The sequence below is a fragment of the Sceloporus occidentalis genome, unplaced genomic scaffold (assembly GCF_023333645.1).
Source record: "Sceloporus occidentalis isolate IW3139 unplaced genomic scaffold, rSceOcc1.0.p SCAF_46, whole genome shotgun sequence".
Classification (NCBI taxonomy): domain Eukaryota; kingdom Metazoa; phylum Chordata; class Lepidosauria; order Squamata; family Phrynosomatidae; genus Sceloporus; species Sceloporus occidentalis.
Window position 1 is genome coordinate 3,235,763 of NW_028317026.1, and position 61,137 is coordinate 3,296,899.

At 40.2% G+C, this 61,137-nt stretch overlaps 1 protein-coding gene across 1 annotated transcript; it reads left to right on the forward strand.

Moving 5' to 3' along the window:
- Nucleotides 1-19,407: 19,407 nt before the first annotated feature.
- Nucleotides 19,408-60,225, forward strand: LOC149289334 (very long chain fatty acid elongase 6-like). The gene is made up of 4 exons (XM_089490787.1): nucleotides 19,408-19,496; nucleotides 53,272-53,403; nucleotides 57,548-57,699; nucleotides 59,801-60,225. Exons 1-4 carry the CDS (start codon nucleotides 19,408-19,410, stop codon nucleotides 60,223-60,225), a joined length of 798 nt encoding a protein of 265 aa, XP_089346913.1.
- Nucleotides 60,226-61,137: the final 912 nt, after the last annotated feature.

Genomic DNA, 61,137 nt, shown 5'->3' on the forward strand with positions numbered 1-61,137 from the left:
AAGGAAGCTGCTGCAGCAGGCTACCAATCATTCCTTCTCCATGCAGAAGTGATGACTGAAAAGCACACTTCCCAAAATATTCTGCATGCGATGAGGAAAATGTTTAGCCTATGGGTGGGAGCAGAGGCGGGCACCAATGTTGAAGTTGGTTTTATGGTAACTGACGGAGGTGCCAATATGGTGAAAGCACAGCGAGATGGTCATATTGTTGGTGTGCGCTGTGCAGCCCACATCATCCATCTTGTAGTGAAGGCAGCAATGTCAGAAGGAACTAATGTGGCAGCAGTAGTTCTGTCCCGCTGCAGAAAGATCGCTGGGCACTTTCACCATAGTGTTAAGGCTAGCCAACTTTTGAGGGAAGAGCAAGAGAGGTCAGGTCTTCCCGTACACTGCCTATGTCAGGATGTCAGTACACGGTGGAACTCCACGTTAGACATGCTGGAGAGGATTTTGGAGCAGCAGAGGGCAATCCATTATCTTGCCTCAGAGCACAATATTGGGATTACATCTCCATTGAATAGGGAGGATTGGACAGTGATCGCCCAGCTAGTGGCAGTCCTTAAACCATTCAGGGATGCCACAGAAAATTTAAGCTCAAGCACTGCCAGACTGGCCCAGGTAATCCCAGTGTTCTCCCATCTAGGCAGCAAGATGGATGTGTTCCTTGAAAACCGTGAGGCTGTTCAAGGTGGCACTCTACATCCTGACGTAGCAGCCATAGTCAGGAAGCTGAAGGATCTGCTAAAAGTACACCTTCGCAAACGCATGGAAGAGAGTCCCGAAATGATGCTAGCGTGCCTTTGCGATCCAAGAATTAAGGGAAAGCTAGCTTTGAAATTCAATGTTCTCAGTAGGTACCGGGAGCAATTGGTCAACAAGGTGCGTGACTGGCAGCGTAAAATGGGAATGCTGTCCGAGGAGGGAGAGGTGCAGGAGGAGGAAGAGATGATGTGGTCTGCTACTCCTAGCAGCAGCATCAGCAGCAGTGCCACAAGCAGCACAACAACACAGCTGAGTGGAGCAGCTGCGTTTTGGGAAGAGGCACTTGGGAGTATAGTTGGACCATCTGACAGAGCTAGCAGCAGAAAGGAGAGTAGTGCTGCTGAAATGGTCAAACTTTACCTCTGTGAAGTTCCTTCTACACCTAATGTTGATCCTCTTAGCTACTGGGATGAAAAGAAGAGTGTGAGGCCTGCACTCTCATGGGTTTGCGCAGCAGCTTCTATCATGTCTGCCAACCACTGTTCAAAGTGAGCGCGTGTTTTCTATGACTGGAAACATACTGAGTCCACAGCGCTCATGCATGGCACCTCATCTGATGGAGCAGATTGCCTTTCTTAAATTCAATCTGCCCAAGTTGGGTTACCCAGCTCTTAGCTTGGAAAGTTAAATTTTTTTTTCTCTAATGTTTAAGGTAGTTTCTCCCCCTGGTTGCACATGTTTGTGGTGTGGCAACGTCTGCTACCTCTGCCGGTGTAGCCAATTTACGTTAGGGCCTAGTGTCTGAGTTCTGGAAGTCTGCTCCCAAACGCCATGGACTGACAGACTTTGATGCTTTTCCCTGGGGTGAAACAGGTGAGCAGGTCGTCAATTACCCACTCATTCAACTTTCCTAATGCTGCTGCTGCTGCTGGTGGTGGTGCCAGCGTCTCTTCTCTGCCAGTTCGCTTCCTGGCTAGTGTCATGCCTCAAATGTCCAAAATGTTTAAGGTAGTTTCTCCCCCTGGCTGCGTCTGTTTTCGGTGTGGCAACGTCTGCTACCTCCGCCGGTGTAGCCAGCTTACGCTAGGGCCTTGTGCCTGAGTTCTGTAAGTCTGCTGCCAAGCGTCTGGGACTGACAGTTGTTTGGATGCTTTGCCCTGGGGTGAAACAGGTGAGTGGGTCGCCAATTGCCCACTCATTCACCTTTTCCATTTTTCAATGCTGCTGGTGGTGGTGCCAGCGTCTCTTCAATGCCAGTTCGCTTCCTGGCTAGAGTCATGCCCAAAATTTCCCTAATGGTAAGGGTAGTTTCTCCCCCCTGGCTGCGTCTGTTTGCGGTGTTGCAACGCCTGCTACCTCCGCCGGAGTAGCCAGTTTACGCTAGGGCCTTGTGTCTGAGCTCTGGAAGTCCACTGCCAAACCTCTAGGACTGACAGTTGTTTGGATGCTTTGCCCTGGGGTGAAACAGGTGAGCGGGTCGCCAATTGCCCACTCATTCGCCTTTTCCATTTCCTTTTCCATTTCATTTTTTTCCGTCTGATACACAACCTACCAAACATAACACACACAATAACACATATAACACAGTGACATAACACATAACACACATAACACACACATGTACAATTCACAAATCACAAGGACCTTTCCTCCTGTTATTTGCCCTGGCCTTCACTTCTACACTCACTAGCATTAACTCTATAACTCACACTTCACCCTATAACATTTTTCCATCCACATAGCTGCCAACAGACCCACCTTTGTCAGGGACAGTCCTGCTTTTTTCCTGTCCCATCAAATTTAGCTAAACTAGGTATGCTAGTGCACATAGGTATAGCTGGGTAGGGTAGCACTACAACATTAAATAAATATAATAAAGTAAATAATAATAAATATAACTTTAAAATAAAATTCAATAAACCCATTAAAATTAAAATTAAATTATTATTTAGACATAATACATCTTTCACCAAAACAGTGCACTGCTAATAACCTTAAAAATAACCGTACATTAACCCTAAGCTATTTTTTAGTTCTTGTCCAACATTTTTCCATTCGCATACCTGCCAACACACCCAACATTTTTGTGGACAGTCCTGCTTTTTTCCAGTCCTGTCCAGTAAAAGTTGGGTTGTTGCAAAGTATGCCATTATAAATAGGTAGCAAATGTTAGGCATGTATTACAAGTGGTCCAAAATCAATTTAAAAATGTAAAATAATCCCTATTATTTTATTAAACATCTATGGATGTGTGACTGTGTATGATAAAAAGGAGGCCAAGTTCCTTGGAGCATTTGTCTCTAGGTCATTTTGTGTACAGTACACCTCGGTACGTGTGTGCAACTCTATTGGTCGTTTCGGCAGGGGGGCTCGCCTGCCATCAACGAATGAGGTGCATTCTGCAGTTCTGCAATTCATTTGTTGATGCCAGACCAGCCCCCTTCCGGCGATCAATAGAGTCGCACACACGTACCTTCACGGCGCAAACGCATCTGCTGCTGCTGCTGCTCCGATCTGTTGTTAACCCCGTATTAACCCCTGCTACGCAGCCGGGAGGAAACGAAGATGAAACGAGCACGAAGAATGGCCACGAATATTCGCCCGAATAGAAGACAGGAACCGGCAAATATTTGCGGAATACGAAGGGGTTTTTTTCTCCGAAGACGAGTACGAAGATGAACACGAAGAGCCCCCTGGTGCCCAACTCTAATTTCTACCTCTTATGCCCATGTACAAGACTTCTCAAGAGCTGCCCATATTATCTGGAATGCCCTAACCTGATTTGTCAGATTCATCCCTTATGTCCATTCCTTCAGAACTCTTTTGAAACTGACTGAAAAAGCCACAGTGAAGCCGGATTCCCAAATAGTTTGATGCGGTTGTGGGCATACCTGAGGAAAGATGGCTTGTTTAGGATTCAGATTAAAGGTGTTAAAAGGGTAGGTTATATCATCTTCCTATAGTAGTTGTTGATTTATTAACAGATTGATAGAAGAATGTATTCCTTGTGTAAAAAAAAAATCATCGGTGTCAGTCTGGGAGCTCCCTCTGCTGAAACTAACCTAATAGGAAGTCAGTTAGATTACTACGAAATTTTTATTTGAATTTTGCATTCCTGCATTTCAACTGTATTTTGCTACGTTTGTGTTTTTCACAGTGCTCTGTTCTGCTATCAAAGATAATGAATGATTGTGTTACATAGTTACATAGTACATAAGGTTGAAAAAAAGGTTGTACCTAAGTACATCAAGTTCAACCCTTCTACCTAACCTTCCTTCTCTTGATCCAAGAGAAGTAAAAAAAAACACTAATTAATCAACTTTGAATTCTGCCATCAGGGGAAAAATTCCTTCTTGACTCCAAGAGGCAATCGGATTTCTCCTTGGATCAAGAAGCTCTAAAATATTAATTCTATTTATAGCCCTGTATAGCCTTATAGCCTTTCTAAAAAAGAAATTCCAGACCCCTTTTGAAGGCATCTAATGTATTTGGGAGTAAATTTCATATCTTTATTTTCCTTACTGTAAAGAATCCCTTCCTTTGTTGTCTATGCTCTTCCAGTCTCAGAAGGTGACCTCTTGTTCTTTGTACATTTCTTTTAATGAACAAATCATTGAAGAGCTCTTTATATTGGCCCTGCATATATTTATATAATGTTATCATATCCCCTCTAAGATGCCGTTTTTCCAGTGTATATAATTTTAACTTTTTTAGTCTCTCTTCATAACTAGTATCTCCCAATCTCCTTATTAATTTTGCCCTCCTTTGCACTTTTTCTAGTTCCATAATGTCCTTTTTAAGGACCGGTGCCCAGAATTGTACCGCATATTCAAGGTGAGGTCTTACCATTGACCTGTAAAGAGGCAAGATGATATCCTCCTCCCGTGAATCAATACCTCTTTTTATGCATGCCAAAACCTTATTGACCCTTGCAGCTGCTTGCTGGCATTGCGCACAGTTGTCAAGTCTATGTCCTTCTCATTGGTAGTTTTCCCTAAGGATATTTCATTTATAGGATAGGTTGCATTTGTATTATTTTTACCATAATGCATAACTTTGCATTTGTCTATGTTGAACCTCATCTGCCACTTGCACGCCGAGTCCCCAACTCTGTCTAAATCCTCCTGCAAAGAAGAAACATCCAGCGGCCGGTTCTATATCACAATCTACAAAAGTAGTAACCATTGAAAACATAAGCATATAGCTAGAACAGTACATAGGGTGCTAGAAATCCCCTATAGTAACCTGATGATACATAGTAGGGAAAGGGCCCCCGGTACAGTTAGGAAAGGGTGGATATGACTGCAGGCCTAGGCCTGTAGTATGGGCATGCAACCAGTCATAACACTGGTGGGTGCAACAATGTTGCAGATCTGCAAGGTTTAAAGCAGGGGCATCCAACATGTGGCCTGCGGGCCAATGCGTCCCGGGGGACCTCGAGGTGCGGCTCGTGTGAGATCTGCAGCCAGGCACACTGTGCGAGCAGTGTCTTTTGTACCTCCCAGGGGAAGCAGGAACCCAGCCGAGTCACGTGAATTTACGTCACGTCACATGACTCTGCTCCATTCCTGCTTCCCCTGTGCGGTACAAGAGAGGTTGCTCGCACAGTGCAGGTGGGAATATCGGTGAATGTGTGACTGAATGAGTATTTGTAAATGAGTGAATACATGTTTGTGAATGAATGAATATATGTGGATGTGTAAGTGGTTGGTAGCATGGCACAGGGAAGCTGCTTGAGGCTAGGATGCCAAAGGCAGGCTGTTTGGGGGCAAATAGGGCATGTCCTTTGCTTGGGTAGGTCCTGTGGATGCAATCTGGGTGCCAGGGCTGACATGATGCTAAAGGGGGGTATGCAAGGGCATGAGGGGTGCTGGCTGGGGGCATCACATAAATCAATACTAAAGGGGGGTGGTTGGATAAATATACAATGTGGGGCTATCTGGGGGCAATACACAAGTGTGTGGAGGCATTAGAGTGACCACATAGGTCATATTTTTCAGGACGCATATAAAGAGTTCTACCTTTTCTGCCAGACTACTTCTGGACAGGAATCCTCACTCACTAACCCTGTTATTGCTTGTGTATTTATTTAGTCACAGCAGTGTAGGCGATCCCCCCATGGCCAGCATGTGATGGAGGATACCTGTAAGCGGCGCTTGCAAGAGCTTGGGGAGGCAAGCCCAGCAGAGGGCTTAAGGCACAACCTGGGCCAGGACTCTTGGAAGTCAGTGGTTGAACCGCCTGCTGGTCATGGCTTTATTACTGAATTTAAAATTAACAATAAACAATAAAACAAAATCTTCAATAGAGATCAAAGGATCTCCCTTCACTGGCTACACTGGCGTATGTTGTGTGTGTAAGCATATTAGTGTGTGTGTATGTAAGTGCGTAAAAGTGTATATGCGTGTGGAAGTATGTTAGTGTAAAGAAAGTCATAAGCAAGGGTAAAAAAATCGAAATCACATATGTATATAAGTAGATATAAATTTCCATGTGAACTGGACTATGACTATGAACTGTGTTTGTACATATAAGTGTGAGTATGTACATGTCAGATTGCGTACATTTAAATGAGCATGTATGTATATGGTAGCGTATAAAATAATACCAGATTACAATTATAAGTATAAAAAAAAAGATTACAACACAGCGACTGTGGGAGACAAGGACTGTTGGTTTAAAAAAGAAGGGGCCGGAGGCACGTTATAGCTTAGGAGACACGACAGGGACTGGTGGACAAATGACTAGGGGCTTGAGTTTATCAAACATGTCTGCAAAATGCCATGCTATCTAACAGAGGGCTATGGGTAAAGCATATGACAGGGGCTGGGGATCTGAGATATGTATATTACATGAAGACTAGGTGTATTATGGGGGCAAGGGATTTCTCAGGAGGCTGGGACAAAAGAACAAAGGAAATTATATTGGTAAGATGTAATGAGGAGGTGTAAAATATGGCTGAGATGTAATGGTGGGGGTTAAACCAAAAAAAGATAGAGAAGTAGAATGAGTTTAAAAAATTAACTGCAGTAGTAAAGAAATAGTTTAATAATAATTAAAAAAAAGAAATAAGGGAAAACTAAATTGAGAGGGTTAAAAAAAGGAGATGGTTGACAAAAAAGATATTGGGAGGCATCAAAGAGGGGATTCCTAAATACATATGGGGAGAAGAGTAATGGATGGAGAACAGAACTGTAGGAGGATTTCAAAACTGAGGTCAAAATAACGGAATTTGAAAAATCTCCACTTCAGCTGTAATTCCAACTCTGTTTTTTTGGCACTTTTTTGCAATTATCTTGCACATCCCTTGAAATTCTCACAAATAATTTTCTTAGACCCTACAAACCAGTATACCATTTAGATGGAGTAATGGCACAAGGGGGCAAGGCTAGTCACATTCAAGGGTGGAGTTATCCATGAAGTGGTCGTGGGGAAGGTAAGGAGACATTCGGAGAGACCGTGTGAGAGAGGCAATGAAAGTGTCAGAGAACATGAATGAGAGTGTGAAAGCGCATGAATGACAGTGGGAACATGAGTGAATGAGGCCTATATAAGGTTGGCACCAGAAAGGGTACTTTATTTCCTGAAAAGTGAAAGATCCAGCAAGTGGCTAGCTTGCTTTGTGTCATGGACGCACTACTGGATGGGGCACGATTTTAGCCCATAACTGGGAAGAAAAGGGGAACGGAGGCCAGTCTTCTACGTAACTGGTTGGGGCGAGTCCACCCAAGGGTTCTCTACTACCAGATCTGGCCTTCCTGTACTGTGTCAAGCCTGCATGTCCATTGGTGCTTCTCCAGGCAGAAGCACATTGGTGGATATCAGCCTGATGCTGCCTCCACCCCCATACTCCCAGTCACCCATCCATTTCTCAATTGCACTGTTTGCAGGAGGTTGATCCTGAGCATTGAGATATGATGTCATGTCCCAGTGCTCAACAACAATGCCATGCACACACGAGAAAGCAATGAAGCAGAAGCAGTGTATATGTTTGTATTGACAGTCTATCCAATACTACTGTTATTTTGTGCCTAAAGGCAATAGACTGATGCACTGTAACAAATGTTTAACCCAGAGGCACTATTTAGAATTGTTTTCAATTAAAAAAAAATTGATAATGCCCTTCACTGAGTCTAGCAACTGTGAAAATATCCGCTGTAAAAGAATGAGAGAGGAGGGGCGCAAGAGAAAATTGTTGCCTGAGGTGCCACTTAGTCTAGACCCTGCCATGGGCACACCAGTTATTTACCATAAATGCATATAACTACTAGCTAATGCCAGGAGAGTGATGACATTGGTTAATTCAGGGGAAAGTCAAACCAATGCTGTATTCCTAACATTTGGTAGTATACTGAATGGGGACTATCAAGCCCTGTCCTATATTATACACATTTATTGAAAGGGACCATATATAAAACACATAAATGACCCAGTAGATGGTTCTTAGAATTTTGACACCTTCCAGAAACCCTTTTGGTATCAAATATAATTTCAGTAACCAGACATAAAAGCTTTAAGTAGCAGCCCCAAATCTTAATTTAAGGTCAGTCAAAGGGGTAATTTGCCCTTGCCCCATAGTTATGTCAAAAAATAGTTGGCCCTCTTGAAAATCTCACACAGCTTGCGATTTGGGCATAATGCATGTTGTGTACAATTTGTACGGTATTATTTATAGTATTAGAAAATGCTTCGATATGCATAACGCTTCAGGAACCAAATGTCCCTTTAAAGAGAGATTAATGGTCTAGACAATATCACACTATGTTTTGTTGCAATAGTAGAACCTATTGGCGTCATTCAGTGGCGTCGCTACAGGGGGGCAAGGGGGGGCAATTGCCCCCCCTAGGTCATTCCTTACCCCCCCTGTTGCCCCCCCGCCGAATTTGTAACCACCCAGGACAGTCCCGCAATGGGACTTTAACCCCTTGACTGCTAACGACGGCATGGTGCCCTCGCTAGCAGTCCCAGTCAGGTGCTAACGACGGCACCATGTCGTCACTAGCACTATCTTACCTTGATAGAGGTCTGTGGACCTCCATCACCACCTACCCCGGCGATCTGCCCCTCACACTGAAGGGCATCACCGGGGCCACCCGATCTGCCCGGTGACGTAAAAATATTAAGTTAAAAAAAATAAAAATGTAAAAAAAATGATTCAGGGGTCTCTAAAGGAAGATAAAAAAAGATCAAAATTGCCTAGAGACCCCCAAATTAAATTATTTAAACATAAAGTAGTTTAACTTTAAAAAAAAAAAAAAAGTTTAAGTATTCTAGCTAAATGATCACTGTGGTAGCCAATGTTACCACAGCGATCATAAAGCTATAAAAAGTCACATTCCCTTTTTAAAAATGGCCGATACTAATTTTTAATCCTATGATCCCTTTGATCATGGGGTTAAATTTAGCCAACGGTAGAGGGAGGCAATTTTTGAAATCCTGATAAACTGCAAATATTATTAAAATCAGCCATTTAGCCTGTGCGGTACGTGAGTAACCATATCATCCCTGGAGCGACTTGCATTTTTACTGCAAAACTTATTTTTGCTGTAAAAGTGATTTTTTTTTCTCCCTTTATCATCATTTCTTTGAGGTTGTAAGGGGAAAGAATGGTGTGTGCTTCTGTGAGTGAATGTATTTAAAGTGTGTGCTTCTGCGAGTGAATGGAGATATGAAAGGCGTGTGAATGATCAGTAATTAGGGTTGAAGCCTTGACGTGGTATTACTGCTCACGTAGGAAGTTAAATTATGGCACAAAAAGTACACATTTGCGACATCCCTTGGCGCATCAAATGAGGGGCTGCATGTGTTTCTAGTACAAACCTGGAGTGCGCAAGACACAAATGAACATGTCATTATGGTTAGAAAAAACATATTTTCAAGCCAAAGCGACATATTCCATAATTATTTGTACACTCAAATTTTGTCCTAGAAATACATGTAACCCCTCATTTGAAGCTCCAAGGGGTGTAGTTTCTTAAAATGGATGAATTGTCTGAATGAGGGAGAGCATGAGTTAATGTGATTGTGTGTATCATAGATGTATAATTGTGGAAGTGCAAAGATGGCACTAGCAGGATGTTTGAGCCTTGGGGACCAAGATGGCACAGGCAGGGTGTACATGGGAAAAAGATGGCAAATCTTATGTGTGTTATCTGGGTGCTGGCCCGGTTCTATGTGGGCAGTGTGGTTGGGGTGTGCAACCTGTGATCTATCCCTGTAATTTAGGGGGTTTTAAATATACCTTTAATGCCGTGTTTTTATGTGAATTCCAATTGATCTGTACCTGCAAAGCTTGGTTTGTGTGTTCTTCCGTAGATCCATATCTGCTATGCTGTGTTTCCATACATTATTTATGTATACCTGCAAATACAGGGTTTGTATGTCTTGTTCAGTTGATTAATACCTGCAATGCTGTTTCCATGTATTGATTTGATCTATACCTGCAATGCTACATTTCATATATTATTATTGTATACCTGTAAATACAGGATTTGTATGTCTGATTCTGTTTATTTGATATATACCTTCAGTGCTGAGATCACAAGTGAATTTCAATTGATCTATACATGCAAAGCTGGGTTTGTGTGTTAATGTGTTGATCTATACCTGCTATCGGCAGCAGGGTCTAATATTTATAAATATATTTATATATATATCGGCAGCAGGGACTAATATTAGGCCCTGAAATCATTTAGTGGAAAAGTTAAGGTATTGTGTTGTTTAAAGGATTTCAAGGATTAGTCGTACTAAATTCTGGCTTCAGGCTTCCCATGTTGAATGATCAAGTATTGTATTGTCCAATAACAAAAGTATCATTCCATAGCACATTACTTTTGGCAATATATATATATATATATATGTGTGTGTGTGTGTTTTTTCAGTGGTATGATTTAATGGTGGAAATTATTAATGCCCCCCCCAGTTTGACTGTGGTATCTTGTGTGCCCCCCCTATATATTGTTTCTAGAGTCGCCACTGGCGTCATTACAGGTGATTATCAATTGTTCCTCTCCACCTTAAGAGGATTATTCAACCTATAACTTATAGAAAACTAAAAACCATAATACCGATTTGTTTACTGTGCCAAGTAAAATAGAAAAATTCATACCACCATAACAGTTTCAAGACATTGTACATAAAAGATTAAGAAAATGTATATATCTCAAATAACTTTTTGAAAAGAAATGATAATTTGTGACCACTTTGAATTTTCCTTTTAATGTCTGAATATATGATCTCTTACTATTGAAATGAAGATACATTCATTTTCAAAATACGAAAGCAAATACGAAAGCCTAGTTAAATGACATTAAGTGTGTGCACACAGATTTTATTCAGCACCTCTACCAGCAATGCTAAAAAGTTCTAAGGTACAGTTATCAGTGTAAGGCTAGGTTTCCACTTGGGTATTTTTTGCAAAAACGCCCATAATAACGCCAATTCAGCCACACGGCGTTTTATTAGTGAAAAAACGCTGCGGCCAGATGTTAGCTGTTCTTCAATAGGAAATCGCACAATGCCATATCCACTTGGCGTTTTTCTGTTTGGCGTTTTTTCAGTCCTCTGGCGTTTTACTGCTTTTTTGGGCTCTGTGGCAGTTTTTCAAAATCGCAGCATGTTGACACTGGCGTTTTTTGCAAGGAAATCTTGGTGTTTTTCTCCAATAGCAGTCTATGGGAGAGAAAAAACGCCATGAAAACGCCATGTGGGTTTTGCCTTGGCGTTTTTTATGGCGTTTTTTTCCACAGTTACAAAAAAGGGGCAGGACCCAGGAAGAGGAAGAGCTGCCATTTTCCCAGTACTGTGGTAAAACTTTTATCTGCTTGCACAGACTGTGTGCTGTCTCTGTGTAATTTATTAGCAGCATGGCACCCAGAATTGTCTTTTGTGTCCAAGCCTATACTAGTGAGTATCCCTTGCAATTTGCACCATCATTTGGGGCCAATCTTCCTAAAGGAGCAGACATTCAGAATAAAGCATGCCTTACAAACCACAGAAAAGAGACAAAAGGGTCCGCCGGGGCGTGTTTAAGTAGAACTCTACCAAGGAAATGACATCAGGAGGGGGCAGATACTTGCCATTTATCCTAATCCCTTTTAGCTGGGTGAAAATTCTAACTTGTAAAGGCTGGCAAAACTGCCTAAGGTCAAAAAAGCAATTTCCACAGAAAGGCTAAAACGCCAGAAAAAACGCCAAAACGCCAAAACGCAGGAAAATGCAGTGGCAGTTTTCCTGGCGTTTTTCATGGCATTTTTCATCAAGAAAATAACGAAGGAAAAATACCCAAGTGGAAAGCTAGCCTAAGTCCAACTAGGTCTAGGGCAGCAGTTCCAGGGTGGGGGAGGTCGGCAGCCCCTCTGGCACTAAAATGGGGAGAATTAAGCTCTGCCACAGCACCAATACCCAATAGGCTTGTTATAAGGAATATCTATGACCTCTCTTACCAGACCATCTACACCAGCCCGCCGGGTGTTTTTGCCTCAGGACATCCATGTGTTCCGAAAGATGCTTTCGAAACACAAGGATGCCTCTGTGAAGTCCCTGCGGCACGGACGTCCCATGCGTGTACCCATGGCAACCGAGCGCCGCAATATGCCGGCATATTGCGGCGCTCAGCAGTGAAACAGCCGGCACCAGCAAGCGGCTTTTAAACACTGATGCGGAGGAGAGAGAGGGGCGCCTAGCAACCGCTCGGCGCCCCTCGTTCTCCCCCGCACCCAAAAAAAGAAGACAGCCTTTAAAAGCCGTTCGCTGGTGCCCGCTGCTTCACTGCTGGGCGCCGAAATATGACATCATATTACGGAGCTCAGCAGTGAAGCAGCGGGCACCAGCGAGCGGTGCAGGAAGAAAGAAGCATCGTGCTCCCGTCGCTGGACTTCAAGGTGAGGGGGAGTGATATATAGTGGGTAAGGGGGGAGAGGATATATAATGGGTAAGGGGGGAGAGGATATATAATGGGTAAGGGGGGAGAGTATATATAGTGGGTAAGGGGGGAGAGGACATATAGTGGGTAAGGGGGGAGAGGATATATAGTGGGTAGGGGGGAGAGGATATATAGTGGCTAGGGGGGAGAGGGTATATAGTGGGTGGGGGGATATATAGGGGGGGAGGGTATATTTGTTGATTTAACTTTACTTGTTCTTCATTTTAAATATTGTATTTATTCCCGTTTTGATTCTTCACTTCAAAATAAGATATATGCAGTGTGCATAGGTATTTGTTCATAGTTTTTTTTTTAACTATAGTCCGGCCCTCCAACGGTCTGAGGGACCGTGAACTGGCCCCCTGTTTAAAAAGTTTGAGGACCCCTGATCTACACAATGTAGGGCTGTACCTCTAAAATGATAACTACATGCGTCCTACGTAGCTATGATGTAAAGCTCAATGGCCAGTTACATAGGTCGCTTTCCTCCTCAACAGCCAGATCAGTTAAAGGTATAGAACATATTATAATGGGATTACAGCAGTGCCCAAGGTAAAAATGTAATTGATTGCCACTGGTGTTAAAACTTATAGCAACACTGGACTGAGACTGTATTTGTGGCCTGCATGTAGACAGTGGGGTTTCTAGAGTAACACAATCCTTAGGTAGTCCGAATTCGTGTTGGACAGGAGAGGGTTTGAAATGCCCACCATACAGTATGTGTTTGCTTAGTTATACCCCTGGTCCACTTAGAAGACCATTATGTAGATGTTATGGTAACATGACCTCATTTCAAACTTTGCATCACAATCACTTTTTTCTATACAGCCCTCCATGACTGGGCAGTGGATAACAAGGATGCCCTCCAAATGACATTAGTGCGGCCAGGCAAGCATATCTAGCTGGTGTCCACACACTGCATCACCTGGTATGTCATATGGCCAGTCCGTGCCTGTAGCCTTCCAGATGCCAATACATGGAGCTTTTAAATATGGAATGGGGAACAAAAGGTTTGGGGTCTAGATATCTCCCATTTAGAATTTTTACACATCCCCTTTGAGACTTTCATTCATTCAGATGTTCATGTGTTCCAACTCGTATTTGCTTACAGGGAAATTAACTCATTGTTCTTCAAACATTTGTTCTTGTGATTCAGTTCATTAATATCACATGAACTTATTACCCTGTTCATGATCTTACAGGAGAAGGCAGGTCACTTTTGGCCAAACGGACAAGACCAGCCAAGTAATATAGTGGCACTTAAAATACACTTGGAAGATGATCATAATAATTTGATTCTTATTTGTATTTGGTTATCGTTGAATTGTTTTTGTAACATCGATTACAGTGTTAAATTATGTTGTGTAGCGCAGTGCTGAGTTCAGTGAGGGCAGAGGGAGAAGCTTGATGTGATTCACTGGCATCACGCAATGCATTGAGGAACACTTATATTAAGTCATACACAAATAATTTATCTGTAATTTTTAAAATGGTTTTGCAATGTAGATCTTCATATCTTGCTTCAATGACACCTGTTGCAATCTATGTCAGACCATTTATACAGTGTCTCTATGATTGGACACAATGACACAACGCATAAGATAAAGTACAACAGTAGTGTAGATGACCCTTAGATTAATTATATATTTGCATTACGTATAACTCCAAGTACATTATCCACAAGGTGCTATAAAGCATTTCATAAAGGTTTAAAGGTCATTGCGAAGAACAGTTTTGTTCTGATATCTTTTTGTAACTGTTTCATCAGAACAGTATTGTGGAAAGGAGTTTACATAATTATAGTATAAACACACAGATATGTGGGTTTCCAACTTTGACCAGACAGATTTCACCATGCTAATATATTTCAGTTAGGTAAATGCAATAATCCAGTATTTTCCAATGATGCTAGGTACAGTGATTATCTTTGTGTAGAAGAGTTTATAACCCTAAAATGTTGCAAATATGTTCTTCATTTTAAATATTTACTTATTATATTAACTTGTTACCTGAGTTATCTGTACTAACAAATAAAAGTCATAATATAAGATTAAGGAGCCGTGATTATTTTAAGTGTAATTGGTTTTTATAAATATGATTAAAACAGCTTTACCTATAGGGTTCAGGTTCAGAGACAAAAAAGATTTTAGGAAGTACAATATAGAGAATATAAATTATATTTCCTCTTGTACCGCCTAGGGGAGGCAGGAACACAGCAGAGTCATGTGACGTGAAGTAAATTGACGTGACGCTGGGTTCCTGCTTTCCCTGGGTGGTACAAGAGACGTTGCTCGCACAGTGTGTGCAAGCAAAGCACAGGTAAGCAGCAGGGCCCCGGCAATCACATTAAAGGCGACCCTGGTACCACTACAAGAACTCTGTGGAAAAAGCAAGTCTGGTTCTGGTTTGTCTGGTGGATATAGATGAATGTTTAATAATGCTTGCTATTATCTATTTCTTAGTGGAAGGGTTGTCTATCACTTTTTCCCCCACCATACCCATTACGATTTATATATATATATATATATAAAAATATTTAATTTATCTATCTACCTATCTCCTGTATCTGACTACCACCACCTAAATAACTGGACCATTCTGTGAATTGCAGTTTATCAAAGCTAGTATAAGAGATGCTCTGTCCATAGGATGATATGATTATACTATGGTGCCCTTGAAAACTACTGTGCAAATCCAAATCCTTATGAAGCAAAGGCAAATAGCATGGTGACAGAGTAACTGCGTGTATATGGACAAGCCTGACAGCACCCTTATTGGTTTAGCACAAGTGACATCCAGTAGCAGCTGCAGAACATCATGTGTAACGTCTGCTGCTAGTCTCACGTCACTCCGCATGCTGCAGTTGCAGAACCATAAGATTCTGTCTTTCCTTCAGCAGCAATATTGTTCTACCTAATTTACCGTAGTTCTTGCTAAGGGAATATTTAAAAAAGGAAAATTGGTGCATCAATAAATGTGAACTATTTTGTGAAGAAATAAGGCATCTTCGGTCACTTATTTTACTTAAAACAGGAAATAGTAAATTTATGAAATCAGTTGGATCCATGCAGTGCCCTTTTGTTGTCAGCTAGTAAGCCATTCATGTGTTGAAATGGCAGGGGTGATCATGCACATATTTAATTTATTCAGGTATTTTATAGTCAAAACCCTTGGAAAAGTGTAAAGTAATCAAGAGAAGCAGGAATTATGTTCTTTAATAATATATTAGTATTCAAAGCTTCTATTGTATAAGAACCCAATATTCATACCAGGGAACTCTCCGGGTTTGCCTGGAGATTGCCGGGTGAAGCACTGCTTCTCCGGTTCTCCGGGTCAAGACCCGAATCCTCCGGGTGACAGGGTCTTGACACGCCCCACTACCCGCCCTTTTTTTATTTACATAGCGGTGTTTCCCACTGACATCATCGGGACCGCCCACCGACGTCAGCAGGACCTCAAACTGACATCATCGAGACCGCCCTCTGACGTCAGTGGGCAGTCCTGGCCGCGTCCTGCAATGGAAGGCTCAAGGTAGCAGGAGCCCAGAAGTTCCCAGGTATGCCTAAATGAGATTATCTGCATTTCGAATATGCCTACATTAGATTATCTGCATTTTGAGTGAGGATTTGCAAACATTCCTCAGATGTATGTAATTAATCCTCCTGGAGTATGAATTAGACTTCTGCAGATGATCTAAAAACGGTTGGGACACATTTTTTGTTTCGTTTTTGGTCTATTAATTTTTGCTTTATAAATTTTGTTACCTGATCTTTCGATTCAGACTAAATTCTGAGGCCTTTTTATATTAGGAAACTAAATTGTCATTCACCCTCATTTAATCTCTCATGACACTCTCACTCACGCTGTCTCACGCACTTTCTCTCACATTCTCTTTCACATTTTCTCACACTCTTATTCATACCTCCCAACATTTCGAAATGTGAAAGATGGACACTTTTTTTTTTAAATTTGGTCTTGCGGAACTCACAATACAAGCAATTGCACTTTACAATGTCGCGCTTGCATCGCCACTTGGAACACGCTTCATTTTTGTCAGCACAGTCATGCATATTAAAAATAACCAACAGATTAAATTGAACTCCCATGAGGCTCAGCCATACATACTACTCCCATGATGATGCCTGAGCATCATGGGCAGTGCAGTTAACAGTAGATTTACAACACCTGTCACATCATCTGCTCTTAACTACAGTTCACATAAGACTCAGCCAGACATACTGCTTCCATGATGCTGGCTGAGCATCATAGGAAGAGCAATCAAGAGTAAAGCTGTAGATGCTAGCTGTGAACTACAATTCCCATGATTCTCAGCAAGACAGATGTCCACCATAATGCTGGCTGAGTATCATTGGAAGAGTAGTCAACAGCAGCAGAGATTTTTTTTTAATAAAAAAAAGCTAATGTTAGCCTCCCTCCCAGTACCCTTATACACTGCCTTTGCATACACTGCCCATAAACACACAGATACACATACACACTGCCCTTACACACGTATATACACATACACTGCCCTTACACACACATATACACGTACACTGCCCTTACACACACACATATACACATACACTGCCCTTACACACACCTGCCTTTACACACACATATACACATACACTGCCCTTACATACACCTACCTTTACACACACATATACACATAGACTGCCCTTACATACACCTGACTTTACACACATATACATATACACTACCCTTACATACCAGCTTACAAATACCTTTACTGCTTCCTCATCACTATGCGCCAGCTATTGATGCAGAGTGCAGGGGTACGACTTTATTCCCTGCTCTCTGCATTATTTGCCGACGCATAGTGATGAGGGAGTAGTAAAGTGACAGACCTCGCGCTCCCTAATGATGAGCCAACTAGAGAGAGATAGTTGTCTCCCAACTAGTCCTGCAGCTGCTGATCGGGTGGCTCTCGCCTCACCTCTCCTCCGCCCCTGCAAAGCAGAACACAGGTAGGGATAGGCAGGACAGTGGGACAGAGTCCCAAAATCGTGACTGTCTCACCCAAATCGAGATAGTTGGGGGTCTCTCCTCATTTTATGACATTTGTACGAATGACCAAAATTGGCAAATTAAAATTTGTGCGAAACTGAATGCACAAGTCTAGTATGAATAATAGATTCCATTGTGATATTCATACCTGGGAACTTGTGGGCTCCAACTACCCAGGGCCTACCCTTCCAGGCGGAAGGAGTCCCTCTCACTTTGTGGCAGCTGCCCCTGTTGTGCCCAGAAATATACTATACAAGTCTATAAGCTTGTGTCCACCTTAACTTTACGTGCATGTCCACACGTTGTTGAAGCCTTTTGTGGGCTATCCCCATAACTGACTTTCTTACACAGACCACAAAGCCATCTTTGTTTCTTACAAATGACGCTATTTAGTACATTTATATCTCTGTTGTATGTACCTACTTAGAAGCCACTCTATTATTGCTGACACTGGACCCTAGAGAATCCCACCCAAAATAATGTGCCATGGACAAAATTCCTTAAAATTGGAAGTGGAAGTTTTTACATATTGCAATTACAAAAATAATGAGGTTGACTAGTCAACGCTTATGGGTATTCATATAATGAAGTCACTTAGAACAAGGCCAAACTATTATGTTTAGGAACATTTCATGGAATTTAACAACAGAATATTGAGTGTTATATTGACTTCATATTGCTGTTTGGATATGGGGTATTGTAGTGCCTTAATATACAGAAAATACATACCCTAAACCTATACCTGGTAAACAAAGGTACAAACTGTTTAAAGTTTTTTTGAATTCTTGGAGTACCAAACACATGTTGGATACATGGTTGGCCAAGTGCAGATTTCTGGCGTTCAGTGGGGCTGCCTTCTCCCTTATTCCTGGTCGAAATAAATCTGGTTTGAAATGTAAACGTAAGACTTTTGTTAAACTGGGAAGCTTTGTGTTTACATTTAAATGCAGAGGCTCCAGCTGAGGAAGGGAGAATGCTGCTGACCATTCAGCAACCTGCAGCTTCTCATACTGCCACAAGAAGGATGGAAGTAAGGCTGGGAGGTAAGTAAGTGGCTTTATTCACTTGATCTCTAAAGAGAAATTTTACTTTAAGAGAGAATAAATAAGAGAATAAGCTTTAGATTGTAAGCTTGCGAGCAGGGCTCTCTCCACCTAATGTATCGGTTTGTCTTAGTCTGTCAATTCTAGTCTTGTCATATCCCTTGAATACATGTATTGTAAGAAGCGCTGTATAAATTGTTGCCACTTTATAAGATAATGAAAATAATAATACTGTAATAAACAGTAAACTGTGTGTGAGCGAAAGTGTTATTTAGGTGTTTGAGTTCATGCCTGGTTTTCTTTGTGAGCATTTCTAGCCCAACAAATTATTTTCTTTTCCTCAGGTCATGCTTCCTCTGCTTCCAGGTAAAAGGCTATATAATGATTGCTTAGTGGTAGTGTGTATGTATGTATGTATGTATGTATGGTGGGTATCAGGTGCTCCTAGTGCACGGAGTGAGGGCTTTAGGACCGCAGCGTTACACTGAGCAGTTAGGGTGGATGCAGAAGAAAGGAGGAGGCGAGTGTGTGACCCGGGAGGAGGATAGGGCGAGGAGAGAGAGCGCAATGCTAAATCAAGGGTACAGTTAGGAGACACAGAGACACCCAGGCAAGGGGATTGGAAGGAGGTGTGTGACAGCTAAGGGACAGGCGAGAGGGATATCAGGCTCATTCTCCTCCCCAGGTATCTCACAGCAGGTCGCCCCGATGAACATGTCAGTGTTGACTTTGCAAGAATACGAATTCGAGAAACAATTCAATGAGAATGAAGCGATCAAGTGGATGCAGGAGAACTGGTGAGTGCATATGAATGATTCTGTCGGTGTAATGGAAGCGATCTCCTGTAGGAGAGGCATGCACTGATGTACATGCCCCTCCATGCATTGCACGTATGGCTGTATTAAACCCTTTATCGCACACACAATCTGATCCCGGATTAGACAAGATCGGCCTATAACAATCATTAACATTTTGCTAATCAGCGTGTTGTGCTTTACTCTCGTATTCATGCCTTTAACGTTACGGCATGGAAAGGGTAAACACTGTACAGTTGCCAGCCTTTTAATGGGGGCCCCGGTGTATACAATGAATGGGAGCACTATGTACTTCAGCTCAGGGCCGGCTACGAATCTTATTCATTCCTATCTAGAAATGCTCACTTTGTGTAGTGAGGAGCACAAGGTCTTGGGGGGGGGGGGGAGATATATGTATATATATATACATGTATATACATATATATATATGTGTGTGTGTGTGTATGTATGTGTGCATGTGTGTGTATGGTTCATCCATTGGCTCTGGTTTATCAGATATTAGCCTTTTCATAGAGCTAGCAAATCCCCATGCTTGAGCATCTTTGCTTGCATTTAAAGAGAGAGTAGGCCCATTTGTATAAGTTGTGTGTTCACAATACATGTAAGTAAGCGGTTTCCTTCTCATAACCTCGTGGACAGACCGACGGTGTCTCTGGTAAACCTCAGTATTGTGATTGCCATAATTAATGCCTGTTACATTTATTTAGGGATAGCTTGGGCCAGGCTGTGGCCTGCATGTAACTCATGTGCCGGGTATCAAAACAGTATGACTAGTGCTTTTAATTAAACACAACACAGAAATTAACATTATTTACTGAAATAACCCCTCCGCGGTGTGATTCCATTGTTGTAGTTTCCTTGATAAATGATTATTTCATCTTTTTTTTGCATAGATGAGTACAAAATATATAACGACACCTGACTTTGGATACTTCCTACGTGTTAAAATCTATAACTGATCTATGGACTGGTGGTAGTTTGGCTGGGTGATGCCCTGATGCCATTGAGGGCTATTTAACAGCCCCCTAGTCTACCATACTGTCTCGTATGCTGTGTTGTGTTACTTTGCCAATGGCGCTCAAAGAGTGGCCTTTAGGTTTGGGTACATTGCTCACCTTTCAGTAAAAAAATATTTATTTATTATTCTGTAATTTAATTACCTCTTACATAGAAGGCAAGTCAAAGTGTGATGGTCAAAGTTTTTAATGCGGGTGGTTATTTTGTAATTCTTTCTGGCACGTTGATAGAAAATGTGTAAAATCCATACAATGTTTAAACTATGCTCCCTACAGGTTTCCCTGAAGCCAAGCAGTTTGCATCTACAGGAGCTCACGCACCACATGCTAATGTTAATCTAATGGATCTTTTAGGTCTCTGACAGCAGATTTAGATGTCCAGATTTCAAGCGTAGTAGTTGAGCCCTTGTTCTGTTCTTGCTTGGCTGAGTACTGTAATCTGACTAATAGAAACGATTCTGAGATCCGATTCCTCTTTGACTGAGTTTTGCATACCCACTCACATTTTTTACATATATTTGATTTGTTTCTTTAGCAACAAATAACAATAGTAGGCAGATCCTTCTTATCACAACAGAGTATTGAGACACTTTAAATATTCTACATTCTCTTTAGGAATCAGGTAGATTTTTTTAAATAGCTGCAGGTAGAAGGTTTGGGTCAAATGTTTCTTAGAGTAGAGTGTGCCAGAAGTAATCAAGTAGTTTGGAAGCCTGTAACACCATAGTGTCATATGCTAATAATGGGTGTTTAGGGGCAATTTGTTTAGTAGGGTCTCACTTTAGGTAAACTTTATTGTTAGAGTATAGTTAATTAAAAAGAGATTTTGAAAAAACACAATATGTTTTCTTTTCCAACCATAGTTTGAACATGTTACAAAATAGATGATGCCACAGAAAGGTAATATATGTCATGTTGCAGATGTGCCATTGCCAAGTGCAACTGGGTGGATACTTCTTTTTGGAATTGGAACATGGGTAGTTCCTTCTAATTACTACTTTTGACAATATTATAGGACATAGAAACAGAAGTACCTCCTAGCTACCCAGAGGATTAAAATTTGTCTTCTCATTGTCTCAGGTAAGAAGCCGATTGCATACTGTAAAGGAGCATCATTCAATGGTGAATCTGGTTTACCTCCAAGCTCATGTGGCCTCAGTCAACATATTTCAAAATATGCTGTGGGTTCATCCTCATGATAAATCAGTAATCTCCCCAATACAGCAAGATATTTAATTGCTGCAATGTATATTTGCATGATTTCGGTAAGTTCTACTGGCTACTCTATAAACCCACATTCGGTCAGAAGCTTCGTTGTGGTCACATAATGTCACCTCAGTAGTGAGTCATAAGACCAAATGTTGAGTTGCCGTACAGAGAAATGTAAAATCAAACAAATCATTATTGAGACACCATGCCAGGCGGGATGGTTCTTAGTCTATGCGCTATAACTCACTTTTATAAATTACTTATTAATTTACTTTAGGACTGACAAATCCCAGAAGTAATGGCCCCAACATTTTATATTTTTTCTATAATGTTTTCTTTTCTTATTCATCTCTTTGAATGTACTAATTTTCTGACTCCTGACTTCTGGATAAATTTGCTGAGTCTTTAACTTTACTTATTAATAGCAATTAGATCACTGTTATCAGCTCTGCATTATGCAGGACCAGTTCAGCCCTTCTTGCAGAAAAAGCTTAGGGGGTTACACAACTCACCTGTAACTCAAAGTTTGGGAAATAATGCCATTTTGTGCCATATACATAATGATCAATAATAACCGGGTCTTTAAAGGTTTCAGAGCTTGGTATGCATGCCTTTGATATGTAGGTGCCACCTTTTCCCTACCGTTTTGTGCCTGTGCCATCATGGTACACGCCAGTTTAAATACAGTGTTCAAATGTATCCTTAATCTCAAGTAAAGTCTCAAGTATGTGGTGTTCCTTTGTATAATATATGTACATAAACAGACCAAAGTCATACTATGCATTCACTCTTCGAGTCTTAGAAAAAACAGCAAGTATACAGCTATCTGTATTTCAGGCATGGTGTACAATAGGGCTGGACTGGGGATGACTAAGGAGCCCTGGCGCTTTAAGGCCAGTGGCCGTCAAATGATAAACATGCAGATAAAGCCTGGATATATTTTTATACTTAAGCAACGTGGGGCCATCAGCCACACACCGTGGGACCCAATCTGTCACTGGCCTTGTGTTCCAAATGGCCAGTTGGGGTCTGTTGCTGAACATCCTGTTGAAACACAAGTTTCAAGACAGTAGGAAAGATCTGAACTTGTGATTAGCATGGAATATTGCATGGACCCCAATGCATTTTACTGCATGCAAATTGACGCCAACATGGTTTTAGTTATTGTAGTTAGGAAATTAGACATAATGGATCGCAGCTCATTGTCCACTTTTAACACATGTTGCAGTAGAAAAAGCCCCACCACCGACGCTGCAGGTGCAATTCCAATTACATATTAAGTAGCCTTTCAACTAAAAGAGAGAAACATACATCGCAATATAAAAGCTGTATGTTTTAAATTTGGTTCAACAATTTTAAAGTTGATCTCTCATTTTCCAAGCTTTCTACAAATTCTGATATACAGTACGTACAGTCGCTTATTTCAGACTTCAAGAGACACTCAAGATGTCACCAATCCTAACCTACAAAAGCTACTAAATTGAAACTTTGAAAGAGGCAGTGTAGTGTCCCTGGCAGCCCAGGAGTGCTTAAATATGCAGTCTTTAAAAAAAAAAAAAGGGGAAAAAAGCAAAATAGAACATGTGTGTAATAGCTGCAGCTGGGGTGCATATGATAGCTGAAGTGTCCCTTTTAAGAGGCTTATTGTGGGACATTTTGTCTGCTATCTGTTAGTTTCAGAGCTATATTGCCGTTTTAATTAAAATAAGCCAATTGACTCCCTTAAATCCACCTGAGCAATTAGCGTGCTTTGGGAGTCTTAATTGGAGAGTGTTGTCCCCGCTGATTATATTTACCAGCCTTTAGAGCATTAATAAGTGGTAAATATCTAGAGATTTCATTGTGAAAGAGTGATGCAGTATTTCTTCCATTACTTATCATCATGATCACATTTTATCTTTCTTACAGAACCTAAGCGTTTGGTTTGTTTCCTTTTTATGTTGTATTGGCATGGTGGTCCAGACATTGCTGGTGGTCCAAGCATTATGAGCCATGTTTCTAAATAGGGAGCAGAGAAAATTATCATTGTAAGATTAAATGTCTCTCTGAAAGGATATTGGTTTATTAATACTATCTCATAGTATTAAAGAAGCAAATGCTTCTATGCTTAGTGTAACCAAGTATGTGGCTGCTGGATTATTTTATTTGTATTCACGAAACAGGAGTCTTTAGTCAAAGTTAAATTGGGCCATCAAGGGAAAAGATGCAGGGTCAAGTAAGCAAAAGTAGGCAGCTGGACCAGGGCACCTGGTAGCAAGGTTCTCCACTTGTTGCTTACTTGGGGTTGTGTTATTTAGATATTTGCCTGCATTGGACAGCAGGAACACAGCGATTCTTGTCAGGGACGGCCTTAGGTGTTCAGGCACCCTGTGCGGACTACTTCTCTCGCCCCCCCCCCCTCGACAAAAAAGAAAGAGAAAAATCTTGTAACTAACAACTAGTTTTAGTTAGAGATTATTTAGGTGCAAGTGCAAACAAGTACAATAATATATAACTGGAAACACTGGTAACAATAATGTACTTTAAATACATTAAATATAGGGTAAAAAAAGGTAACAGCAATAATTTTTCCTTTAAATATTGAAAAAATTGGACCCTAGGCAATTATTTCCTTTGCACCCCCTCCACGCACCCAAGCATGCAATCACTCCCTCCGCTCCCACACCAAAAAAAAAAAAATTGCCACACTGACTGCAGTCTTCCCTCCTTCTAACCCTACTGTGACTTTGAAAGGTTCTCTCCCACGTAATCATCCCCAGAGTCCCTTTGTCCCCTCATTCACTAAACCACACCTCTCTTTTCCTTCCTCCCTGTAGTTCAGGTATAGATCAAATAAACAACACATGTAAACAACACTTGCATATATAGGATTGCAGGTATAGTCCAACAGAATAACACACAAACCCAGCTTTGCAGGTATAGATCAACTGGGGATCACATGTAAACTCAGCACTGAAGGTATAGATCAAATGAACAACACATGGAAACAGCACTGCAGGTAGCGATCAACTTAATAAGATATACAAATCCAGGTATACATAACTAATGTATCGAAACATAGCAGATATAGATCAACAGCATAGCGTGAGCAGATATAGATCAACAGCCCAGCATGAGCCCTTTTTGTCACCAAACAGTCCAGCGTGAACCATTTTTGTCCCCAAACAGCCCAGCATAAGACATCTTTGTCCCAAACAGCCCGCCCTGTGCCAACTTTGTCCCATAAATACCCTGCCCATGCCATCTTGGTCCCCAAAGCTCAAACACTCTGCCTGTGCCATCTTTGCCTTTCCCCACATTACTTATACATCTATGATACACACAAAACACTTATATAGTCATTCATTTACACATATTCATTAATGCATTCTCACAATTCATTCTCACCATTCATCCACACATTATTTCATTCATTAATTCGCTAATTCATTCACACAATTCATCCACACATTAATTCATTAATTCTCTCTCATTCACACAATTTATCCACACATTAATTTTTTCATTCTCATGCATTCACACTCTTTCTTTCAAGATTCTTACTACCCTCCTTTCTCACGATCTCTTCCCTTCTTACTATCTTCCCCCTCCCCCTTCTTACTATCTACCCCCTCTCTCCCTCTTTGCAGTTCACTTGCCCTGGTGAAGTCCTGTGGTGGGAGTGCGAGGCCTCAGTCAAAGGGGGCTGAGTGGTTGTTGAAAACTTTTTCATGTGCAACCACTCAGCACCCCTCTCTCTCTCCTCCTCTCCCTGCCGCCTCGACGCGGCCCTGGCCTTGGTGATGCCATGGCGCCCTGTGCGGCCGCACAGCTCTCACACCCCTAAGGCCGGCCCTGATTCTTGTCCAGGGGCCAAAATGGGGTTGAACGTCTGCAGCAGGGGTATTTAGAGAGACATATAAAGACTTAATTTCTGGAATGTGATTAGTTGTGGCAAAGGCAGCTTCCCAATTACTGTGTCAGAATCAGCCAGAAAGAAGCACCTTGTCTACTCACACGTTACAGTCAGTGATAGTGGAAGTCATGTGGGTCTATTTGAAAAATAGACAAAAAAAAAAGACAAAGTTCAGAGTTAGTGTGCCAGGATACTCCAGCCAGCAGCCTCCACTCACAGTAACAGAAATGCAGGTAGAAAGCAATGTGTCTGCGTGTGTGAATTTATGTTCAGTTGTCTCTGTATGAATCTATATGACTATCCTGAATCTAAGACAAGACCAAAGACCAATTAAGGTTGGAGTTCGCTAAGCCGAAGTTCCTGTTCTTTCAGCTTTGTTGAAACCAAAACATTTTTCACATTGCCGAGTGTAATTCAGAGGTTCCCTTCAGATTTCTCTGAATGAGTACCTGCAGTGTTATAGGGTCTTTGTACCCTATCTGTAAAACATACTATGGGAATTTAAACCACCTATAGTACCATTGAATGAGAAAGTAAGTTTCAGGGTTTATAACATATGTGCTCAAATACTTTCTATAAAAGGTAATATGGTTGCATTTGTTGATGATGGTTCCCCGTCCTGTTTACAGGTGCCTGTTGGGTTTCTTTCCTGAACCCACCAGCAATGACATGCATAAAGAGCATGTGCACTTACCTGATAGACCAGGTTTATTCGATGGTTATCTAAGTAGTGGGGTGGGGGTAAATTCCTTGCGACACTGAAAAGAATGTAACTATATTGGAAAATTAAACTTTTTACTTTTCTGTAACCTTTTTCTATTAACCCTTAAAGTGCTGCCTATGTAGGAGATACCCCCAAAAATGGGGCGCACCAGAGGTGCAAAAAGGATTGTGGATGTGTGCATTTGCTTCCTGTATAGTGTTTTTTCATAATTATCAAATGTAACCCCTTATGTGTGCCTAAACAGCATTATATTGCATACTGTTACCTACGTGGGTTGCAAGTGTAATGCGTACAGCCACATCTGTCAGATAAATGAAACAAGATGCGTTGGCGCTTTCAATAAAATTATTTTGCTATGATCTTTTTTAGGAAAATAATGGGGAGAAAAATATGTTTTGGGTTTCTTTGAGGGTAGGGGAATAGGTTTCCGTAGTTAAAGTGTAAGTTGTTTATAAGGTTGCCAGATAATTGTAACTATGGCAACAATCCATAATTTGTCCTGGTCTCCCCCTGGGGGTCCATACCTCTGGCATTCAAAGGGTTAAAACAAATTATGTATGTTTATATTTGCCCATATGAATTTAGCATGTACAATTTGACCTTGTAACAAACAAGAACTGTGCCATCTTTTTATTATATTAACACTGTTTCAAAAAAAAGAAAAGAAAAACAATAATAGAATTGTAGAATAAACTATTTGTGTCATCTGTCAGATTGCAAATGCCTTTGTGATAGTTATGGGATTGATCCTCAGATTATTACTGAGAAAAATCTTTAAAATTTGACCTTTTTGTCCTTCAGGAATACATTATTCCATGCCTTTTTTAGGTATATTTTCTAATTCATATTCCTTTTTTTTTTTTTATTTTTTTTTTACATATGTGCTCTTATATATCAGATGTTTCACCTAATCGTCTCTTACAATAAAAAAAATTGCAGCTTCCCTGAACAATGAACATTTGAATGAAAGCATCCCCCCCCCATACTCCTGCCCTGCCAGCATAGTATAGACTAGCAGCCCTGAATGACAGCAGCTGCAGTTGTAACGATCTGGCCAATCACGGTTATCTTCTGATGTCTGCTGACACACAGAGCACCAATAGGAAATGCAGGAACCCTGTGCTGACTGCCAGAAAATTAGCCATGGAGGCTTACGTCACAGAGGAGGGCTGTCTGCCTGAAACTTTTGACTCATCTACTAAACAGTCTGCTGAATGAATGGATCATTAGTGTGCTAAAACTCTACACCACACTGCAGCGCTTGATAAATGCATGCACCAAACCCTATGTATTTAAGTGTAATTAATATCTAGACTTCTAAAATTACATTCTGTGGTAACTAAATGGAAAACCCTCTCTAGATCATATCTGAAAAAGAGATCAGCTATATCAAGAATGTTTACGCATGTGTAAACAATAATAGGGTTATTACGGAGATCTTTTTGTGTAATGGGGTTGTTTCGGTAAACATAGAGTTAACTCTTGAGATGTTTCTATCATGCAAGCTCAGACGTGTTACAAAAAAAACAACTCTGGGATTTACTAAGGTTAAGTTGAGAAATACACATAAGGTTCTAGGCATGTAACGTGTGAGTTGTTAGATAAACTTGAGCGCTAAAGGGTTACATTAACCCTTGAGTTGCTGGTGAGTTGGAATATTATGTTATGGTAGACTTTACCATGAATCTTTGTAAATATCACATTCTAAACGAGGAAGGGCATCCTATAACTTTATTGGTTTTGCTCCACATGCAAATGTTTTTTATATATATAATGCTAGACTTTAGTGTAATTTACTAATATTGTTGAATATCATCCTGTAATGCATATTGGAATCCACTGGCTGGATGCTTTTTTTTTTATACTTGGGGCCGCACATATTTTGCCAGCAACTGCACACTGCGGGATCCAATCTGCCGTTGGCCCAATGTGCCAGATGGCCAGTCTGGGCCTGGTGCAGAACATCCTGTTAAAAAGAAGAGCATCCATTCTCAGCATCATAAGTGGAGAAAGAAACGACAAGCATACACTTATTATGTTGCATGCAAATTGGGACATTTATTCATTAGTTATTGGAGTTAGAAAGTATACTGCTGTCTCCCTTTACTCCCCTGGTCATCTCCACAAAATCTAGGTATAAGCAGGTAGCATACTTAAGTACACTTCCTGCACAGGCTCTACAACGCAGCGCATTGAAGTTATTAGGAGTACAGTATTCAGCTTCCTTCCATGTGGTTAGTTGCAGCTAATCCAATTGATTTCAAAGAGGATTGAGGTTGGGTGGATTACCACTGAACATGTACAGGAAGCATACATGAATTCCTACTTACAGTAGAGGCAACCAGCTGAGAACAATGTCTCCAATAACCTTTAATCTGCAATAATGCATGCACCAATTTGCATGTAGAAAAATGCATTGGTGTCCATACAAAATGGGCTCCGATATGTGTTTTACACAGATTGGGCAGGAGTGGACCTTTTGAAGGTTTTTCTTTTGCTTAGATTAGTTTGCCATTGTATGAGTTAAGTCAATCTGATTGAAATAACAGCCCTGAAAGAAACTGGTATTATCCTTTATGTTATGCCTTGGTGAAGATGAACGCTTGAGACAGGTCTGCCATAAAGCATTAAGCATGTGGTTGCATTCATGAGTAATAGCAACAAAGCAGTTATATTTTGTATGTGTTTGATCAACTTTACTTTAGTACTAATATTAAACAACAAAGGTCACTCATGGTCATGCTTTACTAATATTGTTTTATTATACCTTTTTGAGGTCTGTGCCATTTCCTAGTTGGTGTATACTGTTAACTTTATTTTATTTCCTCAAGGTGGTCTTTAGTTAGCCCATTTTAAATGTTAGAATTGCTAGAAAATGGCAAAAATTACATATATGCTTGTATAGTACACATTTTGTTTCTCTTTGTGTCTTAATATAAGTAAAATATCTCAAAATATATATCTAGCATATATTTTTATATACATTTCCCGGGGCCAATAACATAGTTAGATCTAGGTTGCATCCTTATAAAAATGGATAATTCATCTAGAGAAATAATTGGAATAGTGTTTAATGCAAAGAAGAACATGACCGGTCAGATCAAATAGCAGTTATTTCTCACATTCTTTGATTTGACGTATTACATTATAAATTAGTTTTCTTCCCTGTGTATTGGATTCATTAGTTAAATTATGAAAATTGTTGCATATTATCTGTGAAATGTTACAGTATGTCCGGTGGATTTCAGTCGCACGCATGTTGCATTAATTTTCATAAATAAAATGTTCCTATTTTTTGTCAAAAAGTAAATCCCTCGCAAAGAGTGTACAGACACAGCAGCCCCCCTTTTTAATCTGTTTAAACCTTTTTTGCCCGTTTAATGCATATCATAGCCCAGAGATCCCCTTACATTTCTGTGGTGTCCTCCTTATGGATTTGCCCCTTTGATTGTCCCCCTCCCAGCTCACTGGTAACAGTGCTGCCTCGAGTTTGGCTGAGCCCAGCATATAGAACCACGTTGATCTTGGATTAGCAGTTTGTGCCTTTATCTGCCCAAGCGCTGAAGCATATCAACTCGGCAGATTTAAAGGCTGGAGGCAAGAAGGCGGATGACTTCCAGAAGGGTGGAAAATGGTGCTTTGCAATGCCATATGCTTCATGATGTATTTTAGAAATTACTTAAGGGATGCGCTCTTTGATAAGAGGTCAAATGAATTATTTTGTTTAACCTTGTTCCCCTGCTACTGTGTCATATGCATGGACTGAAGGAAGGCTGGCTGTTTGGCCCTAGATAATCTTTTCTCAATTGTGGTCACCAGCCTGGGCAGTCTCATTTCACACCAATGTACAGTCCCAGAATGAAATAAATCACATGCTGAGTATGCATGTGTGCCTCTTCCAGGACAGGTATGTGTGTGTCCCCACTGGTGGCTATCGCCATAGTCATGTTCTAGTGGCCAAACATAATCATAGACTTAAACACAAATGTCTTTCTCACTAATACATTCAACCAAAAAAGGAAAATAACCCTTTGAGTTTACTTCAACTCGACTGACCTGACTCAATTCCAGTCACGTGACCTTCCCTTCACGTGACACCCGCAAAACTTCATTTTTTTTGCAAAGACATGCAGGCTGCATTTTCTCACCTTTAACTGGCAAAATAGTCCTCATAGCTACCATAAAAACACGCCCAGTAAAAAAAAAAAATTAAACAGGGGTCCTCAGACACCCCAGATTAACCAAGATTTTTTTGCAAGCGCTAATGAGAGTCAGCTTTTGTGAATTTGCAAATTTGCTGATGTAAACCAGTCAAATCTTATGTACTTGCACTTTAATGAATAGAGTTAAGGATATTTATATATATATATAATATATATGTTTGTGTTAAGCTAATCACATACATACCTAGAGATCTAGTTTAAGGCAAACGTGCACAAAATCATGATATAGCAGTAAAAATACAACTGTCCCCAAAAAACGGCCCTATACCCTTCAGTGAATGTCTTTTTGCAGTGGTACATACATATATATTGCACACTAAGCAATACATAATATATTGCCGGGTAGGCATGTTTGTGGTTGGCAATTAGAGGGTTAATGTCCATTTTATACCTCATTTGTCTTTAGGTACTTGTTGAGTTACGTATTTACATAATTACTCAGGCTGAACAAATACACAAAGTTCACCAAGTACATCCCTGCAACATACCCATATCTGTATAGGTAAAAAAACAATAGAACTTTGATCAAGTATTGTCCCAAAGGGGAAAGGAAAAAAAAAACTTGATTCCAAATTTAGATCTTGAAGTGTGAACTCTGCCCTTTTTTTGCATCTATGAGTTGCAACATATTTACACACATATTCAAACACATACCCTAGCACTAACACATACATGTACACATGCTAGCACACAGGGCCGGCCCAAGACTTAATGCTGCCTGGGGCGAAGTTTAAAATGCCGCCCCCCCCCAGCCGACGCCATTATCTACCCTCCCCCTTTGTACTTACCGTTAAACAGTCCAGCGGCAAGTCTTCCGGCTCTGCCACAGTGCCGGCTTGTAATGCTGAGCACCGGAAATTGACGTCACTTCCGGAGCTCAGCATTACAAGCCGGCACCGAGACCGAGCTAGAGGCCTCACAGAGGAGAGAGAGGGGCGCTGAGCGGGTAAGCGAAAACCACTTGGCGCCCCTCTCTCTCCTCCGCTTCAAAAAAAAAACGCGTGGGGCGGCAAAGTGCCGCCCCTTCAAAAGTGCCGCCTGGGGCAATTGCCCCACTCGGCTCCATTGTAGGGCCGGCCCTGCTAGCACACCTAAATGTACTCGTGCTAAGGCACACAGATACACACTCATGCTAACACAGACATGTGCTCGTGTCATTTAAAAATATACATTACTGTGCAAAAGGTTTAGGAAGGTGTGAAAAATAAGAATGCTTTCAAAAATTTAACAAAATACAAAGTGACTGAATAGAAGAAAAATATAAATCAAATCAATATTTGGTGTGACCACCACAGTGTTCAAACAGTTTTAATTATCTTAGGTACACTTGCACACAATTGTTTAAGGAACTTGTCAGGTACGGTTGGAGAACTAACCACAGGTCTTCTGTGGATTTAGGCAGCATTAGTTGCTTCTCTCTCTTGATGTAATCCCAGACATGCTCAATAACGGTGAGATCAGGGCTCTGTGGGGGCCATACCATAACACCATTTATTTATATAGCGCCTTTCTCCCAGTTGGACTCAAATCGCTATTTGGCAACCAAATTACGCTACTGCCAAATATTTCAAATTTTGACTCATCAGTCCAGAGCACCTGCTGACACTTTTATGTACCCCAGTTCCTGTGTTTTTGTTGGAGGTATCGCTTCTTGGCCTAAAGTCTTCCATGAAGACCACTTTTGACCAGACTTTTTCAGATAGTAGATGGGTGTACCATGGTCCCACTGTTTCTTGCCAATGCTGAGCTGATGACACCACTAGAAATCTTCTGATTGCAAAGGGAAGTTGACCACCACATGTACTGTCATTGCACATTTCTTTGTGCTTCTTCTTTAGGACTTGGACAGACAGGGCTGTCTTTACAACATTGTCGGCCCTAGACAAAGCAATGCACTGGGGCCCCCACTGGATTAATCTGCGCAGTGGATGCCCATACATACACAAGCCTGCCCATACACACACACACACACATACACATTGTCCTTACACACGTCAGCTCATACACACACATTTATACTGCCCATACACGCACATATACACATACTTTGCCCTTAACCACACCTGTCCATACACACATGTGTATACACATCCCTTACACATGCCTGCCTATACACACCCACATATACATATACACCACCCTTATACGCCTGCCCATACACACAGCAGCTTACAAACACACACATATACACATTAACTCCCTTATACACATATGCACTACTCATATTCACACAAATACAGTGCTCATACATACATACATACATACATATGGACGCTTGCCATTACACACAAACATAGTGAGTCACACATTCATTTTTCTTGAATATTGAGAGCTGCATGAAAGCTGGAGGTTAGGTGGAAGTGAATTAAAGTGAAGTTAGGTGTGGGGCAGCACACTGTGCAAAGGGCAGTGGCGTCGGCAGGGGGGGCCAGAGGGGGCCATGGCCCCCCCTACATCATGCTGTGCCCCCCGGTGTGCCCCCCCAATTGAAACGCCGGCTTTTTTTTTTTTTAATAGACCCGGAGGAGAGAGTGAGAGGCGCCGAGCGGTTGCTGAGGAATAAGTTCTCAGCAACCGTTCGGCGCCTCTCACTCTTCTCCGCGACCGCGAGGCCTCTTCCTGGTTCGCAGTGCCGGCATTTCAAGCCGAGCGCCGGTATATGTCGTCATATCCGGCGCCCAGCAGTGAAGCCGGCAGAACCAGGGATACAGAGACCTCGCGATCTCACCGCTGGACAAGCCCAAGGTAAGTGAACTTCAAAGGGGGGGTTAGAAAGTTAGGAGGGGGTTAGAGAGTCAGAAGAGGTAGGAAGTGAGAAGGGGTAGATAAGGATAGATTGGGAGGGAGAGGGGGGTAGATGCGATAGATTGGGAGGGAGAGGGGGGTAGATGGGATAGATTGGGAGGGAGAGGGGGTAGATTGGGAGGGAGATGGGGGTGGATGGGATACATTGGGAGGGAGAGGGGATAGATAGGATAGATTGGGAGGGAGAGGGGGGTACATAGGATAGATTGGGAGGGAGAGGGGGGTACATAGGATAGATTGGGAGGCAGATGTGGTAGATAGGGAGGGAGAGGGGGTAGATAGGATAGATTGGGAGGGAGAGGTCTTTATGGGACAAAAACGGCGTACGTTCAGCTGTTTGGGACAAAGTTGACATAATGTGTAACTTAGGTGCTGGTCAGGTTCTATGTGGGCAGTGTGGACACCAGGGTTGTCTTTGGGGTGTGTGACCAATGATCTATGCCTGTAATTTAGGGGGTTTTATCTATACCTTTAATGCAGAGTTTATATGTAATTTCCAATTGATTTATATCTGCAAAGCTGGGTTTTGTGTCATTCTGTTCATCTGTATCGGCTATATTTCCATACATTATTAATGTTTACCTGCAAATATAGGATTTGCTTGTCTTATTCAGTTGATCAATACCTGGAGTGCTGTTTCCATGTGTTGATTATTTGATCTAAACCTTCAGTGCTGAGTGTACATGTGATTTCCAGTTGATATATACCTGCAATGCTGGGTTTGTGTGTTCTGTTGGTTTATACCTGCAATGCTATGTTTCCATACATTATTTATGTATACCTGCAAATACAAGTTTTTTTTTAATCTCATTCAGTTGCATGTGCTGTTTCCATGTGTTTTTTATTTGATCTATACCTGAACTACAGGGTGTAAGTAAAAGAACGCTATGGTTTAGTGAATGAGGGGACAAAGGGACTCTGGGGATGATTACAGGGGAGAGGACCTCTCAATGTAACGGTGCAGTTAGAAGGAGGGAACACTGCACTGACTCTCACTGTCTTCCCCTGATCTGCAGTCAGTGTGGCAAATATATTGGCAGCAGGGTCTAATATTAATATATATTGGCTGCAGGGGCTAATATTAATATATATCGGAAGCTGGGACTAATGTTTATATATATCGGCAGCAGGGGCTAATATTAATATATATTGGCTGCAGGGCCTATTATCAATAAATATTGGCTGCAGGGGCTAATATTTATATATATTGGCTGCAGGGACTAATACTATATATCGGCAGTAGGGGCTAATATTAATATATGTTGGCAGCAGGGTATAATTTGTATGTATATCGGCAGCAGGGTATAATATAAGTATGTATCCGCAGCAGGGGCTAATATTAATATATATCCGCAGCAGGGGTTAATATTAATATATATCGGAAGCAGGGTGTAATATTTCTATATATCTGCAGCAGGGTCTAATATTTATATATATTGTCAGCAGGGGCTAATATTAAAGAATGAAAAATAACTGTCACTTTAGCTGTTATTTTGAAATCATATTTTAATCACAGTCTTTACTTCAAAGAGATAAGTGCATATTATGTAGTTAAAAATGCACGTCTAACGTGTGTGTGTGTGTGTGTATATATATATATACCGTTTTATAATTGGCCCCCCTACTTTGGTCCCTGGCCCCCCATGTGCCCCCCCTAAATATGAAACCTGGAGACGCCACTGGCAAAGGGATGTTGCATATCTGGCAAAATTGTTATAAATGGGGAAAAAGATAAATTGATGGAATTGAGAAGCAGTTTCCTGAGTGTGACATTTAACCAGACCTTTGTGAGAAGATGCTTTAGGCTCCAGATTTACATGAGACAGGCGGTCAACTAAGGCAACAGTCATTGTTCATTTGGTAGACCATTTTTAATCGCCAGGGGTTATATTTGATGACGAAAACTCTGGCCTGCATATTTTTGTGAAATCAAATAGCTGTCTTTATATAGAAATCAGCTGAATGAAGAAAACACATTTGAACCAGTGTATCGCTATGACTAACATGGACTTAGAGCAGACACAATGGTTGAGTAACTTAGATCATTGGTACATATGTTTATGTTAGATATCAGTTATTGCATATTGCACATGAACATAGAAGACCTGCCTAAAGGATAGAGTCTGATATTGAAATTACATCGTATGAAAGCAAGTATGTCAGCACGAAAACATTAAAAAGCTATAATATATATTATATTATTATATATATATATTATTTCTACTTTTACTTGAATAAAGTGACTTATTAGGCAAGCAGCAAGAGGAAGGCTTGAATATATATGCCCTCTATTACCCTCGGTCAAACGCAGCTTGGTCAAAAGCAGGTCTAATAGACACTAAAGTGCTGCACATCAATGCGGATCCAGGACACTAGAGAATTTTTAGATAATGGATTTCAGTAGTAACTTGCGGCAGAACAGTTTGTCATATCATTGTGCTTACAAAACATTCTAATAAAAAATTCAAACTTTTCAAAGTTTCAACAGATGAAGATAATAAATGATTTAGATTAAATGTCTCTTTTTTTCACCTACTTAAAGGCATACTTCAGTGCCTAAAATAAATTAAAAGCATATTAGAGTTTTTGCATCAACTGCATTCATAACTTCAATCCCACCTTCTTCCTCCATTGCCTTTAGTGACTGCACTATGATCCATTGCATTTTTGGACTTCATGTGCATGCACACTCAATATCGCTCAGCTCAATTCATGATCTGCAAGTTGAGCTCCCATTGGAGCCAAAGATAATTGATCTTGCTTGCTGTATGGAAGTTACTCATATGGTTGTTAATGGAGTCTCATTACCCTTCCGTTTCTTAATCCTAGGCCAAATTTTGTGAAAGACGTTGTTTTTTTAGTGATACTGTAGAGATTCTGCTAGTGATGTCTATGATATAGTGAATGCATCATATGTCTAGTGGATAGAATCCATGTATTATAATGTGATTATGTGTTGATCGGTACCCGGTAAGTGAAAATAATTTATTTGGTGCAGAATAAGTCATAAAATGCTTGCAGGTGAGTTGAATATTTTGCAATAAATTATGCAAGGGCCTATAGGCTTCTTCTCTGTAAGCTGCGTAATACCTTACATCGGTCAACTAGATCAGATGGCGAATAACACCAAAACATGCTCTTACAGAATAGTTTATTGCATCAAAGATAACAAAGGAGCATATACTTGGCGTGGGACTTCTGGAGCAATGTAGGGGAAGCTTGTGTTGGCATCAGACAATGCCCGCAATCGAGGGTACTCTACACAACAGCTGGACATGACAATGTAGTCCCACATTCCAGCAGAGCTTTAACCCCTTGATGACAAATTGCCGGTCCGGGCACGTCACCAAAAATCAAGTCGTTAACGACAATTGACGTGCCAGGACCGGCACGTCTTTAAACGGGTGCAGCAACGGGTGCTTTCAGCAACGCCATGATCGGCACAAAGGGGCCATCTCTGGCCCCTCCCCGGGGCATCAAATTCCGCCATACTTTGGCGGCGGACGCCCGTTTTAAAAGCATTTAGGAGGCGATCAACAATCGCCTCCTAAACTTAAATGGTGTCGCTGGAATGCCTCGATCAGGAGGCATCCAGCGACACCAAACAGTTACCTTGGGATGGACTGTGACCGCTCCGGAGAGCGGTCACAGCCGCAGCTGCCGGTGATCTTCGCCATCAGCAAGATGGCGGCGGCCCGGGAAAAAAACCAATAAAGACGAAAAAGTTCGCTAGAAGGTCTCCAGACCCTCTAGAGAACTCTGGCTCCACTTGCAGGTTGAATACAGGTACTGCATTCAACCATGCAAGTCAATGGAGCTCAGCTTTCTAATCACAGTGTGATTAGTAAAAATAAATTAAAAATAAAATTAATAATAATTAGAAAAAAATTGTAAAAAAAACAGTAAAATGTAAAAATAATTTCCCACTGATGTCACTATCAGGGGAACCTTCAAGTTGAAAAAAAATGTAAAAATTTTTTTTAACAAAAGGCAAAAAAAAATAAAATATATACCGTATTTTCCGGACTATAAGGCGCACATAAAATGCTGAGAATTTCTCAGAAATAGAAAGTGCGCCTTATAATCCGGTGCGCCTTATATATGAACCCGACAGTAAAGAGAGGGGTTCATACAGGATCCTTTACCTCTATCGTGGGCGGCAGGGGTCGGTGGCGGCATACCACAGCACACACCATGCTCCTCCCCCCGTGCGCCTATGAATTTATTCTTCACTTGGGTTTTTACAGTATCCATAAATGGATTGAGCATTACGGCCACCGTAGTCAGGAGCCACACTGAGTGATACTTACAGCTCTGTGCGCAGGATCCTTGCAATATATCTGTGCTTTAGCGTTAACTATACCCACTACCCCAAAAAATGCCTCCTGTTAAGAGACATGCTTATGATGCAGGTTTCAAGCTTAAAGCTATAAGTTATGCAGTAGAGCATGGAAATAGGGCAGCTGCAAGAGAATTCAACATTAATGAATCCATGGTGCGTAAGTGGAGAAAACAAGAAGATGCCCTCCGCCAAGTAAAGAAGACCAAACTGAGTTTCCGAGGAAACAAAGCAAGGTGGCCACAGTTGGAGGACAAAATAGAACAGTGGGTTATGGAACAGAGAAACGCAGGTAGAAGCGTCTCCACTGTCTCTATTCGACTCAAAGCCACTGCTTTAGCACGTGACATGGAGATCAAGGACTTTCGAGGAGGTCCTTCATGGTGCTTTCGTTTCATGAAAAGGCGTCATCTCTCCATTCGCATCAGAACTACTGTGTGCCAGCAATTACCAAAGGATTATGAAGAGAAGCTGGCCATTTTCCGCACCTACTGCATAACCAAGATAAATGAAAAGAATATCCAGCCAGAACACATTATTAACATGGATGAGGTTCCCCTCACTTTCGATATCCCCGTAAACCGTACTGTTGAGAAAACAGGGACCAGTACGATATCTATACGTACCACAGGAAATGAGAAGTCATCTTTCACTGTAGTTCTCGCTTGTCAGGCTAATGGCCAGAAACTACCACCCATGGTAATTTTCAAGAGGAAGACTTTGCCTAAAGAAAATTCTCCTGCTGGTGTCATCATTAAGGCTAACCCAAAGGGCTGGATGGATGAGGAGAAGATGAGTGAGTGGCTGAGGGAGGTCTACGTCAAGAGACCGGGTGGCTTTTTTCACAAATCCCCATCCCTATTGGTCTGTGACTCGATGCGCGCCCACGTGACCGATACTGTCAAAGCCCAAGTGAAGAAAACTAATTCGGAGCTTGCTGTCATCCCTGGTGGATTAACCAAAGAGCTCCAGCCGCTAGATATCAGCATCAACAGGTCATTTAAAGTTAAATTGCGAGCTGCATGGGAGCATTGGATGACAGAAGGTGACCACACATTCACCAACACAGGGAGGCAACGCCGTGCGAGTTATGCCACTATGTGCCAGTGGATCGTGGATGCCTGGAAGAATGTATCAGTCTCCAGTGTCATCCGAGCTTTCAGGAAGGCTGGAATCACCACTGAAGAGCCTAGCAGCAGCAACGAGACCGACTCGGATAATGAAGAGGAGGACCCCATGCTTGATGCCGAAATCGCCCAACTGTTCAACTCCGACACTGAAGATGACGGATTTGATGGATTTCTGGTGGAGGAATGAACTGAAAAAGTACGGTAAACGTTTTGATTTGCAATTACAGCTGAACCAGTTGCAAGTTATTGTTAAAAAGTGTAATAAATTTTGACTTGCAGTCTGAGCAATGGTTTATTTAACGGTAATGTGCTGCGCCTTATAATCCAGTGCGCCTTATAATCCAGTGCGCCTTATATATGAAACAAGATTGCTTATAAGGCGCTCATAGAAAGTGCGCCTTATAATCCGGTGCGCTTTATAATCCGGAAAATACGGTATATAAAAAATATATTTTTGTGAGCAACTCCTAAAATTAGCATATTAGCTTAAAACAATTCTCATGTGGAAAGAGTTAAAATACTGGCATATTAAATGCCCATGGGGTGTCTACTTGATGGGGTAAATTGAATTGGCCAGGTTCAACAAGGTCCCAATTAACACGGGGGGGAGGATGGCTGCACATCTAATTTCCAATTAGAAAAATGCACACGTACCAAATGTGGCCTTTTAGTTCCCCCAAAAATGACAAACCCATGCATGTGGGGTATCACTGTACTCAGGAGATGTTGCTGAACACATATTGGGGTGTCATGTGACAGCAGCATATACCAGGAGCTGTAAATTCATACATAAAGTAGGTGTGTGTGGGAAAAATACACACACAGAAATACTACTGCAAACTTTGAAAAAATGGTAAAATGTGTGCATGCAAAGAGTTAAAATACCAGCATTTAAAATACCCTGTGGTGTCTAGTTTTCAAAAATATATGGGTTTATTGGGCACACTGAAATGGCCCGGCTCAAAGATGTACCAAATAGGGCATGGGCAGTGGATCCCCAAATGCCAAAGTTCAACATTGAAAAATGTGCATGCCCCAAATGTGGCCCTTTTACCCCCAAACAGCCAGGCAAAATCATTCATGTGAGGTATCTCTGTACTCAGGAGATGTTGCTGAACACATATTGTTTGGTTTCGGAGATCAGAGTTCCCCGCACCGGTGCGGGGAACTCTGATCTCTGACAGTCGGGGAAGGTCTGCGCGATGGACGCAGACAACCCCCTCTGCTAGCCACACCTCCTTCCGGCTGCAGCGTAAGTTGTCTACGCGGATCGCGTTGACGTCAACCCGCTGCCCCGGTATACAGCAGGAAATTGGAAGCACCGGTAAGTGTGTGTGGGGTGGGGGGGGGTGTTAAATGGACGGGGGGAGACAGAAGGATCCAGGTCCCCTGCAGCGGTGCGGGGGATCTGGATCTTAGTCTCATAGTCAGACCTCTATTTGAGGTCTGATTATAAGACGACCCCGATTAGAAGACGAGGGGTATTTTTCAGAGCATTTGCTCTGAAAAAACCTCGTCTTATAATCGAGCAAATACGGTATGTAAAGAAGTAGGATCAATATAGCCTATTTTGCAGGAGGAGCTTGAAAAGAAAGAAAATATGTAGTGATGAGCTCCTGTGTAAGCAGCAAAAACGACATACATTGCAACAAATATCCAACGCCTCCAAGTCCTGTGCTACCTTAAAGTGCAATGTGCCGTTCATAAAATGAAACCTCTTATATGTACAAATGATCTGTACTAAGAAATAGATAAATAATGATCAATGTGTCTCAGTTAGTAAAACTTACTAAATAAGGATTGCTCATAAATTACCACAATTTCATTTTGTTCCTGTGCAAATTGTGCAATAAATATATGAATAAATATAAAAATAATATAGAATATACCAAAAGTGCAAATAAATTAATGAATAAATAAATGCTTTAAAAAACTTTGCACTTTTGGTATAGCTAAATTTTTTTATATTTGTTCATATATTTATTGCACATTTTGCACACTTCAGGTGCATAAAAAGCACTTTTTAATCATACTGACTGTCAGTATTACTTGTTATGTATTGTTTTATCAACTTATTATATTAAAACTGTAATTTATATAAACTGTATTCCAGTCTCTTAGTCCGATACTTTTCACAGCGCTATTACCAGTCTGTTTTATTCTTATCAACTCTTCTAGAGGCATTGGGAACAGCTAGTTTTTGGTGATTTTAGCAGCTTATACTTTTCTACTCCTTTTCATTCCTACCCTCTTTTCTAGAATCTCACTGGCGCAGGACTACAGTGAATTTCTCAGTGCGGGTATTTATTCAAGGTGTAATCGGCAGGTCCATAGAGAATACAGTATGTGTATCCTAGTGTAATCAAATAATATGAAATTTATTATGTGTGGACTGCTACTGTTTATGTCAATATCGTTCAGATGCCGAGCGTCTGTTGTGGTAGTTTTTCACTGGGTCTTAAGGTTTCTTTACCCCAGTTCCAGGCTTTCTAAAGTCACTGTTGTGTGCAGAAGGTGGCTGATACGAGGGCAGGGTGGGCAGTAGGCCACTTGCCCCAGGCCCTTGTGCCTACAGGTGCCAGCTTTCCCTTGTCAGTGATGTCACTGGGGGATCCTTGTCAGTGGAAGCAAACCACAATGTGGATTTCTTAGCAGGTCTTCTGCCAACATTTGGTAGGCTGTCATGGACCTGCTGATAATCACCCCGAGTCGTATCATTTAGTTACCCTGTTTCTAGGATATCCATGGGGTCATGGGGGTTCTCGGCTTGTTCCCCAATATGAATTCCAGTAAAAGTGTAATTTAACATAAGCCACTGCACACCTTGGTTGATAAACAAAAAGGTTATTATTATTATAAGATATAATTTATCCTGGTTTAACTTTAAGGGTCAGCTATAAATCAACTTAGTCACTTTACGGAGCAAGCTGCAATTAGCATTAAGGAATTCTGCCAACAATGGACAGGGTTTACCAACATCAGCAGAATTCCAATACTGTGTTAATCACCGGCTCTCGCTAGCATTTTCAGCCATATGCTGGCATTTTTGCTTGGTAAATGACAATAAATGTGTCATCCTGATGGATTTGGTGATTTGTATATTGCTACGGGTTAGGTTTATGAATGAATACTATACCTGAAGAGTCTATTATGAACTATATATATGTCGTTGGGTAAGATTCCTCGCTGACATCTGCTTACAGATGTTTTCTCATCAAAGAACAAGAGAAACTGCCTGTCTAGATGACTGTTTTTCCTGCTGATTCAGAGAGTAGGTCAGGTTTCTGCAGAGGTAGAGTAGGTGTTACACAAATTTAACATGGTCGATTTCTTTGTTGAACTGCTCATTTACATTATTTATTGAGACATATTTGTTTTTTTCCCGATCCAGATGAAAACAAATGATGTTAACATAAAACTGCTTTCCCTGGCACTTAAGCTTGGCCTCTATTGGTGTGATTATGTCATCTAAATGTTCACATAATACCTTATCAGCTTAATATGCACCAGACTGTGACCCTGGCATGATGTAATATACATACCTGGGAACATTCTGCATGGGCTAACCCTGAGGCTGTTACAAATATTAACCATATAACAGCTCATCATGAAAAATCTATTGTAGGGACTTATTAAGTGTCGCAACTAAATGATTGTTATAACCTCCATGGGAACTTCTCGGGGCAGCCTACCTGGAGCTGTCCCTCTTCTGGGGCTATGGCTTCACCAGAGGGTGGGACTAGCAGGCTGTGTAGGTGGGGTTAGCCCTGTGTTTGGGCAGTATTAGGCCCAGACTGTATTGTAATAGGAAGGGAGTGGGTGTGGCTATATTGTGCTCCACTTCCCTGAAGAAAGAGAGAAGTGACCCAGAAACACCAGAAAGCAGAACTTTACCTGAAGACTCTGTGTCAAACCCAAGATGGTTTCCAGTTATAAATTGTCATATGTATTCAAGAAGAAATTCCAGCAATTAATATATAGCAGGAAGAAAATCACAAACTAGATGCTCTGATATGATTGAGTGCTGCAAGCCATGATATTCTGCAATGCTGTAATGAGCTGTTTGGGTCTGCAAAAAACAACCTTAATGAACTGTATGATTAATAATTAATATCATTAAAATTAATGTACATATATAATTATTATATAGTGTTGCTTGTTGTTTAAATCTTGATGACTTAAAAGCAGGACCTTAACTAAGAACCACTGGGCCCCTGTGCGAAAAAATAACCCCGGGGCCCCCCAACTTTACCATGCAATATGTTTCACAGTGTGCCATCTTTGCCTCAAAAGCTTGTAAGCACCAGCTTTGCCCCAAGCAGCTTATCAGTGCCTTCCTAACCCCCAAACATCCTCTCTGTACCATCTCAGTGCCTCAAACAGCTTATCTGTACCATCTTTGCCCCCACCTTGTCTGTGCCATCATTGCCTATTGCCCCATCCATTATACACTCTGACACACATATGCAAACATACTTACATCAACATTCACTAACATATTCACTAACAAACACATACACACTTATGCTCACACATGCAGGGGCGTAACTCAAAACCACAAGGGCATGGTGTAAATATTGCCCTGGGGCCCACCCAACTTCAGCAAGTAACACAGTGCCACCTTTTTCCCAAACAGCTTGTGAGAGCCTTTGTCCCACCCAAACAACTTATCAGTACCATCCTAATCCCTAAACAGCCTGCCTGAGCCATCTTTTCCCCCATCTTGTCAGTACTTTATCCCCAACCAACTTGTCTGTGCCTTCCTTGCCCCTTGCCCCCATCCAACATACACTCTGGTACACATATGTAAACACACTTACACAAATTACAAATGCTAACACACACTCATGCAAACACACAAAGACATTCTTCTAACACGCACACTCCCTCTACCACCACTCATGCTAACGCACACACCATCTCACACCATAAACACATACATACTCACACACAAACACACATCTGAGCTCACGTACACGTCCATGCTCAATACATTCTTGTCTTCCCGTGCCTGTTCAAATTAGTTTAGAAGGGCCGTTTCTGAACGATTTTGAACCAGTGCGAGGAGACAGGAACAGGTGGTCGCAGGCCCCTGTAGTCACGCCACTGCACACATACTTATCCATTCTCACATACACGTATACATAGACATGCTCACATACACTTATATGTAGATATCCATGCCCACATACCCTTATACATAGACATTCATGCTCACATACATGCATACAAAAATACACATCAATGCTCACACATACTTATACATACACATTCATGCTCACATATGTACATACATACCCCCTCGGGCTCGCAGCCCCTTGCCTCTCCTGCAGGATTCAGTCCGCTGAAGGGCCCTTTCTGAACAATTTTTTAAGCGGCACGAGGAGACAAAAACAAGCGGTTACAGGGGTCACCCGGGCCCCTACAGAGACAGGCCACTGCTTAAAAGCATATTAAATGAACTTGTAAGGTGGTTCCAGAATTCTGACGAAGATCCCATGGCTAAAATCTTTGCCAGAAATCATTATAAAAAGAGCATATTGACCCCAAAGAAAACAGGTCAAAAGGAAAACAGCGTGAGCTGTCAATATATATCAAGAAATATTGAAAATATATTTTCAGGGTTTGCCATTTATAATCTTAACCTGGTTATGTATATTCCCTCACACTGCGTAGTGTTTTATAACACAGATAACTGCTTGGCACAGATTTGCATTTCTCTGAATCCTGGTATACTGTTAGCTGTCGAAGTAAGTGTGACATTATGTGTGACATCAGCTGTAAACTCCACTGTTCCACACTGAATGCAGTGTTAAATTGCAAGTATGATATAACTGCGAGGGAAGAGAGACAGGTCTCACCTTCTAGAACAAGAAAATCCAGTTTGCAATTTAAAAAAAGAAAACAAGCATTACAATATTTTATTTGAAAATGACCCCCTCTTGCAGCATTCACCATTTAAAATTAAGTATATTTTTAAAAAATACTATATTTTAAAGCATACCTGGGGAAAAAAGAATTGTTGCATACAATAAGTTTTACATCATTTAGATTATTATATACAAGATTAACCCCTTCATGACAAAGCCTGTACATTTATGAGCTCACAATGCATTGTCATGAATGGGTTTAAGGACAACCCATTGTCCTTAAAGGGGTTAAAATGTCAGTTGCAGGAAATTATTACAGGTTCAGAGGACAACACACTATTTTTCTACCATTTGATTTTAATTTACAAATTGGTGCAGGTGTCTACAGCTTTATATATTTAAAAACATTTGCATTTTTTTGTCTTGCTGTCATTGCAATCCATCTGATTATACACCCATAAAAAATATACATTTCACTGCAATATGGATGTTTTTTCTCATTGAGTACAGCAAGGTTTGGTCTTACATGATGGCCTTTTTAAATGAAATAAAGAGTAGTCAACAATTATCCTGTTGAGTCTGGTGTAAAAGGTCTCATTTACATGATTTGCCAAAAATACAAGAAAAAGTGTCATAACCTACAGTCCATGAGGCCAAGAGTGGAGTAATGTTTTTTGTGCATGTCTTAAGGAAAGAAATCTTAAAAGCTTTTCTGTGCTAAAGACTATATTTGACTTCTATGCATCCAATGTATTTTTATACTTGTTCCTTACTTATTGGTGAGCTCAATAGAAACATGGGCTTTGGCATTTAAGTGATAAGACCTTTTTAAACTTTGCACCAGAATCACTTTTTATAATGAAATATGTTTGTTGAAGAATGAATGCAGAATGCAAATTGAGGATGAAAACTGTAAAAAAAACAGCCATTTTGTAAAATAGGAAACAAATAATTTTCTAAGATGTCTCTGGCACTCCCCTACAGAAGAATGCATATGCATGTGTTCACTGGGTATTTTAATATATATTCTAACAACACGAAAAAGAAAAAAAAAGCCACTTACCTGGCACAGAACAGTCAGCCCTGGTTCTGCAGCTGCCTTCCTACTTCATGGTCCAACTATATATATATATATTTCTGATTGGCTGCTTAAAGCTAATCAGTGGCAGGGAAATGCTACCATAGAAATCAATGGATGTACTTTCGACACATGCAGAGGGGGGTCTAAACAGACATCCTCTCGGCGCATTTGCCAAGCAAACACTTACTATATCGGAATGTATCATGTTTAACATGGAAAATAGCAGGGGGCTGGGGAAAGGGGCATATGGGGGATTCTACAGAATTATCCACCACCATGCATCTGGAAAAGGGGATAACATGAAAATGTAAACATGGTTGGAGTGTCCCTTGACATTAAAGGGACACATCAACCAAATCTGTTATGCATAGCTTCAAAATTCAGTTACTCCAACATATGATGGACAGTTTAGATTTGTCTCCTAGAATATTGGTTTGGGACACAGTTGCTTGGCGTGAATGTTTTGTTGGGTCATTTTAACCAGTGAGATTCTCTAGAGCAAAATATTTGCTGATAACCTTGTAAGTTACATTTGGGATTTGGAAAGTGGTGGATAAGCCTATAGTCAGAGCCGGCCCAAGACTTAATGCCGCCTGGGGCGAAGTTTAAAATAAAGCCCCCCCCCCCGCCGACGCTGGGGGGGGCGCGGCATTTTAAACTTCGCCGACGCCATTATCTACCCTCCCTCCCTATTATCTATCCTCCCTCCCTATTATCTACCCTATCCCCCCCTTTGTACTTACCTTTAAACAGTCCTGCGGTGAGTCTCCCTGCTCTGCCATGGTGCCGGCTTGTAATGCTGAGCGCCGGAAATTGATGTCAAGCGGGTAAGCGAAAACCACTCGGCGCCCCTCTCTCTCCTCCGCTTTAGGGGGGGAAAAAAACGCTTGGGGCGGCAAAGTGCCGCCCCTTCAAAAGTGCTGCCTCCATTGTAGGGCCGGCCCTGCCTATATTTCTATTAATGCAAACATATAGTGAAAATTGTGGTTAGCTTATTATTGAATGATGGAAGGAAAACATGCAAGATTTGTGGCCTCATCTTAGTGCTATTTTTTATTTCAAAATCCAGAAACAATTGGCAGCTTGGTTTGTCTGCATTCTAGATTCTTTTGGTTTAAAAATGTTCATTTATTGAGAAAAAAAACGCATTGTGCACACTTAAAATAATGATATAATCTATAAAGAGCTCTGCTATGCACATCACATCTGGAAATTGTATCTCATAAAACACAGCTCTTGCTATCTTGTTGCCAAGACTTTTTACTAGACCTTTCAAGAACTATTTAATTAAACCATGCATTTTATTATGTCTACAATAGATCGAGCTTTCTGTCCTTTCCTACATATAGTTCTTGCTTTTTTCCTTTTAAAATTAAACAAAAAAATATAATTAACTTCTTACTAATTACTAGTTGTAGCATTGTACCCATGTTTTTCTTCCTGTTTTTGGTCTACTGACACTGCAGGAATTGAGGTACAGGTGTGATGAACAGATATTCTTTCTAGTTCAAGAACTCGACAAGCATGTGCAATTCTTACCAAATAAATTGACAATTCCTTTAGAGTTTGCTTGATAGTGTTTTCATTCAGGAACACTCTTGAAAAACATTTTGGTCTTACATGATGGCCTTTTTAAATGAAATAAAGAGTAGTCAACAATTATCCTGTTGAGTCTGGTGTAAAAAGTGTAATTTACATGATTTGCCAAAAATACAAGAAAAAGTGGCTCAATATATCTTTACAGTAAATGGTAAACAGCACTAAAAAAAAGAAGACAGATGTAGCTTATTACTAAAAATGAATTAACTGAAATCTTCATAAAAGACTGGTTGATTAGAACGGATCCTTCCATGGATCCAGGCAGTGGGTTGGTTATAGTCTTTTGGTTTGACTTTTAAACAGAAAAATGTGTGTGTTTGTATAAGCATTCAAAGAAAATCTTCAATGGGCTTTTGTGTTTTGTAAGATCATTTTTTACTAGCTATATTTGTTGTTTTTTTTAAATCATAGTTTAAACGCTTTTTAAAAAAAAAACCTACCTGAAAAAATATAATTTGTGTCAGTACACTAAATGAGGGAAATAATGGTTGAATAAAGCCAACAAAAATACAAAAATGCCCTGGGCCTGTAGCATTAAAAAGCCCTGGTCGTTAAGGGGTTAATGAGGTTTGGGGGGGGGTGTCCTACATCTAAAGGCACTTAATAGAGGTGTAGTGAAGACAGGTATATCTGCTCAGTGTATCTCAACAGTGCCCAGCATGTGTACACAGCAGGTGTAGCATTGAGATACAGTAAAGAACTGCTTACGCCAACACCCAAAGCAAAGAGTTTGCAGTTATTAAATTGGTTCACTTTGCCATTTCAGGTCAGCAGAATCTGAAAACTATTTATTTTAAGCAGCTTGTGGTTTCATTCTCAAAGGAGAAACAAATGTTATAAATCAACTCTACGTATGCAGTCTTAATAGCCGAGTTGACATTTTTTGTTCGTTATAGATGGGAATTATGACTATATACAAAATAACATGACTTACTTCTGTCAGGTATCGGACAAATCTGACAACTTTTTCTGAGTAACTAAGATAATTAAAGAGGAATTTACACAGTTTTCTTATATGCTTGTGTAGCCAGTAGAATACTCATTGTGTGCTTAGTAGGTACACTGTAGGTGTTGGTTGAAATAGTGTTCTGGAACACTTATCTGAACTTTTCCATGGGTGTCCTTACTTCCTGGTCACCTCAGTGTGTACAGGCTGCTGTACCTTCTTCTTTCACAGTTCTCCAGTGTTGCCACACTGCCCCCCCCCTTGGCCGGACCAAATGGAACCCATTGTGTGAAGCTGTGTATTGCTCTAAATGTACATGATGACATCTCAGACCATGCTGTGTGTTATGTCATCACTGCAGTCCTCTGAGTAGTGATGGGAAGTTCGGATCATTAAAGTGAATCGGATCATTTCGATTCGTTCACTGAAATGATCCGATTCATGATCCGAATCTTCGGATCACTCAGTGTGACTCACAGGAGTTACTGTTTTCCAGTAACTCCGTGCAGGCACACTAACGATTGGCCCCGCCCCTTTCATTATGAATCCTGCCCCCTGCCTCCAGTGATGTCAATGAAGGCAGAGAGCCGTTCAAAGATTCGGATCTTACAGGGATCCGAATCTTACAGTGATAAAGAATTAAATATTTATTACTTATATAATTAATGCTTTATTAAAAACATATTGGGCAGGTTGGTGGAAGTTGCTCTTTAAATTTAAAGTAACACAAACTTATGTTTGCTCCCCAAATGCATAGCTTACCATTTTTTCACCTTATCCATCTTGCAAAAAAAATAGTTGTCTGAGTTAATTTTGTGCAGAAACACATTTCCTTTCACATGCTCACACATTTACACATTCATGCTAACACACACTTCCTCTCACAGCACTTATACATGTACATCCATGGTAGCACAGAAACACTTACACATACACATCAGTGCTAACACAGAAGCACTTACACATACACATCCATGCTCACACACACAAAACCATAATATTTATGCTAACACACATACACTTACACATAAATTCCCATTCTAACATACATACATATATACATACTCCCTTACCTTTTCGCTCTCTCATTCACTTTCTTCCTCTCAACCCCACCCCCCATTACCTCAGTGGAAGCTTTCTCTCCTGTTGGTCCCACACATAGTGAATACCATTGCTTTCACTGCTGAGTCATATAACCTATAGATTCATAAATTAATCAATAAATACATATTAGCCCATGAATACAAAGTGGAACTGTATAAAGGAATATAATGAGCACTAATCCCCCCTCCTTAAATATAATATTTCTGTATAATCAGTTGTATAGCTCGTTTGATATTTTTTTTAACACTTTGTAAAATAAATAAGTTAATATAAGCAAGGAATAAAAGGAACATAAAAGATCTATTCTTGTATATAATTAATGTCTTAATTCCCTGGTAATTTTTTTTCTTAATACAGAAGCCTAATATTTAAATACCATTACATAGTTTTAATAAACTATACTGAACCGTGAAAAGCGGGATTTGAAAAAGTTACTATAGCATTAAGCTATCCCCTTGCCTAATAGACTGTACATAAAGCCTGCTTAGACCTCAATAAAAAATAGTATTAATATATAATGTATGAATTTGTAGACTATGTAATGCATGAACTTCCAATAAGCTATACTAAGCTTCTTCCATGGATTAGAGAAATGTAAAGCAGGAGGAGCATTGTATAATGGAAGAAAAAATTCTACCTAAAATAATGATACAAAAAGGATATAAAATTTATTTGTAAGGCTTCTTATAATGTATACACTTTTATGGAAGAACTTTGTTTAGCCTGTTACATATTGATGTGAGGGGATTTTTTCAACAGTCACCTATTTGACTGTAGCATAATTCAACTTTTGTATATCCCCATATTTCAGGAAACAAGTAGGCATGGATATATCATATATATATATATATATATATATATATATTAATATATGACTTTCACCATTGCAAAATAAAACACTGAGTTTTGAAGACTATAAAGAAGGCTGGCAACAACCAGCCCAGGGGGTATGCCAGCCAAGTAAACAAGTAAGGATATATCCAAAAACACAAGACAAGACCCTTGACGCTTGATACAGAAAGAATATGGAAAAAACACATGCAAGCAGGAAAATAATCTGATTACCTACAACAAATACTTGTCCATTTAGACACCCTATATGTGGAATTGCAGACAAAACACACAAAAAGGCTTCAGACGGTGGCATTAAATCTTTATGTTTTTATTATTATTATTATTTAATACATTTTATTTATAGATCACCAGTGGATTATGTGGCATTAGTACATACATTAATAATAACATGAAAATGTATATGACATACTGGTACAGAAGGGAAAAAGAGCACTGCTGGTATGAGCTTGCAATTCAGAGCATCCTAGAGGGCAATTGCCTTCCTGCCAACCTTGCCAGCCTACCACTGTTAATATAAAATCTCTCTTACCAAAAGGGTGCTTAGCAGAAACCCTTTATAAAGCTTCTAGTTTTACATCGTTTCTGTTGGTCTAAGTAATTACCTATGGGATCAGAGACAATCCTGTATTACTCCCTTGAGTTGTTGCATGTGCAATCGCTAGTTAACGGAGGACGTCCAGTGTTACGTTTGGGCATTCTCAGCTGGCGGTGTCAGTGCTGACTCTGCATGAATCAATGATCTGATGACCTCCCACACACTATATAAAGGTGATCTACTTGCTGATTAGATCACCTTTAGTAGGGATAAAAGAGAGAAACTCTTTTCTCCATTTCCAAAAGATATATACAAAAAAGTTAAATAAATAAAATTAGCATAAACTAATAATTATACAGAGATCAGTGATGTCAGGATTACATCATACAGGGTACTGTTTGGTTACGAGAGAGAACCCTAAGGTTTATAAAGACTCCTAAGGGATCAAAACTCAAAAACAAAAATGAAAAAAGGTTAATTAAAAAAATAAGTGCCCAAACACATTGGAACTCTCCCACTAGTAATACATTCATCCCTGGCCCCACCTGAAAGTAAAAATTTATTTTTTAATAATGGACTGTTCATATAACATGTGTTTGAACAAACATATATAGTAATAAAACTGGCAGAAAGCATTGACCACTAGGGTGGGAAAAAACCCAGTCATTAAGAGGTTAAATGTTTGTCATTCCACTTAGATATGGTGTATCTTAAATAAATAATATTCACAATAAATCAGGAATTTGCCATATCTTTTGATGATGATGTGATCACTGGTGGGAAATAGGTCACACTGATAGACTTTTGACGGACCTTAGTTATACAAACACTCTTCAAGAAGATTTTCCGCAAAATTTATTGAAATTTATTGAAGTATGAAACACTGAGTTCATTAAAAAGAAGAAGTGTCCCATTTTGTTTTGCAGAATATCTTATCTAACATCCCCTGTATAACAGTTTCTGTGTATGTAATAATCCAATGTTCCATGAAGATATTTGCATAATGACCTTTCCATCAAGCAACGGAGTACGAGACATTTCCAGAGTTCTTGTTTTGGCTTTGTTGACCTTTTTTAACTTATAAGCCATTAAATCAGATATTTTCCAAAGATAACGCTGCAAGAAATGCTTAATTAATTAGACCAAATAATACTTGCGTACAAGTAGCCTGTAGTGCATGTCAGGGTAAACGGCTAAGCGAGCTGCTGCTTCATTGATTTGACAAGTCTGTTTACTAATCCTTTCTGGGCAGCCAGGGCAGCAAAATGTTATTTTGTGGAATCGCTTGCTAAGTTTTGTGCGTACTCAGTGAATGATGAAGACCCATGTGAAGCCCATGAAAGAGAGTTAATTTAAAAACCTCTGCAGAGAGGCCAAGTGTAAGAACTGTATGGAATACATAAATGGGAAAATTAAAAAAAATCCAAAGATCTTGAGTTGGATTCAACTCCCAAAATACATGAATCCGCTTCTAAAGTTCGAGATTTCACAAGAAAAAGCATTTTCAACAACTGACTTTACTCTATTATGAAGAGCCAGTCCTACATGATGAGTATTGGGTACAGTTCTGGAGACCCCATCTCCAGATGGATATTGACATTTTCGAGAGTTCTGAGAAGGGCTACTAAAATGGTTTGCTGTATGAAAAGTAAAGACTAAGGGATCTCGATATGTATAGCTTGGAGGAAACAAGAGAGAAGGGAGGTGTAATAGAAACATGTAAATACTTAACTCCTTAACAACCAATGATGTGCCAGACACCTTCATGGAAAACGTACAGTTATGGACCAATGTCGTGCGTAGCACATCATGGGGTTACATGAGCTTTGAAAGCAATCAATGATCTCTTTTTTTCTCTCAAATGGTGTTGCTGCAAAGCCTCGATATTGAGGCATTCAGCAACACTAAAAAAAACTTGCAGGGGGCCTGTGGGATCGATCTCAGGCTCACATTCAACATTTTTAATATGGCAACGGCCAGCTGCTTAAAAACAGCTTCGAAAGACATCAGTGCTCCCTCTTATAACCTCATAACTTGCACAGAAAAGCAAAAAAAAACATAAAAATAATGGGTACTTCTAAACTCAAGACAAATAACAGAATCTATTTAGCAGTTTTTTCAATGCAAGTGGGTCGCTAGTAGCGCAGCAGCTCATCCTGCTAGTTTGGTATGTTAGTGTGGTATGTTAGTGTGCGTGACTGTGCGTGTCTGCTGTTAAATGTTTCTATGTAAATGCTTTGGAATCACACCATATATATATATATCACAAGTCAGCTTGACTTTTATACTGTTCACACTGTTATATTGACAGCAGAAATGGGATTGTCAAAAATTGCAGTATGTTAGCTTAAGATTTAAGACAAGAGCCATTTATCATTATGAATTCATTTACTAATACATTTGTTGTGTGTTTTTTCTCTTTCCAGGAAGAAATCCTTTCTGTTTTCAGCTTTGTATGCTGCTTTTATATTTGGCGGTCGGCACTTAATGAAACAGCGAGAGAAGTTTGAGTTAAGGAAGCCCCTTGTCATGTGGTCCCTCGGCCTTGCAGTTTTCAGGTACACTCTGCCCCGGTCCTTCATGAGTAGTTTGGCCAGTTTACGGGAAGTCTAGACAATGGTCTGTATTAAGATAACACAACCCATTTTAAGACACTGCAAACTAGTTTCCTTTTAGCATTTCATAGAATACTGTATTAAGTAATGCATTTTGCTAATAAATTGGTTTTATTTTAGATTGTTTCAGTAAACCTTGTACACCTGTAGACCATCAGCTTTTATAGGTGAATATGTGAAATTTGGGGGACATACTCAAAAACAGATCTTCATCAGTCAGGGTGTTCTTCTGGGCTGTATAACAAAGACTTGGTTTGTTAGTTTAGATGATTGGACTATGATAACAGAACTAGAACGCTTTCATAAAACCGATATATGCAGCGACACTGCATGATGAAAACCAAACCGACACATTTTTATATTATTTTATTAACTGCCAACCACCTCAGCTATTAGAGATATTGGATTAGCTCATTAAAACTACATGTATAGTGACCTTTTGGTTTCTCTATCTGTACAATTGTTTTTGAGAAAAAACTAGCATAATTGTTTAGTTTCCTGTTTTGAACTTCTCTCCCTTCTTTATTCTTCTCTTGAATAGCAGCCACCAAAGAGGGACAATGCCATAGGAAATAATGTACCTTTCAATTACCTGTATATGTCCTCATTTAATGTGCAAAACGTAATTACACGTGTAGTCCGCTGAACTGTGAAAAGGTATTCAGATGCTGTGTTGAATGGTTTCTTGCTTGAGTGACCATTTTTCAGATCTTAATCTGAGATCATTGCATCATTATAACCACTTCAGGAGCTCGTGCTATCAGTGGCCTATAGGTACTTGACATATGCTACATGTCATATAATTACTGGTTAGTGGACTTAATATTTCAATGACTGGTGTTTGTCACCAGGCCTGAAAAGGCCGTTGGGGAAACCGGGCAATAGCCTAGTAACCCCTCATACCTATTATAAATATCGAGCTTCTGAGATCAGTAAAAGCACCCAGGGAAGCACCACCACTGGTTGTGCAATACCACCAGTATCAAGCAGGCAGTCACAAGCAGTGCTGTGGGCCCTAAAGTGCATGGGCCCCCATTTTCCTACCCAGTCTGGTCCTGGCCACCTTAGCAAATTAGGGTATTTCTAGTCTTCATTTCCACTAGTCATAATCAGGCAGATGACTAGCCATTTTATATGCTTGTGATTCCCGGCAAATAATAGCAAGCACTGGTTACTGTAATATAGGGTGCCTTTTGTGTGTGTTTATGAGTCTCACACTACATGCCCTTCCATCTGGAAATAAAATCTGTATGATATAAAAATGGAATGTGCTGTAAAATTCTGAATTATATACTCCATAAATTATTTTGCGTGTGCTTGGCAATAAAAACAAATACTGTAGCCACATAAATGGCTGGCAAATCTTAAGCACCAGCTGAAAAAAATAAAATAAAAGCCATTGCTACTTGGCTGTTATATATTTGTGCTTCTGTATGTTGATGTCTATGCTTATTGGCCTTATTATCCGTCTCATTCGTAAATTGTACATAAATTTGCCCTGTCCTGTGCATACTGTATATGCAGATAGACAGCTGTGTGAGCGTTTCTGAGATGGGACATTGACAGAAGTTCAAAGCTTAATGAAAAATGATCCCATGAAAATTTAATAAGCTGGATTGTTATCAAGTCAAAATGTCTAAATGGAAAATAGTGTTTAAGAGCATTTTGTACCAGAGCTTTGTAATCAATGAGGTATATGAGCATTGTAACATTAATGGACTACTGAAATGCTGCCAGATATGGAGCTGTCCCCAGGTAACTTAGCGCTATTATTTACTCCCGGCATAAATAACATTGGGTTACCCACAAAAACATGCACCCTATATATGAGACCACTGAAGAAGAAGCTGTAGCTCCAGAACAAAAACCCTAAAGTTTAGCTGCTTTAACATGCATGATTTACCTGTAAGAAAGGAAGAAGGTACATAATGTGCAATCTGCACCGATGGGGCTGTATGGGACATTAGACTATAATGTGTGTGGACAGCTGCATATTATCCATTTGCACATTTTTTAGCTCTGTTAAGGTAGCCCAGTGTACTAAACAAACACCCTGACTACATATCATGCTGTCTGTTGTAAAAAAAAAAATGAATGGATCTGTCTTAATCACACACTCAGACTCCCTGACAAATGAAAGTCTATGGAGGAGCAGACCTCATTAACCATGCCATAAGTAATATGCTAATTGGGGTGTTTGATCTGAGAATGTCACCAGACATATCACATGACTTACAATCAGGGCCGGCCCGACAATGGAGCCGAGTGGGGCAACTGCTCCAGGCGGCACTTTGAAGCCCCAAGCCCTTTATTAAAGCGGAAGAGAGAGAGGGGCGCCGAGTGGTTTCGCTTACCAAGCTGTCGGTACCCGCTCGGCGCCCCTCTCTCTCTCCTCTGCAGCGAGTCTCCCTGTTCGGTCTCGTTCCCGGCTTGTAATGCCGAGTGCCGGAAGATGACGTCATTTCCGGCGCTCAGCATTACAAGCCGGCACCGAGACCGAAAAGGGAGACTCGCCGCAGGACTGCTGAAAGGTAAGTACAAAGGGGGGGGGTAAGGGTAGATAATAGGGAGGGAGAGGAAGGGTAGATAATGGGGGGGCGGCAGGGACAAAGGGAGAGGAAGGGTAGATAATGGGGGGGCGGCAGGGACAAAGGGAGAGGAAGGGTAGATAATGGGGGGGCGGCAGGGACGGAGGGAGAGGAAGGGTAGATAATGGGGGGGCAGCATTTTAAACTTCGCCCCGGGGCGGCATTTTGTCTTGGGCTGGCCCTGCTTACAATTGCAGCACCCAGGTAAAGCAAGCTTATTGGGCAAAATTAAATAAACCCGAGTGTCCATTAATGTAAGTCACTTCCCCCATAAAGCTAAAATTAAATGGCACTAACAGAACATTTCAAAGTGTTTTAATCAGAATAAAATAAACCTTGTATATTCAGCTTAATTTCATGTTTCAGTAGAAAGCGGGTTTGCTGTGAAATTCAAGGAAAATAAGAAATACATTTGCCACTAGTCCAGTGGTGCATTAGGAATATTGTAGGCTTGCGAGCATTTACTGAATGTATCAGTGTGTCATATTCTTTGAATTTGCGTATTGCATAAATTGTTGCCACTATATAAAGTCAAGATAATAATAATAAGTTTGCGAACTGATTAGCAGCTTCCATTTAGCTAATAGACACATTTTCCAAATAACCTTCTTAGCGTTCCCCAAAAACTATTTTTGCACGATTACTGTTCTGAAAACAAAAACCATGTCTGCTAAGGATTTCTTTTATAATGTTGTTAATGTAATATTTGATTGATCTATCAGATGTTTAATCTTAAACTGTCATCAGACCTTTTATAAGTAGAGTGCTTTCTTTAGAGAGATTCAAGTGGATGGCTTGTATAGACGCAAGCGTAGTCCCACCCAAAATGCTAGGATTAAGGATCAATAAAATATTCTAAAACAATAGTCTTGGTATCTATATTTGCTCCATTACCAGACAATATGACAATGACATAGCCTTAAAGGAGCAGTTCCAAGTCTTTAGGGCTACTATATGAGTTCCGTGAGAACTGTTCCACTAAAGAGTGAGTCTACTGTACATGAATGAAATAATACAAAATTAAAAACAAAAGCGACAAAGATGTTCTGGATAAATATCAGGATCCAGACCAAAATGAACCATATGTAAGGCAATCATACACATACGTACATTACATTCTCAATAACTTGTTTATCTGATTGTCTTGTTGCTCCATACAATCAGCAATGTGTTCTTTCTTTTGATATCTGATCCTCCCATGGAAACAATCAATTTCCTTTTAATGTTCTATTATAAATTGTGTGACCATTCCATTGAACGATTGAAATAATGGGGCCCCAGCCGTGGATTATTTTTTTAATGCTACCACATGGCTTTTGTTATTAGTTCCATTTAAAATCATTGAAAATTACTTGGAAAAGCAAGTCATTATAGAAGCACATATTGATGGATATGTTCAGTAGAGAAGCAGTTGTATAGTCCAACTATTTTGTGACCTTTTATTACACTTTAATGTAGATTTCACATCTAATTAAATAATATCACTTTTCATTTTAAAGTATATTTGGTGCTGTTCGGACGGGTGCCTACATGTTGTACATCCTGATGACCAAAGGGTTGAAGCAGTCAGTATGTGACCAGAGCTTCTATTATGGACCAGTCAGCAAGTTCTGGGCTTACGCTTTTGTTCTTAGCAAAGCACCAGAGTTGGGTAAGTGAACTTATGTTTTTTCACTACAGATTGTTCTCAAACATGTAACAGTTATAATCATTTAAATTTTTATTTTATTTATTCAGTCCTGTTGGGCAGAGGAATACTTCAGTCCTCAGCAGGTTCAGGGGGCAGAAGCTGCATTTCACATTACAGGAGGCTGATGCTATTGGGCAATAAGGCTCCCAATGCACTGCGTATTCAATAGGATGGTTTGGGGTGTCAGAGGCAAAATGGTAGAAACACGGGTAGCCAATGACAGCAAGATAACCTCCATTTTTCATTTTTTAAATACATTAAATAATGGTAAAAAGTTAAAGGAAGTTGTTGGTTCTTGGAATCTTAAATTGGAAAGTTGGTAGAAGGGAAGGCGCAAGTTTAAAATATTTTATATATAAATATATACCAATAAAATCATTTCTGGCAGGTTTATTAATTAGTACCACAAAACTTGTAGCAACACGATCGGCTGACAAATGAATAAAACAATTAAATAAAGCTAAGATAGATGAAGTCCTTGAGAGATGCAATTAGGCCACATTTTTGATATCCCAGCTTGAACACAGGCATCTGAATTAAAACAAAATAAGGTAATTCAGTCTGGTTTTTTTTTTCCACTGCAAAGGAATTTGGCCAAATTGAAAGGACCTGGCAGTCAAGTGGCAGATGAGATTTAATATGGACAAATGTAAAGTTATTCATGTTGGGAGAAAAAATAAATGTAAAAATAACACATTCACCCATCAAATGGGTGTACATTAGGGAAATCATTAAACGAGCATGGTATGTCAATATTTGTTTAATGTTAGGCACAAGAGCCAGTAAGATATTGTCATGTATAAAAAGGGGTATTGAGGAAAACATAATTTTGCCTCTTCATAAGTCAAGGGTAAAACCCCACTTTAAACATTATGAAGCCGCTGTCTACAAAATTAATAATGGGAAGGGAACGTCTTCGTTATGAAGAAAAAAGCTATGACGGGTGCATTTTTGACACCAGACGTAAGACTTCTATAGGGACATATGATAACATTATACAAAAACCTGTGCATTCAAGGACAATACAAACAGCTCTCTGATCACCTGTTACTTAATAGGAGCGTACGAAGACAAAGAGGTCATCTATTTGAGACTTGACGGAAGCGATTTTTACTTTCGGTATCAATAGCAGGATGACACTCAATGGTCTTTTAACTGAGCCGGCAGAAGAATCCATAGATCAACAACTATGATGTGTGCTAACCAACCAGAAATGTCACTTTTTTACGCCTCACACATTTCACACTACTACACTTAAACATAGGCACGCCCCAGGTGAACAATAAACTTTTGCAGATGTTGGTAATAAACATAAATACACTTACACCGAACGAAGTCAAATTGATGGCTTAGACCATGGCTTTTTCACTTTCTTGCTGTTCCGTGGTATACAACAAGGACAGTGTATTTAGTCAGTTTTTTTATATATAATAAATTATAATTATGACTTATATTTTCCATCAGTCAATTAAAAATCAAAATGATATGTGTGTGTTTAATGACGATCATGTTCCTTGTTATGTCTCTGATCAAGTACGTTTAGAGGTTGTATTATTTCTGTTGAACTGCTGACAAGCCATAGTCCGATCTTTATGAGCTATAAATGACTTAATCTGGGCTAAGCCTAGGAATGATTGTATCAACTCTGGATCTGTTTTATCCAATGCTAATATAGCATCACAAAAGCATCAAGCACAATATTTTTAGTAGCACTGATTTTTTTTATGTCTTTTTATATTATTTTTAATTATTGATAGAGCTTCCGAAACACTGAAGCATGCTTTGCATATGGTCCAAAAATGTTTTCATTTCACTTTGGCCTGGGTATAACTCATTGTTCAGTGATGAGTATGTTTCCAAGTAATTTGGAGCTATTTGTATCAGAATTCCAAATAATAGTTTCTCTCATCAGAAAAAAGGGGATATGGTAAGGAACCCCTTCTATAGGCAGGATATATCAACTTTATTCAGATCATATTTTTTCACTATTTGATTTAGAAATTAACTTAACTTTTAACAAATGATTATATTTCACAATTTTTTTTTCAATTTTCTTTTCCAGGAGACACAATTTTTATTATCCTTAGGAAGCAGAAGCTCATCTTCCTTCACTGGTACCACCATATAACAGTTTTGCTGTATTCGTGGTATTCTTATAAGGACATGGTTGCTGGAGGTGGCTGGTTCATGACCATGAACTATGGAGTCCATGCGGTTATGTATTCTTACTATGCCTTGCGGGCAGCTGGCTTTAGGGTTTCACGGAAGTTTGCTATGCTGATCACGCTGTCCCAGATCACTCAAATGCTTATTGGCTGCGTGGTGAATTACCTAGTCTTTTCCTGGATGCAACAGGGACAATGTCCATCCCATGTCCAAAACATTGTTTGGTCCTCTATCATGTACCTCAGCTATTTTGTGCTTTTCTGTCATTTCTTCTTCGAAGCCTATATCACCAAAACCAGAAAAGCTGCCAAGGCCGAATAACGATGGATTCCAATGACAAATCATAGCTCAGGGTCATCAAATGGTTAAAATAAAAATAAAAAAAATAGGAGTAAACCAATTTTTTTTAAAAAGGCACAAAGAAAACCATAGCTCAGTCACTTATAAGGCTGATATTGTGCTGAAAGAAAATAGGGAGGTTGAATTTATAAATGTAATTACTGTCTTAAAAATGGGTGAACATAAGCGTTCCTGACTATACTAAAGTGATGAACTCCAATGCATACTACTCAGCTGTCCTACTTAATTAAAATTAAAAGTCCAGTTCTTAAGTTTGACCTTTCCCCGGCACCCCGTATAAATCATCAACCAATAAAAACATTTAAAAATTCTATAGATAAGTTAATTCTCCTCTTTAAGCTTGCCTGTCGTGGCTTTAGTGTCATGGCAAGTTGGATTCAAATAAAGACAAACCCAGCCTCAAAACCAATATTCTCCCCAGGTTTCTATGTGTCCAAGTTTGGTTCTTTTTAATATACAAATGAAACCACTTTGCCAAGATGATTGATACAGTATTAACTCAAGACTTCTATTGTTCCACATATCTGCAAGATCTTGTGTCAAATGCTGTTTAACATGGACTTGCACAGCTGGACTGGACCAACAAGCTGATATGGACCACACTCGCATATCAAAGCCTCATTAGTCGCTATGGAACTACCTGTGGACTCTACTAATGGCCTGTATGAAGATTTTTTTTAAAAAAAGGGACAGGCTTTGATCATCAGATTGCTCATTGAGAGACATGGAGAAAGCCCGGAATAAAGATATATAATTATGATAAGCCTAACACTTAATGTTTTCTATTTTTGTGAACTGTTTCTTTATCAGATTACTAATGCAGGGCTGTGCGTGAGAGTTGGTTACGGTAACACTGTGCTTTTTTTCGTATTT

What these genes read in the sequence shown, in the direction of transcription:
- LOC149289334 (XM_089490787.1), top strand. Translation starts at nt 19,408, where the DNA reads ATGAACATGTCAGTGTTGACTTTGCAAGAATACGAATTCGAGAAACAA. An exon ending in AAGTGGATGCAGGAGAACTG is followed by an intron (nt 19,497 to 53,271) that starts GTGAGTGCATAT and finishes TTCTCTTTCCAG; the next exon opens with GAAGAAATCCTTTCTGTTTT. An exon ending in CTCGGCCTTGCAGTTTTCAG is followed by an intron (nt 53,404 to 57,547) that starts GTACACTCTGCC and finishes TTCATTTTAAAG; the next exon opens with TATATTTGGTGCTGTTCGGA.